This window comes from Coenobita brevimanus, chromosome 97 (assembly GCF_032717465.1).
Source record: "Coenobita brevimanus isolate Jiangsu-jjx chromosome 97, ASM3271746v2, whole genome shotgun sequence".
Lineage (NCBI taxonomy): Eukaryota > Metazoa > Arthropoda > Malacostraca > Decapoda > Coenobitidae > Coenobita > Coenobita brevimanus.
The window spans coordinates 21,828,001-21,900,089 of NC_137050.1; the positions used below are offsets into that span (position 1 = coordinate 21,828,001).

The following is a 72,089-nucleotide window of genomic DNA, read 5'->3' on the forward strand; positions in this document are numbered from 1 at the left end:
TTTCTCCACTTCATGAAGCAAGCGTGGTACTCTGAAGACGGTATACTTCGGAGTTCTGAATTGACGGTCCGTGCCAAGTCTTGGATGCGATGAAATTGCTTCCCAGCGATGGCAGATTTAATTTTTGGAAACAACCAAAAGTCACAGGGAGCCAGGTCAGGGGAGTAGGGTGGGTGGGGGAGCAGAGTTATACCTTGTTGTTCCAGGTACTGCATAGTGAGGCGAGCTTTGTGGGGTGCAGCATTGTCGTGGTGCAGCAAAAGGTGAGACCGACGGCGGGTTGGTGCGGTGTTGGCCTTGTGTTCCAAGACTTGTGGAAGGACCTGGTCTTTGTAGTATTGGGCTGTGATAGTGGACTTTTCAGGCATCACATCCACGCATATTGGTCCTTGAGAATTGAAAAAGATGGTGAAAAGGCGCTTCCGGCTGCGAAATCCTTCCTTCAAAATCTGAGGTCGAGGGTCTTCATCGCCCAACCACACCATGTTTGACTGCTTGTCGCGGGTTGTGAAGAATGAAATCCAACACTCATCTCCAGTAGCAATATCTGAGAACCGTTTTGGACCATTTGGTTCAAATTCAGCAAGCCAGACACGACAAATCCTCACCCGTTCAGCCTTTTGCTCATCAGTCAACAAATGGGGTATCCATCGACAACACTTCTTCCTCAGGTGTAATTGTTCATGCACGATGTCATATGCACTCCCATAACTGATATCAAGCTCCAAGGCTAAGAACCTAAGAGTTACAGTTGGATCCTCGTCAATGATGGACCGTGCACGGAAAGTTGTTGCTTCGGTCATGGATGTCCGGGGGCGTCCAGAGCATTGTTCATCTTTCAATTCAGTTTTTCCTGCTGTGAAAGCACGAATCCAGTGGGAAACAGTTTCCAGGGAAGGAGTAGTGTCTGGATAAACTTGTAATAATTCCCCTCGAATCTCTGTTGCTTTCTTTCCCAGTTTCCACCTCGTAAAAATGTAGAACCTGCAGCCTTCTTTCGAGTAATCCATGTTTCTGGCCAGAGAGCAAAAACAAGAGTGACGCATTCACTCACAACAATAAAACAAGAAAAGTCAGGCATACGGCGACAAGTTCAAACTCGTAAGGACAGGCAACTCTGCACTCTCCTTGCTCCCCTATCTCCCATCATTCAAGGTTTTCATGTTATAGCACGAACTGTCATTACTTTCTGATCACCCTTCGTAGGGGGATGAATATAGTTTTGAACGGTGAGTTGCTTGAGGAGGTAGATTGTTTTAAATATCTAGGGTCACATGTTGCTGTGGATGGAAGAACAGATGCAGAAGTGAAGTTTAGAATAAATGAAGTAGGAAAGGTGCTGGGAGGAATGAAAAAAGTGTTTAAATGTCGTTCGCTTAGAATGGATGTAAAGAGAAGGCTGTATGAGGGTGTTGTGGTACCGACTGCGTTATATGGGGCTGAAACATGGAATATGGGTGTAGCAGAGAGGAAAAGTTTGAATGTAATGGAGATGAGGTGTCTGAGGACTATGTGTGGAGTGACGCGTATGGATCGGGTGCGAAATGATGAAGTGCGAAGGAGAACTGGAGTTGTTCGGGAGATGGCTGGTAGAGTTGAGCAGAGGGTGTTGCGATGGTTTGGGCATATGGAGAGAATGGATAATGAGCGATTGGTGAAAAAGATAACTAGATCTGATGTGAGAGGTGTAAGGCTGAGAGGAAGACCACGAATAGGATGGATGGACAGTGTGAAGAAAGCGCTGGATGCGAGAGGGATGTCTGTTGAGCAAGGAAGAGTGGCTGTGCGTGACAGAAATGGAGAGAAATTGTGAATGAATAAGTGATGACGCAGCCTGAGGGGATATTCTCCCGCATTTGGTCTGATCAGCTAGTCAGGTCAGATGCGGGTAAGGGGATGGGTCTGTTATGATGTGGCAGGGGTAAACCAGTTCTGCTGTCCGGCCCTGCTGCGGATGTCACTGATTGCATTGCGCAGTTGACCCTTGTGCGGTGTGGTGCGGTGAGGATCTGTCCGTTCCCCCCTTTGGGGCTAAGATGCGAATGAATGTGTTTGAATGGATGAGTAAATGGGGAGTGTGTCGTCCTGTCTCGGCTACCTCCCTTTCCTTGGGGGAAGCAGCCTAGGTATATAGATAGAGAGATAGACGTTTTGGTGTTATGTTGCGGTACATAAAGGTATTTTAATAGTTTTGTGGTGGTGTTCTGTAGTGGTGTTAAGTGATAGCTGGTGTGTTATGTTGTGATGTGACTGTTATGGCATGGTTTTCTACTGTAACAGATAATGGTGTTATGTTGTGGTGTTAAGTGATAGCTAGTGTGTTATGTTGTGATGTGACTGCTATGGCAAGGTTTTCTACTGTAACAGATAATGGTGTTATGCTGTGGGGCTTAAAGGGGTTTTTCCATGGCTATGTGGTGGTGTTATGTGGTTGTGTTCCAATGCTATATTGTGATGTGCTGCCATGCTATGGTGTACGATGATGCTTTGCTATAGTACTATGTGTTGGTGATATGCTGTGTTATGTTCAAGTATTGTGGGCGTGGTATATTGGGATGGTGTGCAGTGGTGTTGTTGGGTTGTTATATTTTCATGACATTTTTTGAGGCATTATGTTGTGGTGCTATATTTCGGAGTTACAAGACGGTGTAATGATACAGTGTCCTACTGTGTGAGGTTATGGAATTATTTGGCTATAATATGTTGTAGTGCTTAAATGTGGTGCTATGCTATCGTGGTCATATAATACTGTAATGCGCAATAGGCTACACGTGGGGATGCTGTGCTGTAGTATATACAGTATGGTGGTGTATGTTGTGATGTTACACAGGATTATATTGTGCTGTTGTATTGGGCTTTTTTTTTTTTTTTTCGTTGCGGTGCTATGCTTTACTGCTTTGAGTCGGGTTACTATGCGAAGGTGTAATGCACTAATGTCTTTCTTGTGTTACGTCCCATGTTGTGGTATATACTGTATTGCAGTGTTATATCGTTAGGTAGTGGTGTTGTTAAACTAACAGCAACCTATACATGACACCCTGACACTAGAAGCAGAGGAGAAGACAATGAAAGTACAGTAATGATAACTATGATGCTCCAAGACGCTATAAAGCCTATCAGATGGGGAAAAAAAAAAAAATCTAGTTATTTGCTACATACAAGTATGCATTTGAGAACTCCGATAAATTTTTCCATACCTGTTTTGCGCTGCAACCTAAGTCGGGGTCTTTCCGTCCTTTCTTGCTTGTAAAATGATTGTTTTCTACTAAGTAAACACCACGAACACGATCTTTACGCCAAAATACTACGAGTCTCTAATCAACCATCCTGACGCCTGTGAACTAACAAGAGACTGGTTGCTGTTGCTACTGAAGGGGAAGCATTCATCCTAAGTGAAAGTTGCCAATTAGGAATATTCATGAAACATCTTTATAGTCCTAAATATAACAGTTTAAGTATAGTGGAAAATGTACGGTTGAAACAGCCACGCACGCTAACCTGACACAATGTGTAGGTAATGAAAGCTGAAACCTAGAGTAGTCTTGTATTTGTTTATTGCTTCTAGGCATTCACTGAACTGCAAAGATGCTAGATTCACTCTTGTGCTCGTAGACAGATAATATTCAGATATACTATCTTTGATACAGTACTCGGACATGTCTGTTATATGCATGTTACATGTCGTAATATATTACGAAGTGTTTGTTTCAAAATTATTTATTAGCAATCCTCCATCGGATTAGAAAAATAAAATACTCGTTATCATCTCGGTGTTCACTTTGGAAGCTTCTGAAGCAGTAGTAGCATCCATTAGGGTTTATGATATAATCCATGATTTGAAGAAAAAAAAGAAAGGACTGCCAACATATAATTTCTTAGAAATAACATGCTGTCCAACTAAGTTTAATTGGCTTGAATCTATAAGAGTGAAAACCAAATTTTGAACAATTATTGATGATGTAAAAATCAGTTCCTGACAACTGTGTGTGCGTTAGACGTGTATGTCATGGGTGAAATTTCACTCACTTCGTTCTACTGTATTAGCTTTCTTTCACTCTTACCCTTCTTCTTTATATCAAATACATATGCATAAACTATATTAAAATAATGCCATCAATTTTGGTCATAGCATGAGTGGAAGACAATATGGGCTGATAGTGATTATACAAATATTATTGAATATTCAAAGAGAGAAATCCGAAAATATTTCTGAAACAACCAGGACCACCGATACCAGACAAAGATGATCTCTCAGATTCTGTCGTCAGTATTTCATGTCAAAGCTACGATGAAACTGTAAAGATCGTTCATGTGCGTGTACACAATCCTTCAAACAACTGCCACAACCATTTTTAGCACACTACTTTCTGAAACACCGAGCGAATTATCTAACACGCTTGGTTAGTCATGTTGGTATAAATGTGTCCCTGCCAGATGCCTTTTTAATAGTCATCAGCTTTTTAAATACAAACATTAATTCTGTAAATTGAAGGCGTTATTGTATTATCTAGTCTGTATTTCAATTAATGTACCCATATAGAGATATTCTAATATTAACGATTTTGTCATTAAATTAGAATATGGAGGTGCGCCACAGCTACAGAACGGACTTACATAATACAGGCTACAGTAATGCTGTTTCTCTTTTATTGCAGCCTAACGATAAGATTCCAGTAATACTAAGCAACAGCACAGTAAATACAGTTGTCCTGTTAAAGCTGTGTTGAACACCACTGTACTACAGTGTCAAAGGCATGGGTGTTGTGATCATGGTAAAAGAAAATGGATTAGTTTCATAGGTTACTCTAATAAACCAATTTTGCAGCTATTAGATCACCAAGTAAAATGTTACAATATCTATCCCATAATAACTTTATCAGTTTTATTCATAGCAGTAGCACTTTGGTGTGGAAATTGCTATATTGTCAACTATAGATTGTTCCTTATGGCATTAAGAATGATGCAGGATAATATCACAGATTTTATCTTTAATAAAATGCTGATTTTACTGTAACATGTATGTCATTTCACTTTCGATCGTGTTCATTATGAATCGAATAAGTAATAGTCGTAGCATTTGATCAAGCTTAAGATTCCGATAATTGTGATTTCTGCAAAATAGCTCAGATGTATCTTGGTGGAGCTTTGTTCCTTGGGAACCGCATGGGTATTTTCAGAAAGATGATCATCAGGGTGGAGACAACCACATTTATTTGGCCAGGCCACACATGTCAATTTGCCTTGATGTAATCGTCAGTGGATTAAAAAATAAAGGAAAAATTACTACTTCAACCAAAGTTAAAATTAAATGGTAAAATATAAAGTATAAAAATAATTACATTGTATTTTGGTCAGTTTGGAAGAAAAGATGGCCTAGAACACTCACCTCTACAGTCTGCCGGAAGAAAACACTGTATAATATAATACTAAAATAGAACCTAGTCACTTTAAAATAATCGAAAATGACAGTATCTAAAATTTAAGAATATGTTAGTCTATTCAAAGAAAACTTCAGATAAATAATATGACAACGGCAGTGACCCTAAATATTACTTAAATATGGAACCATGGAATGTAATGGGTCTTATCTGTATTTTAGCATGTTATTTTAACTCTAAGCAAAGAAGCAATTGTCTCCTCTGCTATTGTAGAAGCTACAAATGATGATGGCAAGCAAAAATGCGTAGACAAATGTTACATTACATCCAGCTCAAATAAATTCCCATCATATATATACACGCTACTAATATAACCCAACTGCAGATGACTAAACTTTAACATAAGTACTGGTGTTGGTAGTTTATTAACTGTCACGTAAAGTTTTACATAAGTACTGATACTGGTAGCGTACTAATAACCACTGTCGCAGCCATTCGGATGGGAGTGATTGCTGATAATCAGGGCTACTAACCTCGTGTTTTTATTTACGTCTCTCTCACAGGCTCATTCCATTTAGTACCTTACCGTAGGGCTGCGCGTGTTTTTTCAGGGACTGGTCATGCTTTCAGAATTTGTGAAAAGATGTCTGTTATTAAAAAAAAAAAAAAAAAAAAAAAAAAAAAAATCGTTTTATAAAACATTTTTCACAAAGTCATTCACCAACACTTCATAAAAACCAACTTAACCTATAGGCCATCTCATTCATCTTTCTCGCCAACTACGCATCCTCCTGTGTTCCATACCCCTAGATAGGTGAAGTGAGGTATCAGAAACCCCAGTCCCCGAAATCTGATTTTTTAAAATATGAGCATGAGGTCTACAGATCTGTCCGTCTCATTACCTTCCTGCCTAGTGATGCTCTTCATGGGGATGATGGGGTCATAGCTGTACCTGGCTCTGATTTTGCTCAGAGCCATTGGAGTATGTTAGACCCCCAGATTACCTATAATGTAACCTAGTTGAGCCCTCTTGTGATTTTTTTTTTTTTTATTTGCTGTCTTTCTTTTGTATACAGAAGGTCCCAACATCGGTCTACTGCAGGCCACCCAAGAAATCATGATATTACTTTTCAATTTTGAAAGATTTAATTTTAAAATTTGCATACCTAAAATTGAATCATTTTTGTATAAACTTTAAAAAAATATATATTCTTTCAATTAAACTTTATTTTTTCTGGCCCTATTTAAAGATAAGGGGTTGAATTATTTGTGTATTGAAGCATTTTGAAATATCTCAAACGGAAGTTTTTTTTTTTTTTTTCAGACCGCACGTTACCTAATATGTAACATTTTGAAGATTGCCTATCTAGGGTTAAATCAACACTTCCTCTTTTTTTTTTCTTTTCTTTTTTTTTAACATTTCCTCTCCACCTACACTTATCCCTGCATTGTTTACATCTACACTTCCTCCTCCTGTGTTCCTTTCAGTTACACATCATCCTGTATATTCTTTATTTACCTTCCCCCTTCCTATAGTCTTTCCATTTACACTTCCTCCTTTGTTCTGTCCATCTAAATTTCTCTTGTAAGCTCTCCAGTATCAAATCCTCCTTCAATCTCTCGTTTCACATTTTTTCCGGTAGTCTCTCCATTTACACTTTCTCCACTCTTACCCCACCTGCGCCCCACACAACCATTCCTCCCACCCACACATCCACACGAACGCTATTTGCCCTCAACTACTCGTATATCTCCCACTACCTTCCACCCCTACACTCCATACCTACAATTTCCACCCAGTATCTCCCCACCTCATACATTCTCACGTATACTCTAGCTTCACCCTTCCTACACCCCCGCACAACCTTCCCTTGCTTACATCCCCACATACACTCTGTCGGTACCCCTCCAACGTCTCTACCACCTTTCCTTCCTCGTGCACTTTCCATGCACTTAATTCTATCTTTCCACCTTCACTCCGACTACACCTCATCTGCGTCTCCAGTATCATACCCCCAGCTACACACCGCAACGTACATTCTTCATCCCCACTACCTTCCCCTCCCCCCACCTCCACAAAACCTCACATTTGAACACGCTAGCCCAACCCCATCACATCCCCCCAACCTCCCCTAACCCCTCATCCCCCACCTCGTGTGAATAGGCAGTGACAAGTATCGACCCAATGACAGAGGGCCAAAGGAATGTCATTAACAGGCGTAGCCCCATTTAATTACCTCTTAATTGGATCCACGTTCTGGCCATGCCTTGTTATGACTAAACGCGATTAGAGAGGGAAAAAAAAGAGAATGAAAAAAATAGAGAGTGAATCGGGACTAGCACAGTCACTGCGTCTCCCAGATGTTTTAATGCCTTTCCCACTACTCATCGCTCAGCTTCCAGTGTGTGGAGGAGACTGAGAGTGTGAACATAGGTACCATTAACCCTCTCACGTTCGGGACAATTTGCTCTTCTATTGCTGCTAACGCAAGAGGATTGTATTCAGCTGATGGTGAGTGATATGAAACTATAATTGTTAACCTTTTGAATATGCTAAGGTCTTTATTTTATTCAAACTACAACCGAACGATTTTACCTAAATTATGAAGGTTCTCTTGTAGTGAAACAGTGAATGAAAATTACATTATAAGATCTCCCTTCAGACGAGTCTCCCCGGAACTCGTCGGAGGGAGAAGTTAGCATCCACACATTCTATCAAAATTCTAGGCTACAGTTCTGTCATTTTTACTTGACTTTTTATTGCTTCGCCTGTACATGGAAAGAATTTTGGAATCAATGGTGTGAAACGGAAATTATCATCGAAATCAGGTTGAGAGATAACAGCATCCCGGGTGTTGGAAGTGTCCCTCCCCCCCCCTCTCTCTCTCAGCATCACCCCAGCATGTCAATCGAAGGCGAGCCGAGCGTGGCATGACAAGGAGGTTCCCATTCACTGTTAATCCGTTCCAACACTTTTTACTCTGTGGGGTCGCGGGCGGCAAGGGACACTGGCAGATTCACAGGCCTATTATTCTACGCGTGTCCTGGCTTCCTCTGGCTCGTTTTCCTCTTTCGTTATGGCTCTCCCTTACTTTTTTTTCCCCCATTCGTGGACTGCTTTCGTTTGTTCCATATTTGTTGCCTGATTCTTCTATCGCTTTTACTCTTGGTCTTACACAGTCAATTTTCTTTTCTTTCTTTCTTGGTTTATTTCCAGATCTTTCATCAGATGTCATCAGACTGTTCACTCATTCATGTAAGGAGACTTTACTGTCCATGCTCAAATGCACATTATGGAGTTCACCACGAAGCAGCTATGTGTCATTTGTGGTGGCATTTGCTTCACAGAGTTTGTCGTGAATTGCATTAGATTGTGACAAAGATAGATATCTGCCGGACCCTCCCAGCGACCAGTTTAGAATCACCAGTGTCCTTGAACTACTTACTGGGGACTTAATTCAGTTTGGCTGTTTGTAGTCTCCAAAACAGTGACAAGGGACTGCCTAGGCCCCCCTTGGATTATCTCCAGAGGCTTCCTGGTTTGGGGGAACTTTCTTATCCTTTTTTTTTTTTTTTTTTTTTTTTTTTTTTCAAGGTCCTCATGAATCGAAGGTAAATTTTTCATGCCGTGTTTTGGCAGTTTCATTTTACTAGTGTGTTTTGTCTTTTTCGTTAGTATAGTTCTGAGAGACCCCTTTCTTCTATTTTCCGGCAGAATGCAGCTTGGTTGTTATAAATCAGTTTATCCATAACTCTCCCCATAAACTCTCAGGCAAGTCACCGAGTCCTATGTAACGTACCTAAATAAATCGATGTGACTACCTCAGTATATATGAACATCACGACGGGTCACGAAGAACTGTAATTATTTTAAAAGCGATATATTCAGAAATAAACACGATCAGCATAACAGCAAACCGGAAACAATACACCTTCATTTCCCTGTTTTGTTTAAATCTCTGAAAAAATGTTCATCTTATCTATTTCTCCCTTTTCAGGGTCATATCTTGAATCTCTTTCTTATTCTCCTAGTGTTATGGGAACATGATTTCATAAAAATTTTCTGCTCTTTCTGTCTACTAGTCTCTCTCTCTCTCTCTCTCTCTCTCTCTCTCTCTCTCTCTCTCTCTCGCTAACAAATCAACCCACGAAAAAACTGGCATATTTTCTCTCCCTGTCATAACATGCTGCTAATCTGTCCTTGAAACTGGATTGGACTGCGTGTTTCGTGATAAAAGAATGAAGTGTTTGTCCCCACTCTTCCGCTCTGCTTTTTCTCCCTTCCTCTGCTGCCATTTTTGTACGTCATGCAACATAAATCACCTGCATCCAACAAACTGTGTATCTCTGTCAGCATTACCAGCTTCGCGAATGACATCTTTGGCTGGAGAACAAGTGGGAGTTAGCTGACAGAACCGTGACGATCATTACAGCGTTGAACGCACAAAACAGCGCTATTATGGTTCCGACCACATCATGGCTCGGCAGTTAACACCTTCAGTTCCTATAACTCACTCAGCTAATAAAAAACGTCTGAAGTTGGCTGAATTTAACGGCATCAATAGTAAGTTTCAGGCTCATGTGACTCGCTTTTTTTTTGGGGGGGGAGGGGGACTGCATACTATAGTTTGGTGTTAGCTGGAATTAAATACTGTATTAGGTTTATCCTGATCACGATGGAATTTAAAAATTTCACAAGCAATAAGGATTTTTTTTTTTTTTCTGTAAAAGGAGGGATCACGTGGAGGTCAGGCAGGTGGACGCTGACTCTGTAACCTTCTCACTCTCACCTGCACTTTCCCACCCTCACCTGCACCTTCATCGTCACCGTCACCTTCACCCTCATCCTCACTGTCACTCTTGTCCTCACCCTCACCCTTACCCTCACCTGCACCCTCACCCTCACCTGCACCCTCTCCCTCACCTGCACAATCGCCTGGTTCCATATTTACAAACTTTTCTATGCTTAGATTATGATTCCGTTCCTTATTCATATTTTTGTCCTCGCTCGTTTTTCTACAAATCATTTTACAATTGAAGTAGAATGAACATTAAAGTGAAAAAATTGGAAGCATAATGATTTCTGAAATAAGTGAATAAAGTAATAAACATATGAATAAGTAAACAAGTACTGGGATCTTGTTTATAACCCAGATTCTTTGACTCTCTCATGGTGGAGACATCTCTAGTATCTTATTATAACAAACGCCAGACGATCTTATTCTGCTGAGACTGAATATAGGAGCCTGAGTGTATTAATAATACTGGTGCCACTAACCCTCTCGTGATCGGGACAGCTCTATTACTAAATTCCAGTTATAGGAGCCTAAGCGTTAAGATCCTACATAACTATACTCCCTGCACGCTCCTCGCCCTCCCCCCCTCCACCCACACACACCTGACTGTTAATCCTGCTCTCACCTGCCCTGTTGCTTGCAGTCTCATGTTTCTCCCCCTTATACTGGTGCTCATACTGTCATAGCTCTTTTTTTTTTCTTCTTCTTTTTTGCACTCTCTTCCGTTTCTTACCAGCGAAGTAGGGTATCTATGTTGTGCTCCCAGTTACAGTTTTACTTTTTCCTGTTATATTTCCTTGTTGGCAATACTTACCTCAATGCACTCTTCTATCTCTCTTATGTACTTTTGCTCGCTTTTTCTTTTTTAATCCCTCTCTGCCGCACCCACATGTTCTTTAAACACTCTTGCCTCTCACTTTTTTTTTTTTACTTCATTTTTTAACTTCCCTCTCATTCACAGCCACATATTCTTACTGTACTCTTCTTTACCTCTCATTACACCCGCACTTGCGGAGAGAGAGAGAGCGGGTCTTATGCTTGGAACGGTGTGTGTGTGTGTGTGTGTGTGTGTGTGTGTGTGTGTGTGTGTGTGTGTGTGTGTGTGTTTTAACAAAATAGCTTAGTTTTCATCTATTTTTAATCAAGCTTCGTGGTAGGGTTCGGGGTCATCCATTGAGTATATCTATTACTCTTAGAACAATATGTCAAAGGTCAAGGCCACAGGGCTACATCAAACATTTTCTTAGCAAAATCAGCTTAAACAGTTTTTATCCAGTTTAACAAAACCTGAAGGAGTTGAAGGTAAGTGAAGAATGAACTGATTCGGCAATCAGTCTTAGGACAAGGTCAAGATTAAGGTTCCACCTGTGTGTGTGTATGTGTGTGTGTGTGTGTGTGTGTGTGTGTTAACAAAGTAACTCAGTTTTGATTAAGCTTGCTGGAACGGCTGATGGTCTACCAAAGTGTAAACTTATCGTTTTTTAGAACAATAGGTCAAAGGTTAAGGAAAGGTCAGAAGTCAAGGTCACTGGGCAAGGTTAAATAAACGTTTTTTTCTTATTTGACCCATTATTGGTGGAAGGGTTAACATCAGGCAAGAATGAATTAGTAATTCAGTTTTGAAAGTAGTCTGTAGAAGGTATGGGTCACAGAGTAAAGTCAAATATTCGGCCCTTAGTCCAGTTAGTAGGCTTGGGTGTTGCGCTCTCTGATTGCTCCTTCTTGTTTAAGTTGTACTCTTAGGTACACTTTTAACGCTATTCTATCTCTTAGTCTCAACCTCCTTACTGCACTCTCCCTTCTCTTTAAGATGAAGTGTTCTCTCGTTTACACCTTAACTTTTTTTTTTTTTTTTTTTTGCCTTTCTCTCAGTCACACTCTCCTGATCTTCCTACACTCTTCCTTCCCCCATATCTGAGTGGTACACACAGCTATACTTTCACCCCTCTTTTACTCTAAGTTCCACCCTCATCTCTCCTCTTCCCTATCAGCGAGACTCATCTGTTCTTACTGCACTCGTCCTTCTCTTTTATCTCATTTGCACTCTGTCTTACACTCACCCCTCTTTAAGTATCCTCTTAGCCACAATCACCGGTTTTTATATCACTTTTACCTCTCTCATACTCTCTTCAATAGCAAAACGAAGAAGAAGAAGAAGAAGAAGACTGGTAGGAGATGAGGAAGAGTGAGGCCGAGGATGTCAAAGGACAAGGACGACAAGGACACACCACTATCCATAACACGTATTGCCCCCCGTCTCTCGCTATGGACGCCCCTTCTCCGCCACAATACACGCTGACGATGCAGGTTCCACCCTCATTCTACCCGCTTTAGACATGGATGGCAACGCAAGAATGGACCAGCGACTGTCCGATGATGGAATGGGTTGAGGTTTGTATTTGGTGAATCGACGGGTCTCTGCTTCCCATCCCATTGTGCGGTGATAAAAAATGAAACTAGGGGGTTCGGGATGCTGGCTAAATAGGTGTCGTGTACCTGGTGGTGTTGTCATCTTGTAAGGGACAGGAGGAAGGCGTTGTGTCGCAGAGAAGAATGTCGAGGTGGGATTACCGCAGCGTTCACGGTCTGTTTTTCACAGTATAGGCAGAGAGAGATCTGTTGTTCATGACTGTGTTGTTAGTTATGATTCACTTGGTTTATGAAGTAAAAATATGGTATTCGTCGTAGTGATTTCATTTATTTATATTATCAAAAGACTTGTTGATCCGTCATTATCTTTAAACTACACTCATTCATTCGTTCATTCAAATTATCTCCTAGCCGCTCCTCGTATTTTTCAGTTCAGTTTCCATGAGTCTGTGCCATTGTCTCTACCTGCATCTTCCTCCGATTTACGCACCTTCTAGTTCACCCAGATTTCCATTCACTTCTTCCATGTCCACACTCATTTTCCCTCTGTTAATTCTTGCATACTTCTCACACTTGACCTACTTCTTACTTTGTCTCCTTATCTCTTCTTCGCTCTTGCTTTTGTCTTACTCCCTTCTATACTCATTTCATATCCCTCCCCTTTATTAAAACTTATCCCATAACTGCTTCACCTTCTCTCTCGCTCCTCTCCCTTCCAAATTCAAATATTCTTCATGCCTTCTCTTTCCATATCATTCATTCATCCCGATCTTCATGTCCAGTACCCTTCCTTTTGTGTTCACTTCTTTCTTCATCACTCCTAAATTGTGAATCTCCCTCCACACGTCATTCCCTTGCCTCCTTTGTTCCTGTCTTTCTGTCTACCCATATTTGTCCTTGTATCCCTCCACACCCCTCCCTCGCCCCCTTTGTACTCGTGCCTCTCCCCCATTCCACCATTCTCTCGTTCACCATTTGACCTTCTTCACACTTGTCAGCTTCCCACTCTGTAGCAAGTCTTTCCTCTCTCTGTCTCTTTCCACATTTTTATTTCTTCTATTATACGCATGTCCATCTACACCATCTCCTCACAAGTCCTTTTCACGACACGTGTTCGTCTTTTCCCACACTCTGGCATCACGCTTTTCCTTTTCTTCCTCAGCCATCCCTTTCGCCTTCTCTCCTGTCCTTCATTTCTACCTTACCTCTTTCTTCCCACATACTTTTCCTCTCTTCATCCTAATTAACTCAACTAACTCATCCCCAACTCCCTTTTCTCTCTTCCATTCTCGTCTTTCTTCTTACCCTTCCCGTTCCTGTCCTTCACTTCTATCTTCCATCCCTCCTCCCACATGCTCTTCCTCTCTCCTACCTTCCTAATTCATCCCCAGCTTCCTTTTCTTTCCCCCTCCACTATCGTCCCTCTCCTCACCCTTCCCTTACCTCGACCACCTCTTCCCCCTCCCCTTCCGAGCACCGACCCCGCCTATCCATTAGCTAATTCCCCGACACCCGCGGTTAAATGGTGGTCACAGCGAGCGCCGGGCATAACGAGTCGACAAATGGGATCCCCTCGATGACTAATCACTTATCCGAGAGGGTTTGATCGCCTCCTTAGATGCCGATCGCGTAGAGGTGCTGCAGTGTTGCCAGTTGGACGGGACGAGCGTCACTTTCTCATTCACTGTTTTCTGTAACTTAATTATGAATTTTTTTTAGGGTTTTAACTCCTTCTTTAAGATGACGTCTTTTTGTATTTCATTCTTGCTATCTACAAACGATGTTTGTTGGCTTATGAGGGCCCGCTAGTGGTACAGGTGTTAATGAATGATATATCTAACTCCTTCAGTTCGTAAGAATTACGTCCTAAGCAAAGTACTATTGTCTGGTGGCAGCGAACATAAATTACAAATGATATACTCATAGAGAAATGTTTGAATGTACACAAGATGAACTGTAAGAAGCTGTGGAGGAATCCATTGGATGCGGTTCTTTTACTTCTGTGTATGCTATTTGAACTTGTTAAGAAAACGTTCTTATCTCATGCATTAATTTGCTAAGTTTGCTGGAATCGAGGCTTTACACTGTACAGTACATTACACTACAGCGCATAATTCTAAATTCATGCAGTCCTGCCATTAAGTATTTCTTACAATAATTAGAGTCGACAATATAGAGCTTCCTGTTAATATATCTACCATATATCTACAATTTTATCTCCATATAATTTTGAAGAGTAAATTGGCATATCTTTGACTCGTGTTTCCTTGATGGAGGGTTGGAGGTGAGTGGACCAGACCTCTCAGCCTCCCAGCACTCTTCTTTTGTTACAGGGGGAGGAAGCGAAGGTCAGAACTGCCGGCTGGTTAGGTGTGTGTGTGTGTATGTGTGTGTGTGTGTGTGTGTGTGTGTGAGAGAGAGAGAGAGAGAGAGAGAGAGAGAGAGAGAGTTGTCGCTGAGACTGTGACTGGAGGTGATAAAAGTAATGTGGTGGATAAGTAAGGTAGAGTTTGTGAGAGAGTGTGTGAGGATTCTGAGAGGCTGTGAGGAAGGATATGATGAGAAAGGATAGAGAGGAAGTTTGTGGAAGAATGTGCTGTATGATGGTCGTGAAAGACTGAGGTGAAGAGTTGGGGAAAAGATTAGAAGTTGTGAGAGGTTCTACCGAGAAATGTGAGAGTTTGTTAAAAAAAAAAAAAAAAAAAATGCGACTTAAGATTGTGGTGTAAACTTGTGGTTTGGAGCTGTGACGTGAAGTTGTGATGTTAGGTTGTGGTATGGAGTTGTGGCGGAGAGCTGTGACGTGGAGTTATGGTGTTTGGTTGTGGTGTGGGATTGTGGCGTCGGCTTGTGGTGTGGGGTAGTGGCGTGGAGTTCTGGTATGGGGTTGTAGCGTGGAGCTTTGGTGCAGGGTTATGGTGCGAAGTTTTGGTGTGGAGTTGTGGTGTGAGATTTTGGTGTGCGGTTGTGGCGTGTAGTTGAGGTGTGGGCTTGCCGTGTGGAGTTGTAAAGTGGAGTTGTGGTTTTAGATTGAGGGGTGTTGTGGTGTAAAGTTATGGTGCATGTTTGTGGAGTGGAACTGCAATGTGGAGTTGCGGTGAAAGATTGTGATTGTAAATGTGATGTGGGGTTGCGGTGAGGGACTGTGGTTGGGGATGTGGTGTTGGGTTGTGCGTGATTATGGTATGGGGTTGTGGTGAGGGGTTATGATGTAGGGTTGTGGTGAGGGCTTATGGTGTGGAATTGTGGTGTGAGGTTGTGATGTGGAGCTGCAGTGAGCGGTTGTGGTGTGGAGTTGTGATGTGGAATTGTGGTGAGGGATTACGGTGTAGGATTCTGATGTGGAATTGTGTTGGAATTAAAAGTGATTGTGGTAAAACGATGTGATGGTGATGGTGAAGATTGGAAGAGGTGTGAGAGAAGATTGTAATGATGTTGTGGTGAGGAATTACGTAAGAGATGAGAGGATAAGGTCAGAGTTTGTAGTGCAGCCTGCTGGAAAGAGGGGGGTTGGCTGGTGACAATGTGGGGGTTGGAAGAGAATACCGAAAGTTGTGAGAAAAATATACGTAAGCTATTTCTCTACGGGGGATCTCTCCTCGGATGCAAAATATCGTCTTGCATCTGTATAAGTGAAATATATATATAACAGGAATTTTGGCAATGAAGGGGTTGATGAAGACCGGCTGTAATCCCTTAAGTGCAAGGAATCTTTACTAAGGTGAATAGGAAAATCTAGCAATAGCAACAATAATGTATAAAATAAGTCACAATACTGAAAGGGTTAAACCATTGTAAAGGATGTGCGTGAAGGGTTACGGGGAAACAGAGTGGACGACCGTCAAGGTGAAAAGGATACTGGTTACTTATATTTTTGTCTGTTGACTGTACGAAGATCATTAAGACATAAGTCAGTTTTAGCTAATTCACAATTTTCTCTTAAAATACGACACCATTTCCACTGCTGGGTGAATAGGGACAAAGAGGATTAATATTTTATGCAACAGTCTTACCGGCCAGAGAAATAAATAGTGAAATGTCGAGATGTTGTGATTACTGTAGAGGCTGTACTGTATTTTTGAGTGAATTCATGAATGGGAGTAAAACGACTACAAAAAGTTTAACCCCTTACAACAAGAGGTCTTTTTTCTATGTGAACAAAATTGTCTAAAGATACCCATTATGAAAGAGAACAAGCGTCGTCATAGTTAGGAAGTAAACAGAAAGTAGTCTACCCCCTCTGTCATCGAGTTCTAAAGTTAAAATATCTGGTTGTGCCCATAACGTAGCAGAAAAAGAAAATCTCATCGTTCTGAAGAGATTAATGGATACTTGTGGTATGCTCCTTTATCATGATTTGTTATACAAGGCTGTGTCTGATTTGAGGGAGATGGACGTATAAGATTGCCAGTGGAGGTAGTTGAGGGGGTGATGCATTTTGAATGGTTGAGGTGGGTAAATCTGCGTGGCTTTAGGTTATGCTAGGCTATTTAGACCGATAAGCGTGGTAATTTTAGTGTTTGGAAAATCAAAGAGAGATATTGTAAGTAGTTTTGGTGGATAAATATATGAGTTGCCTTAGATGATTACTGTGGGCTGTTCTGAAAGATAATGGTCGCGATTTGAGGCTCTGGCCAAGTTATGAGAGGTGTTCTGAATTCAGTGTTGAGCTGTGGAAGGTTATGAATCATTGTGGTGGAGTAAAGCAATAGGAGGTTATCTTGGAAGGATTTTGAGAATAATGCGATTGAAAGACTTTAATAAGAGATTGTTGGGAAGAACGTAAACTATTGTAAACAGACGTGGTGGAAGGTTTCGTCGGAAATGCAAGTTTGAGGCTGTAAAATGATTTTCATGGGTGATGTGGAGAGTGACCATTGGAGAATCATGGGAATGTGGCAATACTCGTACTTGAGGTGAGAAGCTGTGTTTGGCTTGAGGGTGTACCTAATAAGTCCTGAACCGACCTGGCGAACGACTGTCGTAGAAGCTGTGTGGGAATGTGTTGAATAATTGTGGTTGGAAGTTGTGCTGAGTTGGGAGAGGATGTGGGTAGCTATGGTGAATGTTTGTGATGGAGCTGTGGTGAATGTTTGTAATAGAAACTGCTTAGGGATGTGGTAAATGATTATGGTGATAGGTTATGCCGTTTTACGCAGATTAAGAGAGATTTTTCGAAGTGGAAGATTTAGCTTTAGCCTCTATTAGTCCTCTTACAAATAGCGGTTTCTTCTAAACTGGCAAAGTTATCAACATGTAGAAAGAATGAAATATATTTGAAATGACGTCGTTGTATTGAAGGGGTTCATGAAAGTTACCAGGTATTCTGCAAAGTAATGTGGAAGAAAAATCCTTCAGTTTCCCGCTCTACCCTTTGAGAGAGAGGGAGAAAAAAAAAAAGAACTATTAAATTACCAAAGTGTAAAATGCTTATTCGTTTGTCCATTCATTGCATGCAGCAAATTTGCCCTTATCACACTGTGGTTGTTCAGATTCTCACTTATGTTAACACATGGGGAGGCTTTGTAAGTTGGCATAATTACGGGTAAGCAGAAGTACATAGTTTGCATGCGCACGTGTCACACAGGACAACATGTACAATTTTTCGGCTGAATTCGATTGTTGCATGTCGAATGCTAAGAGATGATTGTAACTCGGTAAAACTTGATTGTCTGCCTTAATAACCCTCGTAGAGTCAATAGGCATTAATGCAAACCCTTCTGCTTCTTCTTCTCTAGATACATTTCACAGTGATGGGTACTCTCTCCCACCGCGGAGTGAAGATCATATTTCCAAGAATTCATTTTTTTCATCGTATATTTATTTTTGTCAAGAGGCAATGAGACGGGTGGGAATGAGAGGGTGTGAGGCCAGGCGAACTAATGGCCCGGGCGAGTACTGGGTGTGAACTGTGAACATCGCACCTCGCAACATAATGCCGGGGTGCAGGAGAGGAGGCACGGCAAATAGCAGGGTGGGGGGAGACACAAGTAATAATGCACGTCATGTATTTATAAATTCTCTTAGGCTTAAAGTTTTATTTAAAATTATTTGTAGCTGAGTTTGCCTTTCACTTATAAAGGTAGCAAACACCTCACAGTCGAATATCAGGGTGGGGAAAGATAAAAGTGATAAACCAGGTAAGTGTTTATGAACACGTTTTAAACCTTAAACTAAGCTTGAAACTGCATGTTCCTATGTTAGCCTTCCATCCATATACCTATCAAACACTTCACAATCTTATAAGGATGAATATTAAAGAATTTATAAACTCTTATCATCTTAAGCTGTGTTTAAAATTGCCTGTACCTAAAGGCATCTTTCACTCATGCAGATGCGAAACACTTTGCAGTCAAGTTAGAGGTTATGAAAAGCAACGCAAATCTATGATAGCATTTAAGTGTTATGGAGATCTGTTTATAAGGAAATTAGTTAGGCACTATTATAAATACGACCCCATGGGCCTGGCACAAGAGGGACGGAGTAACAGCAGCATCCCCAGTGGCCAGTAGCGCCATAATTACCGTCTCCCACCTCACTCACCTCCTGCAACTACACTCCCACTTTGAGGGGTGTTTAAGTTTGCGAATTTTGTGTGGGTTCCGTGCGGTTTTGGGAAGATTCCATGGGAAAGGGGTGGTGAATCATGATGTGTTTGGCTGATGGCGGCCACATCTTGTAAGTTCTGAGCCATATGGGTGAAGTAAACAGTGCCATTACATCAGGTATTCACAAACCGCTGGCCTGGGTGCGCCCGCTCGCCGTCCCCTGCTCTGGGCACTCCCACCTTCCTGCCCTACTGCCCTCGTCCTCGGCTTTACAAACCCTTAAACATCATCTTCAATGATCATCCCTTACTAGGTACCGGAAAGATATTGATATTTTTTGTCACTCATGTACCAGAGCATTTGTTTCGGATTTGCGTGGGATCATTATGAAGGGTGATTATGCAGATTCCATTACATCAACAGAAACATCGAACGCGGGGAGCTTCCTTTCCATTTGGCATTTGCACACACACCAGCTCAACTGGCCATCATCAGAGGCGTTAAAATGTACACGTCATTCATTTGATTCTGAACGGGGAAGGAGTCGAAGGAGCCAGTTGTTTACCGGCACATGTGCAACCATTACAGAGGTTATTGCTAATGTGTGGAAAACTGCCGGTTCCAATCCCTTCCTCTCACTGTTTACGACGTCTGGAGAGGGAGGGAGGGAGGGTAGAGATGCAGGCTGTGATGTCCTCCACTCCTATACCTTCTACCCGTTGATGGGCCACGCTTGGTTCACCACTAATTGGGTACGCCGGAAACTTTATGTGTGCGTAGACCGCGCTACCTGTATTGTCCAAATCACCCCCCTTTGCCTACCTCCACCTCTACCTGGCTCTCCATTCGTGCAGTTTGTTAGTAATCTAGGTTCTATTTCTACTTCTTACTTCACTCGAAATTTAGAAGGAGGTAACTGGGATTTGCGGATCACATAATGTCACTAGGGGAAGGAACAAATCATCATTGTTGACGTTTCTGAATCAGATGGCCTAATCCCATGTTTGTGTGTTCCTGATGGGACAGTAAGGGTCCAACGCTGAAGTAGTATTTATTTTTTCTTTGTAGACGAACTTGTATCTCTGCCATTTCTATTTTCTTTCAGTCATGGACGACTTTGTCTCTTGTCTCGTATAACCCACAGCCAGACTCCACCACCAAACCCCCGCTGAGAGAGACCACTTAGGACGCGACTATGAGCTCACTACTTATTTGGTGTGCCGTGTGGGTGATGAGGTGTGAAGCGGTGCTCTGACAGATGACTGCGGCGCTAACGTTACTTTACACTGAGCGAACTTGCCCGAGCTGCAGAATGTTGATAGGATTACGAAGGTCTCTCTCTCTCTCTCTCTCTCTCTCTCTTTGTGTGTGTGTGTGTGTGTGTGTGTGTGTGTGTGTGTGTGTGTGTGTGTGTGTGTGTGTGTGTGTGTGTGTGTGTGTGTGTGTGTGTGTGTGTGTGTGTGTGTGTGTGTGTGTGTGTGTGTGTGTGTGTGTGTTTTAAACCGGATGAAAATAAGGATCCATTAGAGCCGACTCAATTGCATGCTTAGTTTTCATGGTCAGCAACTTCACCTACGCGCACACACACACACACACACACACACAGCTTGTCCATAGACTGAAGGAAGGAAATGGAAACGAAAAATAAGTGTCCATTACAAGATGCTGGAAAGATAACACCAGTCCGTTTATTCCCCTTTCACTGTCGAAGTAACAATTGGCGGACTATCAAAATGCAAAGTCCGAAAGTGTTGACAGTACTTCGGTTGACATGTTGCTGGTGACGTGTGGTGGCGTCTGTGTTCTCAAAGTGATTGTAGAAACTATTTTTTTTTTTTCTTTATACTTTTCCCGTCTCTCTCTTTTTCTTTTTCTTTTTATTGTCCAACTCTGGGCAAAGGCTTCAGGGCCTATCCCCAGGACATATCCCCAAGGCCCAGTAGTCCTACTACATCTCCACATGTCACCACTTCGGCGCTAACACCCACCGTCCATACTGAATACATGCTAGGGCTGTCTCATACAGGACTGGTGTACTGTTGTCGTCGGGCTTGGAAATTTTGAAACATCCTTTTCCTCTCTGGTTTAGTTTGCACATTACACCTCAGTATGCTCTCGAATATTATTTGCTGCAATCTTTGTCGACAGTAAAATTATACAGATACTATTATGTGATTATACGAGTGATTAAGAAGATATGCCAAGAAACATTCTCTGCCAACATGAATACGACTGTTTAACACCAGCATCATATTCTTACCCCACCTTCTCTCTATTAGGACTGTTGCCTTTGACCGGTTTCATGTTTACTCGGCAGTAAACCTAATCTTTATATATTCTTTATCTTTCCGGCCAATTGCTAGCTTACTCTGTCAGTCTGTTAGTTGCACTGCAGTCTAAACCTTATTAAGATGATGCCATTTGTTTAGTTTTGCCACTTGTAAATGATTTATATTAGGAAAGACCTACCAGGGTGACTTGTATGGCCATAACTAACCTCTCCAACTCAAGAAGTCTCTCCTGAGCTGATTGTTACTATTTCTTTGTAGGTAGAATAGAATACAAAAGACGCCATCGTCGTGATGAATTAAAGCCTTCGCTCCTACAAATTATGCTTATGCTCCATTAAATCGCCTTGTGAGTGCAAGAATACCTTTAAGAAGACGTCATCATATCGAAGGGACTTATTCTTTCTACGAGGGGCCTATTCTAAGTTGCATAAAATCTTCCAACAGTAAGAATATTGCAAGAAAAATCGTCTCATACTGAAGGGTTAATGGGTGTTTGTAATATCTTCTGTTCCAGCCTGAAGACAGTCCTCTCGCGGTAAGATGGGAGAAAATAGAGTCGCAGTACAGAAGGAGTTAGTTAAAAATTTCTACCCTCTTCAGTCAGAAAGGGTCTTAATCTCCATAAAATCATTTGCCAGTGGAAAGATTTTAAAGAATGATTTCATCGTTCAGAACGAGGCGATTAACCACTTCAGTGCTGTGACGTCTTTTATCCTTTATTTTTGTTCTCTCTCGACGACTTTATCTAGCTTAGGAGAACTACATTAGGTTTGTTCTGATCTAAATCTTCTAACAGTTGGAAAAGAAAAGTTAGACGTCATCGTACTGAACGGGAGGGGAGTTAAGCAAACAGGAGTTACATTTCCCGGCGGTTGCGTTGTTGCTGCGAGTGTGGGTAGGATGAATGGAGCCTATAAAGATTCATCACGAGGGAGCCTGACCTCCGCAATTATCCGCCGCAGTCAAGGAAGCCCCACATCTCCTTAAATCATAACACAGGCCAATGGTGCTAGCAGTTCCCAGGCGTTCTCGGGACAAAGTGAACTGCTAATGCGTCCTGACTACCGGGTGACGCTCTGACAAACGAGGGGACTCTAATTTCACCAACTGGCTAAACCAAAACCTTCCCCCTCCTCTGCCTTACCCCGAAGGAGGAGTAATTTCAATCACCACATTCGTATGTGTTATGGTGAGTTATTACAGGTTTGGCCCGAGGAAAGGAGAGGCAGGGAGGGTGGGTGGTAAAATGGAAGGATAAAATGGAAGGATGGGAAGGCAGACAGGAGTAGAGGAAAAGAGCTAGAATGGGACGTGTGATTGTCATTAGTACGTGTATGTGGAGGGAAGGGTGGGGAGTAAATCAGAAAGGCAGGAAGACAAACAAGGAATGAGGGCTGGGGTGAAGAAGAGGAGGAAGAGGAAGAGGAGGAAAAATGCTCAGATGAATACCTATCGACTGCACGAGGATGATTAAGAAAGACTAGATGGAAGGGTGAGTGGTAAAATGGAAGGATGGGAGGGCAGGCAGGGGCAGAGGAGGACGCAGGAAATGAGAGGTGCGTGTGTCGTTTGTACGTGTAGGTGGTGAGTTAATGGGAGGTGAAGAGAGGGTCTGAATTCTAAATTAACTCAGGACAAAGTAAAATAGAATGGACATGTTTGAGGGACGAGGAAAGGTGAAAGAGAAGGAACAGATATTTCTAAACGATTAGCTTGTAACATCTATACGAAGACCTCCGCTGATGAGTCGAAAAATGGGAACAAGGAAACCGTGCTAAAAGTATGAGAAACTCTTTAAGAGAAGGAGGCAGAATCACGTTGTGCATGTGGACAAGCGTGACCAGAGCAGATGTCAAAGGGGCAAACCGAAACAAGACGAAACGAAAGGAGTGACATGAGCAATGTAAAGTTAGCGGGAAAAAAATCTGTAAAAACTAAGAGAGAAGAAAATGGAGAAATGACTGATAATAAAGAAGGAATATAACGATGCAATTCCTGCTCGCTACAAACACTCTCCAAAAACTAACTCTCAGATGACCACAGAAGAGGAGGAAAAGCTAGGAGTAATAAGTAATGCAATTAAAGAAAAAATAAAAAAGCCTGTAAACTATGAGAGAGAGAGAGAGAGAGAGAGAGAGAGAGAGAGAGAGAGAGAGAGAAAGGGGGTGGGGACAGTGAGATAGGGAGAGGGATCACGTGAGAGACAGGAAAAGGGGACTGAAAGAAAAAAAAAAGAGTTCTGGTGTGAAAAAGAGACGTGTAAAGAGAAAGACGGATGAAGAGGGAGACGAATGAGAAGAGAGAGGAATGATAAGGAAAGAAAACGGGATTTATGAGAAGGAATGAAAGTAAAAATATCAATATTCTGTTGTGGAGACTAAAATAGTCTGAGAAAGAAAGAAAGAGGGCGCGAAGGTTGGTGAGAAAGAAAGAAAGAAAGAATATAACGACGTCAATATAAACTAACCAGAGAAACCAAATCGCCCAGACAATCATCACAGTGGGCCTCCTGAACTCGCATTTATAAACACTCTTAAGCTCAAGCTGCATGTAAGAGTCATTGTATATGCAGCTGCCTTCACTCATCAAGCTACCAGTCACTTCACAACCAAATGAGAGTGAATATTAAAGTAACACATATATGATCTGTAATAACAGTTAACTGTTATGCAGCCTCGCGTATTCCGTAAATAAGGTTGGATCCTTTATAAATAAAGACTATCGTACAGTATTTTCGTCAGCTAAAGAGGTTCCCCAGCACTCATCCTGGAAAGCTTATTTCTGTACCGTGTACGTTAATATTCTCTTCTGTGTTACTTATGCAGTCTGTCCCAATAGTAAAAAGCAATATACAGCATCAAACTGTGCCAAGGAGTCATAAGTCAAATAAATCGTTGAGGAAAAAGTGCGAGAAAGCCTGCGAAGCTGACGAGAACACCCCCTCCCGTGGTGTGCTCCTGCTTCCCCCTGCGGCCACAACCCCAAGCCAGTGTGTGACCCGACCAGCCATCCCACTGTGAATGTTGCCAGTACGCCATCTGATGCCACCATGCCATTAGGTACGGGTATGCCAGCAGGGGGGACAGATCCAAATGTTGAGGAGTTATAAAAAAGAAAAACTACTTCCTATAAGCAAAAGAAAGTCAGAATCAAACTTCGTTCAATTCAATATGCTTGGGTACATTGCGCTTTAAAGAATGGAGGGTCAAAGACAATGGGAAAGACAGACGGAGGGAAACAGTTCCAGCCCTGACCAGTTGCGTACGTGAAAGACTGGAAGTACAGAAAAGATGTGATAGTGTGTGACCGGCTGAGTGTTGGATGCCCTCCTTATTGGAAAAAAGATACAGTCAGTGAATTTAGAGGAGCAGTAATTAGATGTGTGTGTGTGTGTGTGTGTGTGTGTGTGTGTGTGTGTGTGTGTGTGTGTGTGTGTGTGTGTGTGTGTGTGTGTGTGTGTGTGTGTGTGTGTGTGTGTGTCTGTGAGAGAGAGAGAGAGAGAGAGAGAGAGAGAGAGAGAGAGAGAGAGAGAGAGAGAGAGAGCATTGTGGCAAAGAGAGACCCTGAACAGAGAGGAAAGGAGGTGGTGAGGCTATTCGTGATGAACCCCCTACCCTACACATGCACACATCCAAGCTGCTTTCCACGCAGGGGTGAATAACATCACTTTACCAAGTCATCAAATTAGTAAGGTTAAAGAATCGGTTCAGCAAATTTTACCTCTTTGAGCTAAATGTTAGGGCAGTATTCTGATCTTTCCTAGACAGAATACGAGGAAAAGAGACAACAGGAATACGGAAAAATATTGAAGGAATGAACTATGTATTGTTCAAAGTAAATGTATAGTCCTGTGGAAGGCTGTGGCCAATTGAAAGATGGAGGAACATAGTTTTTAACGTATTTAGAACATCAAGGTCTCATTTGCCCATTCAGAAACAAGAGACAAATCTGAAGTCAGGTGCACCTAACTTTCATCCCGTGATTGCTGTAGCTACTATCGGGCGTTGTGTGAACGGGTGGAAAACCATCAACATATGATTGGATAGGGCTAGCTACACAGGAAAAAGAGAGTTGGTGATTACTCACAAAAGTAAGGACCACAACGTCTGATAGTGTAAGAGGAAGAAATGGCCATCTACTGTATATAACAGCAGCTATACAACAATCGGCGAGGACACGAGATAATAGTAAATAAAACGGGATAGATACCATAGAAGGGCAATCTGGATTTTCTCTCGACTTTCTGAAACGTATTTGAGACATTAGAGGAATAACAATCGTTCCACCGGTATGCCGAAAAGAGGGTGATCAGGAATTTGAGTTATATAAGATCATCTATGATGCATCCCTGGCAGAACCCATACCCATACGGGCGATCAGAAAACTTATCAGATGAACGGTACTTCAAAACTTCATGCTGAGGATAAACAGTTACTCAGACTCTGATAATCCATGAGATTATGACAATCAGGCAATAGTTAAAGCTGAAAGAGATCGGTCTGGCCTAGAGCATGCCATCAAGCAAGGGTATAAACAGGGTGGCCGGGAAGGGCAGCACCTGAGATGAGAATATGCATGCGCTGTTCCATTTTATAAACATTATTTCTCTCACATGCAACTACTTGGACATAAAGACCAAATTGGCCAATACTGTGATACGGAGTTCTCATTCAAGACTCTTGTTAAGGTATTAGCGGATAAACGTTTATTACATATAAGTGGACCATACGAAAAAATGGTAAAACATTATTCCTGTACAGTTAAAAGCTTAACAAAAAGGAGCACTCACAGAGTGCAACACCCGCTCCCACAAACTGGTTTAAGCACAGTGTAGAGACTCAATCTGTGGGGTTGAGTCTCTACACTGTGGGTTTAAGGCCAAATATTTGGTTTTGTCCTGTGACCTTGACCATCCACAAATTACTTTCAAATATTAATTTCTTCATTCTTGTCTAGCTCTTACTCTTTCCGCCCAACTTCAGTTCAGATCAGACAAAAAAAAATATTTGAGTTGAATGCCCAGTGACCTCAACCACTGACCTTTCTCTATGTCTTTGACAGTGACCTCAACCACTGCCCTTTCCCTGTGTCTTTGACCTTTGACTGATCTCAAAATCGAGTCTTTTTAACTGTGTTTTAACCTGAATCATTCCTTGAAGTATAGTCAACTTCGGATAAAAATTGCTTTAATTGACCTTGCCATTTGACCCTGACCTTTGATCTATTGTTCTAAAAAATACAGTAGGCCAATCGATTGAGTAATACTCAACTCTTCCAATAAGTTTGACCCAAACCAGCTCAAAACTATCTAAGTTATTTTGCTTACTCACAGACACATGGGTCGAGCTTTTGTCCTTGACCTTAACTTTTGACGTATTGTTCTCAAAACTGAATCTCTTCGTCGTTGCCTGGCCCTTAACCATTCCACCAAGTTTCGTTCAAATCAAATCAGAATTGTTTGAGGTGATCAGATGAAAAAATGTTTGAGTTGGCCTTGCCGTATGACCTTGGCCTTTGACTTTTCTTTGTGGGCTACGCCTTAGTATAGACTGATTCTCAAAATCGAATCCATTTATTATTTTTTTTTTTACCTTTTATCCAACCCTTCCAAAAGGTTTAGACTAAATCGAATAAAAGCTGATTAAGTTGACCTTGTCTTTTGACCTATTATTGTAAAAAAAAAATAAAAAAAAATACATGTACTATTGGGTGACCGTCAGTTCTTCCAACAAGTCTGGTATAAGTCGGATCAAAACTATTTGAGTTATTTTCTTAGAACACACACACACACACACACACACACACACACACACACACACACACACACATATACACACACACACGAGCGCTTGTGAGCGCGCGCGAATCGAACTTTGAACCTGTTCTGTGACCCTAACCTTTGACTGTTTTTGAAACTGAGTCACTTCTTTCTTGCATTACCCTCAGCTCATCTTCCATGTTTGGCTTGAATAAAAACTGGCTAAGGTGAAATTGCTAGATTAACGTTTGAAGTAACCCTGTGACCCTGAACTCTGACATATTGTTTACATTACATAATAGATATCTCATGCGCTGACCTTCAACCCTCCCACAAAGTTTGGTTAAAATCGGATAGAAACTCCTTGAGTTGTTTTATTAACACACACACACACACACACACACACACACACACACACACACACACACACACACACACACACACACACACGCACCGCTCAAAACAATACCAACTCTCTTTCCTCACCGGCAGGTTTAAAAATGTTCTATGCCATGTTCCGGATACAGCCTGTGAGCTTACAGTCAACAGTCCATTCCTCCAGTCAATCGACCACCACCTCTTTCCGCGTGAATAGGAGAGATGCTCGAGTGGATAGATGCTAGTTATTAAAACAACACTTAAACACATTATAATGCATGAGATTCACTACGAGGTGTCGATTCGTCCCATCTCCGTAACTAAAAGGAAATAAAGCAGCCTCTTGACATTATGGAGAGATGTGGTAAGGGAAATATATTTAGGCAAGTTGTCTTTAGTTTTTGCATTTTTTTTTTAACGAATACCAACAAGGAAGCACCGGTCAGTAGCCTTACGTACTATAATATACTCATACACTCAATTAGAAAAATTCCCATAAGTAGTTAAACCATAATGTCATTTGGTTACAACTTCACATCAACAGTCCCTTCTCTACTATACAAGGACGATATCCGCAATGTAAACATACCTCTAACATCCAGCACAGAGGTTTCCCATTAAGGCGGATGACTGCTGGGGCTACCTGGGCCTTAAATCAACGAGCCTCCTCTGGATTTACAAGAGAATGGGATCCAGTAGCTTTGTAAAACCTTGTTCCCCGGCCGGAGCTTACAAGGCGTTTGCATCTGAAAGGACCTGCAAGTAATAAAATGGAGTCTTGTATCGGAGGAGCAGCTCAATGGATGGCATGAGTTCTGTTGCTTTCCATATTCATCAAAAGCCTGGGAGATTGAGCCGACAATGAGAGAGAGAGAGAGAGAGAGAGAGAGAGAGAGAGAGAGAGAGAGAGAGAGAGAGAGAGAGAGAGAGAGAGAGAGAGAGAGAGAATGTGTATACTTACTTGCTTTCCTTGCAATTTCAATCACCATCCGTGAGACGAAATCTTTTTCCTTCCTTCCTTGGTATTTTCAAACGAGTTTATTCAACTCGGGAGGAAGATCTTTTATAGCGGAAGGTTAATGGAGGCAATATTAATCCCTCCAGTTCATAAAGTCTGTATTAAGCTGAATAAAGTTTTCTGAGCGTAGCAAGAAAACAGTGATAAATGGCATTCCTGGGCTGAATTAAGATACATGTGAATACTGTGGGATACTCCAGTTTATGCTGAATAAAACTGTCTAGCGATAGCCCCCCCTCCTCCCTCAACAACAAAGGGAAAAAGAAAAGAAAAAGAAAAAGAACAACTGTACGTAAAAACGTATATAATGACACAGTTGTAATGAAAGGTTAAGTTGCATAAACGGTATAGAACAATGGATCACAATGCAGCTGTGATCTCGCGAGTAGCCAAGAGGAACAGAGGTATGCACTGGGTATTGGGAAGAAATTAATTTATACCGTAAGAGCAGCAATTATGGACTCTATATCAGATGTTGTATACGTAATGAAGGCTGGTTTGGAGAGACTAGATTGCATTTGCTTTGTCACGAGAGACGGGGAGGGAAGGAGGGAAGAGAGGGTTAGGGAAAGAGATGATGAACAGATACTCAGTGGAAGAATATAACTTTTCTGAAGACTTCCGACCGAGTAATGATCTCTCTCTCTCTCTCTCTCTCTCTCTCCTGTCTGTTCTACATCCCTCCACACACACACACACACACACACACACACACACATATATATATATATATATATATATATATATATATATATATATATATATATATATATATATATATATATATATATATATATATATATATATACCACATATATATATATATATATATATATATATATATATATATATATATATATATATATATATATATATATATATATATATATATATATATATATATATATATATATACCACACGGTAGCCTCTACATACAAATATAAATAAGTGCCCTTCGTGAATTTTGAAGTTGAAATGATTATTCTTTAATGGATTATAATCTAGATAATGGTTATCAATCCAAATGGGGTATACCATCTGTTCATGCCCCATCAGATAACGCCACGCATTCCCTCGCTCATATGTCTAAAACTATAATGATCAACGCAGATGATAATGCAACTGGAATACCAGTCACAAGTTATGAAAAATTCTCGCATATTATGTAATACCGCATTTTGTTCTTCTAATATAAAAATATGTAAAAAAAAGCTAAGGAAGGCAATGGTAAAGGAAATTATAATACTCGGTAGGATATTCTCCCACATATTGTAGTTCCCTTTGTTGCGGTTATAATTTGCACCACGTGAATCTACCCACAAGTTGCAGCAGCATTTATTGTGGATATAACTTCTGCCACATGAACTATTCACGGTACTGCACTTTACACTCCACTAGTGCAAGATATTGTCCCTCTTTCCCACGGTTCTTGTACGGAAGCTCACACTGCCGTCCAATTAGCAATTCAAGAAAAACGTGACCCACCACCCCCTCACCCAAGAGAAAGTTATGTTCGCGCTAGATCAGAAAAATACCCCTGCAAGGTGTACCCAGTTAAACGCCGGCCTATGCAAAGTGTGTCGTAAATTGACCTTCCCTGGGTAGATGAGGGAGAAAGTGTTCCTTGCCGGCTATGTCGTTTGGGGCGAAACTCTCAAGCGTAATGGTAAGGATGTTGTGTTTTAACGTGCCATGGCTTAAAGGTCCAACTAATGTCAAGGGTACTATTCAAGAGAGAATGAATAGGGGACAGTGGGTAAATGGGGGATAGTGTAATTAAACCTGCAAACTAGCTCAGCAAAAGCCCGTCTAAATCCCTTCTCTGTAAGTGTTCTCCAGAGCTGAATAACATCGTCTGGCTTATCAAGACTCTTGAAAAGATGACGTCGCCTTCTGAAAAGATTAATGAAGATTTTGGCCAACCCTTTTAATACGAAAACATACCTCTGAGGTGAAGAAGATCGTCTGGCCGGACTAAAACACAAAAATACGTGATTGGATCGATGGGATTAATGGCTATTATTTTAAAGCTCTTCACTACTGCAATGAGTTTCTCCAAAACTACATACTATACGATCCTCGTCTATTGAAATGAGTACAGTATAAAAACACGTGATCGAACTGAAGTGATTAAGGCCTGAGAAGGAGCGGGTGGAGAGAGGTGCAGCTTTCCCTGCCCTCCCAGCTGCCCTGCAATGTTGGCCAGATCGGGGCCGTATTCTCGTCGGTTAACAAGGCTCCATGGTACCTTTTCCTTAACAGTTTATTTCTGTTCTTGGCACTTTATTCTCATTATGAAATTTATGGATAGCATTTAGATATTAATAAAATGTAAGCAACGTGCAGGAGAACGAAAGGATGTAAATTGGAAAATACGTTGCTAATGAAGAGGACTCCAGTGCCTTATTACTGGTAAAATGACTGTTGGGGCTGGTGTAGAGTCAGTGGCCGGAGAGGGGAAGTGGTGTAACAACAAAGACTACATTATGCATAGGGGTGGACGCTGCTGTGTTGATACGTGTGCCTGTATTCTCTTAATCATAACTAAAGGCTGTTGTGATACAGTGCCTTTATTGAGGTTGACCTCTCCATTGTGACCAAGAATTAATTTGTTCATTTTACCTTCAAAAGAATTTTTAAATCTTTAGAAAGCTTTTCACACAAGATATATATATATATATATATATATATATATATATATATATATATATATATATATATATATATATATATATATATATATATCTATCTATCTATCTATCTATATATGACCCAGTTGGCTAATTCTTTTACTTTTGCAAGGGTAATGGTAGCGTGACTCATTACATTCTGTTTGTATATCATCTTAATTATAAACTGTTAGGAACGTGGATCATTTCTTCTGACATCGTCTTATTTTCAGAGCATTGTAGTTTCTTCCATCCTGTGTGTGTGTGCGTGTGTGTGTGTGTGTGTGTGTGTGTGTGTGTGTGTGTGTGTGTTTTATCGAGAATAACAACTCCTTTAGTAACCAAAGCCAACCTGCCAGCATAATACAGTAATAGTCGTTGCCTCATGTGACACTTTTTCAGTTATTTAACATTCAGTGCCGTCTTGTCATTTTCGTTCATACCATCTCTATCACTCTGTGCTCCAATATGACAAGGAATGTTATATCATCCAATTCATATCGCTAACCTTCTTTAGTACGATACGGCCTTTTGATCTTTGCTCCTCCTGCCACCAGACAATTTTATTCGGCTTAGGAAAAAATACTAACTCCTTCGGTCCGACGGAACACATTACATTTTACTCTTGGTGTCACGATTTATTTTACTTAAGATTGACACTGCAGACTGAAGGAGCTAAGTGCTAACTAACAGCCATCTTTAGCCTCGTCATAAGCATAGGTCCTTCGTAACGTGGATAAAGTAGCTCAGAGGTAGCAGGAATAATCAATTAAATACGCCATCTGAGTGAAGGGATTAAAAGAGGCTAATGCCAGCCAGTTCCAAAAGATCACCCTAACTAGAATATAATCGTCTGGAGGAGGCATTAATATAAACATCATAACTGTCAATATGGTGGAAGCGTTAAGTGCAGTGCTGATGTACGGTATCTTCAGTATTATTCACCATATTGCACCGTTAAAAATCCACTGCATGCCATTTCATTATCATTTTTGTCAGCACGTGTCCCACCCACCTAAACAATTCCGTTCTCTGTTCGAATGTTAATTACCATACAATTGCCACAGCAGGCAATTTCTCCTGCCGTCGTCACACCCACACCTCTCCACATACATCATTACCGCACCTGCGTCCTCCTGTCGACAAACATTCCATTAAACTTGCCTTTTCTACTTATCATTTTCCCCTGCTGCCTATATTCCTAAACTGAAAGGGGCTGGTTATGTTTCTCTGCCCAGAGATGATTTTCCTTGATATATCAAGGTGAATAATGACAGACATGCCGTAAGTATCAAGTACGGTACATGTGGTGGAATATTAGACAGACTTCTGTTCCTCACCGTACCTTAACTGTCCTCAAGCACAGATCCCCGCAATTCCTAATAACACCAACACTATCAGTCACCATCATACCACAACTATCTAACCAATCAGTATTTTCTCTTTATTTGTATGCTACGAACCCCTTAGTCCGACTACGTGTTTTTTTTTTTATATATATTCCTGTTATATCGAGGCAGTTCTATTCGCGTTTGGAGATGCTTTCGAACTGAGAGCTTAGATATTGCCTTCATTAACTCATTCACCCAGAGAGATCTCGTCCCAAATATGAGTTAAATCGGTTATAAGTAGCAATAATACATCAAGATAACGTCACCGGACTAAAGGGGTTAATTGCTTTACTGTGATGATAATTGTTCTTTTACATTCAGGCTATCAGAGAAATCTTATTCAGCTTCGAAAGGACTTCTCAGATTCAGAGGGTTCAAAGCAATATTCCTTAACACCTTCAGTACGAGAGGTCTCCAATTAGCTGAAAGGATTGTCTGTCGAAAGTAGGAAGAAAATATATATAAAGGGTCACTGTGCTGAAGAGGTGAAAATCATAGTAACTGTAAAATAAAATGATACACCTAGAGTTCTGACTCCAAGCTGTCGACGGAAAAGCGTCGTTCGATATGTCTCCGCCAAGCCTTGCGCACGGACTCGCCATACAGCCTCCATGACAGGGTTCATTGTGGGATGAAATGAGACTAAAGTTAAATTAAGTCGTCATATGACCTTGACTGTTGACCCCTTGACCTTGCTGAGCTGTTCAGTTCATCGTCCCTTCATACTCTAGTAGTGACAAAAGTTTGGTCGAAATCCGTCTAGAGATTCATTTGATGTCACGCCCACACCCATATGACCCTGACCTTTGACCTTGCTGGCCTAATAAGTTCATCGTCCCTTAATAATATATTGCTGACAAAAGCTGGTCGAAATCCGTCGAGGGGTTCAGGAGATGTCGGTCCCACAAACTAAGTCGACCAACATTTGACCTTGACCTTTGACCCCTTGACCTTGCTGACTTAATCATTTTATAATCTCTTCATACTGTACCACTGACAAAGGTTTGTTCGAAATCTGTCACAGGATTCGGGAGGTATCGTACCCACAGGTATAAATTAAGTCGACCCCATGTGACCTTGACCTTTAATCTCTTGACCTTGCTGACCTAATCAATTCATTGTCCCCTGTTCACGTATCGCTGACAACAGTTTGGTCGAAATCCGTCGAGGGGTTCAGGAGATATCGCTCCCACACCCATATGACCTTGACTTTTGACCCCTTGACCTTGCTGATCCTATTATTCCATTGTCCCTTCATAATGTAACACTGACGAAGGTTTGGTCGAAATCCGTCGAGGGGTGCAGGAGATATCGTGCCAACACCCATATGACCTTAATCTTTGACCCTTTAACCTTGCTGACCTAATCAGTTCATTGATCCATCACATTTTATCAGTGACAAAAGTTTAGTCAAAATTCGTCTAGGGATTCAAGAGATATCGCGTCCACAAGGATAAATTAAGTCATCGTCATATGACCTTGACCTTTGACCCCTTGACATTGCTGACCTAATCTGTTCATCGTCCCTTCATACGGTATAACTGAGAAATGTTTGGTCGAAATCCGTCCAGAGGTTCAATTAATGTCGCACCCACAAACTAACTCGACCCTATATGACCTTGATCTTTGAGTCTTTGATCTTGTTGACCTAATCAGTTCATTGTCTCTTCATAGTGTATCACTGAAAAAAGTTTAATCGAAATCCCTCGGGAGGGTTCAAGGGATATCGTGCCCACAAGGATAAATTAAGTGGACCCCATATGACCTTGACCTTTGTTCCCTTGGTCTAGCTGACCTAATCAGTTCATCATTTCCTCATATTGCATCACTGACAAAAGTTTGGTGGAAATCCGCTAATGAGTTCAGGAGGATCGTGCCCAGAACAGTGTTGACGGACACACGGACGCACCCACGGACACGGAGCAATCACATAATGCCTCCCCCACCATAGGCATAACAAAATATTACCCTCCACTTAAACTATTCGTTTACCACCAAAAACTATGTCAGTCCTGAATCACCACTACCCACCACAACTGGCAATCTTACAATACTTAAGTCACTGTAGATCTTACCACCTGCATCATATTACAGTCATCATCAACATCACTCTTTTCTTTGCGTCATGTGCTGCAACACCAAATCAGAGGCATCACATAAACCACACTATCTAAACAACAACTTTTAACAGATGTTGTTTGCAATATTGTATGTTCAGATTATTCCGAGTCATATCTTCCAGTACGACACTCCCATTACAACACACAGCTGCAGAAGCCCTAACAAATAACGCCACATTTTGTACCATATTAACCAGCACAACAAAGCAACCAACAGCTCGCCTTTACAACACCCGGCTGCATAAATACCATTAAGCAACACCACAGTTTACACCATTATTACCCCCACAACAAAGGCAACTAGAGCACCACTACCACAACTTTAACAACTATCTAGACCTTTCCACCCAACATCGTACCATATCACCACCACCATCACCACCACCACCACCATCATATCACCATCAAAAAGAGTATAACCAGCACCAAAACATTGGCTATGGTTCGTATTTGCAAAGATTCTTAACCAGTTATCGCGATAGAGAAACCTACGTAACAGTTAACTACAGCATTATGTAATATCGCGCAATTTGGGGTATTTTGTATTTCAGTGTGACTTCAGAGTCGTTGTGAAGTGCTTGGTATCTCTATGACTAAAGACGAAAGTGTCCATGATCAGCCTTATACACATCTTGAACTTAGGCAAGTTTATAAATATGGCCCCAGAGCACCACAATTATTCCCTTGCACCACCACGCACTCCGAGACATAAACAATCCCCCAGCAGACAATCGCAGTAATTATCCAGGAGGAGGACGCTAGCCAAGCCTCCCCTTCAGGCCCCGTGCGACACCATTAATCACCTTCCGAGGGCACAAAGCAACGGGTCGCCTACAGCGGGAGTCGTCTGTCTTGCGCGTCAGGAGAGCGAAGCGGCGTAGGTACTGATAAGGGCAGAGGGTGTTGTGTGAAGGGAATGGTTGGCTGGGGAGGGGTGCATGGAAGGGGTGGGTAGGGAGGGGTGGCTGGGATGTTGGGGACGGTAATAGAATGTGGAGAAGGTGGGGGTTGTACTGGCATGCTGTAAACCCCAATAGAATGAGGAGATATAGAGTCCTAAGTAAAGAAATACTAGGGGAAACAGAAAGACGATGGAGAAATGTGGGAATTGTAAGGGTGTCTGGGAAACTAGTAGGATGTTACAGACGAAAGAGGGATGTGGAGATGAAGTGAACTGAGAACTGGCCCGCTGGAGAAGAAAGAGGAATATGAGAAAGATGAAGAGATGAGAGGGAGGTGGTAAAGGAATTAGGAATATTGAGGATGGTTATGGAATGTTAAGAAAGTGGTGATCAAGTATGCGGATGTTTGGAGAGTAACTGGGATGCTGTTAATGTCGTGATGGTGATCAATGAGGTTTGGATGTTTTGGTGCCTGTATGATGTTGGGATGGTAGAAAATGTGGACATGTTCAGCATGAGGATGTGTGAACCTTTAATATAATGTTCAGTATCACGATGTGAGCCTTCAGTATAATGTATGTGGAGTATGTGAGTGCTGAGGTAAAGAAAGTACAGTAAATGAAATGTGTGGTACGTAGGGAAAATTATGAATGGGTGTTGTGGAATATCTGAATGTGGCATATGAGCTGATGAAATTATAGTGGATTAATTAGATGTCGGGTTTGGTGCTGATATGAATAATATGGGGATTAAATGTGTGGATATTGGGAAGTTATTAGTTATGTTAAAGAGAGTGGGATGTGGTGAAGGAGACGGAGTATTACCGGAAGGATGCTCGAGAAAGAGGTGTTGGGGAAGAGATGTGAGACTATAGTTTGAGGATTTAATTGATGAGATGATGAGAGAAAGCAAAAAATAACATTGACCGAGAGGGTTTTTCAGAAGGAACAGACTATTTGAAAGATTGTGCATATGTTGACAGATGAAGGAACTAATTTTTTAAACCGAGGAAAGAACAAGAACGTCAAATACAGTAAGAGTGGATTAGTCATGAATGAACGTGTAAGAACCGAGCTACTGTACTTTGTTGAAAATACAATCCAAGACGCTTGAACACACAACAGCATTATATAAAGTAAGGCACAGAGAGAGAGAGAGAGAGAGAGAGAGAGAGAGAGAGAGAGAGAAACTGGCTGGCTAATGTGGAAGGAGCTACTAACCTTAATCCTGAATATTATGATGTTTGAAGTTAATATGAGGCGGCTTAGGAGGAAGTGATGACTTAAAGAATGATGTAACGTATCAAAGAATGGAAAAATAATAATAGAGAACATCGAACTAACTTTGGTGAATCTGATAACGCGAAGAAGAGTACATGTGCTGAAGTAGCCTCTTAACTATGATGACATATTTTATATTTTGTTGTTGCGGACTCCTGGCGATTTGCAGGATTGAAATGACCTGTCGAACTGGAAATTATATTCATAACCTTAATGTACCGCTTCTCTGTTATGGGTGGGGTTGTCCAAAGTTGAAAGAAAAAAAGTCTGATGTTAGAACAAAATGAAAATGACGTTCTTGGGTTGAAAAAGTTTATCATCTCGTGGTTATATCTTCATTAGTACTGTATTTTATCTCATCTAACCCCAGGCGACTTTATTTTCTGAAGAGTAAGTCACGGAGTTTAAGAAAGTCAACATTGCCACCATTAACTATCTCATGGCCGGGAAAACTTTATTATTTTATTCTAGCTAACACTAGAAGATTTTACTCAGTTGAGAGCAATTCATAGGAGCCTGAGTGTTAATATTAGGAATTATGAAAGTCATGGTTTGTTGCCTGGAAAAAAGTTAAAAGTAGCGGGACACAGACGAAGATAGGCTATTCCCTAAGATGTAATTTATGACATACATGAAAAAATGCGTTCCTTTGAAACTGAAAGACCGGAGACAGTGAAGGAGAACTGAGTAAGAATTATTAATCATAATTTTTGTCTGACGGTGAAAATGACAGTAAGGAAAAAAGTAAAGCCATGACGTACTCTGAGGAATACTACCAACAATGGAGGTAAGGATTAACAGACGGCACAGTCATCCTCCCGCTCTGCTACCCCTTCGCACTATTGCTTGTTTCATTCACACCTTGTTGCTGAGTTCTCCTGTGTGGACTTTTTATTGAAGCTGATGAGGCTGGGGAACTGACAGTGGATCGAACTGGTCGGATGACTATTTATTTATTCATTTATTTATTTGTTTTTACGGAGTACACAGAAAGGTTTGGTACCCCTTTTTTTTTCTTTTATTCCGCAGTCAACGGATCAGCCGAAACTGGCAGGTGTATGTGAAACGCAGCCATAAAGAGAATTAACAGAAAACTAAGCGCAAATACTGTGGTTAGGTATGTGGGTATGTGAAGTGGAGCCAGGATTCAGGGGGGTTGAAAAATGGGTAAATGAATATGTGTCCATTCCACTAGCAGTACTGTTCATAATTTTTTTTTTTCTCTCTCTCTGTCATGAATTTACTTTCTTCGTTTTCTGGCTCCTATTTCACCCTATCTTTATGTGGGGAAAAAAGTCATGATGATGATGATGATGATAGTGATGATGTAGGCACAAGTTCAGGCGCTCTGGGGAACGATGTCACTTAGTTCCTCCTCAGAACTTGACTGTGTAAAGAAAACCAGAAAAAGACCAACACACCTCTGACTCCACACTGACATCTTAGAGAGTGCTAGATGTGCAATTCTCAGACCCTGTTCATAGAAATTGCCGTTCTCTGCAAGTGTTCCACCTTCCTCTAGCTACGCCAACTTCCCTCTACCCTGCATACCCTCACTTATATCCTGTTCCGCTCTTCGTCCAAATTTCAGACATTCTTTTGCTTTTTTTTGTGTGTGTGTGCTCTTCGTCCATATTTCAGACATTCTTTTGCTTTTTTGTGTGTGTTCCTCCTGTTCATCATTCCTTTCCTGCTTCCTTTTCTTACCCTTTACTATATCTCCTTTCCATCCTCGCCTGTTATATTTCTCCCTCCCTCCCCCCTCTCTCTCACTAATCCACTTTCTGTAGATTTTAAGAATTCTGCCTATTTTTTCTATTCTTTCTTCCACACACTCTTCTCCCTCCCTTCTTCTTCACCTTTGCACTCCTCTTCTGTAGTTTTCATTCCCCTCCCTTCTCTTCTCTTATTCCTTCTTCCTTTTTTCTCCTTCCTCCCTCCCTCCGTCCCCTCTAAGTATATACTTTCTCTTCTTCCCCTTCTATCATTCTTTCCTCTTCCTTCTAAATCCTTTCCATCTTCCTCTTCCTACCTCCTTTTCTTTTCATCCCCCACCAATCCTTTTTGCCTCCATCCTTCGTGTCTTCCATACTTCCTTATCCTCCTAGCCCCCTCCAGCCTCTCATAACCTTTCTTTCGCAGCTTTTTCTACTCCATCAGCCCCCTTCCTGTGTTCCCCCTAGTCTTTTTTTCTTCTTCCTACCCCCTCAGCCTCCTTCTTCACGCTTCTCTTAGTCTACCAGCCTCTTCACTCAGGGACACCTCCTTCCCGCTCCTCCACCCATTCATTTTTCCCTTACCCTTATCCTTCTGGCTATTTCTACTTTCACGCTTCCCCCTTCCCCAACCTCGTCCCTCCTCATCAACACATAACCCCCAAAGTCTCATTCCATCCCTTTCCTCTCCTCTTCCTCAGTTCTGCTCTCCTCCTCATGTTATTCATAAACGCTCCCACTCTCCTTCCCTCCCTCACCTATACCCATTCCCTTTCTGCCACTCCCCCTTTCTTACTCTCCCTCACCCCTCAATCCCATTCCTATCCCCCTTGCTCAAATCCTAACCATTCTTCCCCCTCTCATCATCGCTCTTCCTCCTCACCTCCCAACCCTTATTTCATTTCTGCTTGCCAATTCCCACTCTTAGATCCCTTGACCTCACCTTGAACACTCCCTACTAGTTTCCCTCACCTCTTTTCTCTCCTCCCTCTCCTCTCCCCCTCATCCTCACTCCCACCGCTTTCCCCTTCCCCACTTCTCTCCACACGCTGGCAGTCTGCGGGTCACACCGTTCTTTTGTTCCCCCGAGATGTAATTACCTGCCTCTGATTGGTCATTACTGCCCTCCATTGATTTCCATTGGCCGTAATAACGACCAGTCATCGCCCTGTCATACTTCATTAGCTGCACGAGGAGCCACTGACGGCCTAGGGTTAAGAAGGGGGAGAGTCAGGTTCAATAGGTTCAATCTAGTCTGTATATTGGTTCAGTCAAGTTAGGTTCAGTCATTCGTGACGGAATGTTCAGTCAAGTTTGTATATCGGTTAACTCGGGTTCACAGAGTCCATCAACACTATGAATACTCGTAGGCTTAGCCGATGTTGTTTATATGTTCATTGTTTATGCAGGCTACTGTTTAGGATCATTAGAGTCCTGTTTGTCTGTGGGTCATACGATACTATACACGGAATGAGGGTAAGGTATGTGCACTGTAAAGGAACTGCGGCTGTAGTATAATTTACTTTGGTATATGGTTTACCTACAATATGCACACCATCAACTGGGATATTAACACACTGTACTTAAATTTCTGTACAGGTCAATCAGTATACTTATCGAACCATATGTTATGTACTTCAAGTAACTGTGTAACGAATCAGTTTTTTTTTTCCTCAGATGATTATCTTTTCAATATTTTTATAGAAAAGATTTTAAATTCTCATGTCAGTCTCCTTGCTAAATCTGACATCAAGCTGCTACTTACATTCAAGTCAGTACATACTGCAACTGCATTTACTAGATCAAGCTAAAACTTACCTTTCTTGGTAATAAATTCATCATTTACAGTACTTAAGTACTTCCTGATAATCGTCTCATGGGCATATTAATATTAGAATAATCAATTTACTATATCCCTGATTATCGTCTTATTCATGAGCTTCGATTTCTCTGCTGCCGGTAGAATGAATATGGTGTTAAAATATTATTGGGATGGGAAGGAACAGGTTGGTCTTATACAGTCAGCCAAGCACATGGAAGAACATCCAAACTTGCAGCGTTTAAAAATGAAAAGACAGCTAATAATAATGCTGTCTATTTTTTTTTTTCCCCTCCGAGACAGTTTTTATATCACAAGGTTCTGTATTTACTTTGGCTAACTGTACATAGTTTCAATATCCAATAATACACAGACACATTCTTCTTGTTGACACAGTGATTTATACAACCCTGACGACTCATACATCATACAGAAGCTGGAGTAAACGTGAGTCATGAAAGAATTTAACAGGTGAATAATACTCCGAGCCTCGTATTATACAGGGAATTACAGTGAAGTGCTTAATACTACAGTGAAGTGTATTGATTAACTGTTGTAGAAGCCTGAAGCACATGTATTGATGATGGAACAAGAGATCAAATTATTATTAACTGTTATAAGCTCTTCTATTATTTGGCGAAGTCTACTCAGAAAGCAGTAGCAATCTTACCTAAGCCTCAGTTCACTTACTTCCTACCTCCATTTATATTTCACCTGCTTTTCCATGTTCACTATTCCCATACTTTTTTTTTCGATAAACTCTAGCATTATCTCGCATATTCCTCTCTTTCTGGAACTCTTCCTCTCTGTGCATATTCCCATTCCTCTCTGTTTTTCCTCCCAACTCCACCCTAACATCCTACAGTGACAGAAACAGACAATAACAATAATAAATAACAAAGAGACGGTGGACAATGAAGGGTGGAGCTCTTTGGCGGATGTGAACTAGTGAACAAAGCTAGCTAAACCTTCGTAAATCACGCACGTTATCATCCAGCAACAAAAGCCACTCGGAGTAATGTAGTCTATTCATATGAACAAGCTATTTGCCCTCTAAGCGATATTCACACAAGTATGTGTAAATGTTGTCAGCAGCTGGCTAAAAGTCCACACATTCGGGGACGGTCTAGTTGTTGCGCAGTGCTTCTATGCACATTGATGGTTAACTGTGCATTTACGGAAGGAAGGCTATGTGTATTTTCTCCTCTTATGATGCGAGATTTGCTACTGAATGATTTACCTAAACTATTGAACTAAGGGACATTAAGACATCTAATGCCTAACCTAGTCTTATCATTAGACTTTGATTTTGAGTATCCCCCTTGAATCAATAAGACTCGGAAGGGGAAATCACTGCAGAAGCTTAAGATAATAATACTAAATCTTTGGTGCTGTACAGGCCGGAAGTGTGAAATGAGACTAAAATACACAAAGGATAAACTCGCGCTTTGCAAGACCATACTAAGAAGCTTACACAGAGTCTCAGCAAACAGTACTGATGTGGAGAGTTTGGTACTAAAAAAATTTAACTGTGCAGCCTTATTTATGGATACACAAACTAAACTTAACAAGACCTATCCTACCCCTGAAAGCCACATACTTTTTTATTTTCTTCTTTGCCAAGGTTTGGCCAAAAGATGCCAAAGCCAAAGTTGTTTTTATTGTGGTCTAAGGCTCGTCTCTATGTTAACCCAGTGAACAGCAGGCTAAGCCTCCTTTTTCCTGAAGTTCACCAACCCTCTGTGGATTAAAGAGGGGACAGAGACGCCCCTCTTCATCACCATGCAAAACTTAGAACCAGTGTGGTGACGTGGCTTTACCTGTTAAGTTAGGTTAGGTTAGGTCGTCCTGGGTTTGGTGTGAGCAATATCCATTAAGAAGGCCATGCAACTAAATCTGATAATTACCGAAGTTGGATACCTTAGTGAAGTGTTTATGACAGTTTGCAATGCTGTCATTACCAGAGAGGTAGTGCCTGTTACATTCTATGTTTGTGGTTTGTTACTATCCCTATGAGATATTTTCATCAAATGAGGTTGTTAGGTCGACATAACTTGAAGAGTAACGCATATGAATATGAATGTAAAGATATGATTAGTTGTTTTATTACTTGTTTGTGACTGGCCAATAAGAGTTAAATAAAATTCTGGGAAATTATAAAAAAAAATCATACCGTAAATGGAAATGAGAACTCGTTATACCATTTCCAAACCGTATATGACAACTGCAACATCTACTCGTCTAACGAAATGGGAGATGTTATAATTAGACAAAAATTAAGAGAATACTTTAGTGATGATCTTAACCTCTTTAATACGATGATTAAAAAATCATCCCAGACGATTATATTCAGCCTGAGGGAAGATAATATCTGATTGTGAAAGAGTAATGGAGATGGTCAGATTGATCTTAACACTTCTCTATGAGGCGCCTGCTAAAGGCTGAATAATATCGTCTGGCGGTATCACGAAAATGAAATAAAAACGCGTCATCGTAGTAAAGAGGCTAAGATTTAAGAGGGCTAGGTGGTATAGACCTGAGTATTTTGTCTTCCAGCGTTAAGTATTGTTTAGATTTGTGACGTCGAACAGCTCACAATTTTTGTGTTGAGAGTTTGGCTCAACCATTTTTGACTAAGCTTGTAAATGATGCGTAAGTTTATAAATTTTGATACTTTACGATACGTAGCTCTGAAAATTCCTCACAACAGATTAGATTTTGTGAGATACAGATCACTGACTGGTTCACCGGGACAGTTAGAACCAGTCTACGTAAAGTGTAGGGTAAAGGTAGAGTGTCATGGTGTTGCGTAATCAGACTAAACAGGTAGAAACAGACATGGAAGATAAACTGGTCTGGTAAGCGGACCGAGAGGTAGCTAGGTGGACAGGGAGGGGGATGAAAAAGTATAGCTAGACTGACTCCATCTTTTCCTCTTTGTCCTTGTCCTCGGGTTTCTCCTCCTCTTTACTCTCCTTTTTTTCTACCTCCTCCTCAGCAGTATCCAGTTTCCTCCTCTTTACGCTAAGGTCTTGTGCCTCCACCTTCTCTCCACTCTCCTCTTCTTCCTCCTTCCTTTCTCCTTTTTCTTCTTTATCCACCTCGACCTCATTTTCTTCTTTAGTGACGAGATCAACTTCAATGTCACTCTCAGGGTCCTCGTCACCAGCGCCGCTGAATCCGCCGGCCTGACTTGCAGCGGACTTGAAGAAATTTCGTGCCTGTGCGGCCATGATTTCCCTGGCGTGGGCGTGGGCGTTGGACAGATTTATAGGCGTGAGAGTCAGATCACGCCCGAGGGAGAACCCCGGGTAATGAGGAATTGACAGAAGGCTTGCCGGCAGGAGGGGAGGGGGAGGAAGGCGGTTGGTGGGTGTCCGGCTGAGGTTCTTGGGCGGAATCTGTGGGTGGTGTGGACGTACGTGTGGGTGTGGTGGGTGGAGGTTGTGGTGGTTGTGGGTGGAGAGGTTGAGGGCGGCGGCAGATACGGGTGAAGGCTGAGGTGGGCGAGGGGGTGATGGCTGCCGAGGTGGGGGAGTGACCGGAGGAGGAGACAACTGGCAGCCCTGAGGTACGCCACGGGTGATATCGTCGGCTGCGGCTGTGGTGGAGACTGGGGTAGTGGGGGCTGTGGTGCAGGGCGGTGGTGGGGGGGAGGGGGAGGGGGGCAGGTCTGGACTCGACACTGCCTCGGAGTAAGGGGAGGTGGTGGTCGGTGGGGAGTGGGAGAGGGGGTCGTCGGAGGAATAGGGGCGGAGGACTCCCAGCTGCTGGTGGCGCCTCCACTTGGCCCGTCTGTTGGAAAACCACACCTGTCAGGAACCAGGGGAAGAGTTACTCGCCGCCCTCACCTGTCGCTAACCTACACCACTCTCGTAACACCTGCCCTTATCCATTTTCTTTGCAACACCTAAATGTACACCAATCCTTTCCCCATACAACGTCAGTAATTACACGCGCTACCCTTGCAACATCTAACCCAACATTTCTTTTGTAACAACTGAACCTATATCATCTTTAACATCTGTAACAACTCGCTCCCTTAGTGCAACTTCCTCTCTCGTAACATCATCTCTAGCACCTTTCTTTTGTAATACCTAAAACATTCCATTCTAACGTAACGCCTACAACTACTTCTTCCCTTTGTAACTCTTACCACTATGCTACACAAAGACCATTCTCTGAACACGTTTCTTTTACAATAGAGAAAACTGTACCAATCCCATTTTCTTCCAAATTTTCAACTTCTCGTAACATTTGTCCATACACTAACGCAGACCAACCGCATGTAACAAAAGCATCTAAATTTTTTTAATAGGCTAACACCAAAGCTTCACTAACACAATCATGTCGCAACGTCACAAAAGATAAGATGTATGGCACAACACCAACCCCATTCCTCTTAAAGACCCTCTACTGCACCTGCACCTTTCTATTGTAATACCTGCTAGTACATCTGTACATCATTCTCTACAGGATACACTAAATCAAACTTTAATGTATATTATAACCAGCAATTTCAGTAACTTTTTTGACACTTAGCAGTATGGACTATAATTCTGAGGTAATGCCCGATTCGTCCTAGCATAACAAACATTCATTCTTTGTTCATCCAAATGTCGGTCTTAAATCAACGTGCATGATCGAGAAGCAATTTAGATACGCAGGCATTCTAGCATATTTGTTTTCTTCTTCCTTTACATTTGAATCGCCTTCTTCTGGACTGCATAACAAATGAGAAGGCTATCATTTTTTTTAAACTGTGAGCCTGATTCTCTTCCTCCACTATACAGTACTTCTTTAAATTAGCGCATCTGAAGAGATAATGATTAGAAAGATGATGATCCAAGTGGTTTCTCATACATAAAATTTCAAGCTATAAAATTATCAAGCACTTTCTAAGAACCATACAGTATTAATTGCTTCAGACCGAGAATATTTTTCATTTTCTTCAAACTAACATCATCATACTTTTCTCAACTTAAGAAAAAGCACTGAATAAAATCGTTTGGAGGTACTGTAGAACGATCAGAATAACAAACGCGTTCTTCTCCCGCATGATTTGCGTCGCGACATTAAACTGTCACAGAGGGATAAAAAAATGGACTTGGTAAGTAAAAGGACTGAGTGGGATTGGCTAGAATTTTGGTGGGAAATGGAAAAAATAGGATGAGCTAGAATGCTGGTGGGAAAATGAATTAACAGGATGGGCTAGACAGACAGATAGATTTGTTAATTGACTGATAAATACAGATATTGATAAAGATATAGATAGAGAGATAGACAGACAGACAGACACATCCATTTACGTTCTGATAATATCGGAACCTAAATATCATACTTGTAAGTAAGCTGTCAGCTTTGAAAATCAGACATTTCTAAACAAAGGACATGCTAAGCATGCCAACGTAAGATCATAACTAAGACATAATTTGTACTGGGAGTTGTGTTTTGTGTGTGTTTGTGAATACATTGAAGACAATGATAATTTTACTCTCCCCGCCTAAAGTGCATTTCAGCTCCTTCAGGCAAGGACGATTTTATTTTATATTCAACTAGGAGACAAATCCCTCGGGATGAAAGGTTTAAAGACAAAACCTAATCAAATAGCGAAGGGGCCGCTGGTTGATATTATCAACAAATATGACTGGGTTGCTTTTATTATCTCCGCCAGAGAAGTTGGATGAGGGTTACGTATTTTCCTATGTCTGTTTGTCTGCTTGTGTACAGGATCTCAAAAGCTGTTATCGGATTCCTCTGAAATCTGGCTGATAGGCCGTGAATGGAACAGTGAAGAGCTTCTTCGATTTGGGGGAGGATCTGTATCCGGACGCGGGAATAAATCATAAATTTTATTGGCGTTGACGAAGGTATGCGGTCTCTAAATTTTGTAACAAGGCAGATTACGACCGTAGAATTAACTGTCTATATGACACCGGAAACGTATTCGTCGGGTAGGAAGCGGAATTTAAAAAAAAAAAAAAAAAGATAAGTTTCACTGGCGTTGGCCGTGGAATGTGCTCTTTGAGTGCTTTATAACTTTCTCAGTGTTTTGCAGACAATTCACTATTTTTCTTCCAACACCAAGAAATTAATAAAAATTAAAAATTTCCCAAAACAACTGGCGGAGGTTGTTCACGAAACATCATTATGCAGTATACTCACGCCATCAGACTGCATCACAAACTATTCTTGGAAAATCAAATACGCGTTAAAAGACAAGTAATATCATATTCTTATTCAGCAAATCTGTTTAGAAGCACATGTGCATCTCGGTAGTCCATTTATTTGATCGGACCTGAAAGATGTCGATTTTAATTATTAAAAAGGATTGCATTCAAGTACAGTTATCGATATACAAAATTTAACCGTAGAAAAATACAAGGTTAGTCTCAACAAAGAAAGATGTAGCTGTGGAGGTAATCATACGGTCTATTCTAAACGAAGTCTGAAGACCCATAGTGAATCAACTATTGATTCTCTGGATGCTGACAGCATTTCTGAGTCTTAATTCATTATATTAATTTCAGTACAAACCTAGCAACCAGCTTTGCTTACTTCATAAGAATGAAATATATTAAGTAGTCAAAAAATGATGATAAAAATTCTCTTTTAAGATTACCCATTGACCCAAGTCCACATGCTATAATAAATAGGAATAATGAGGCACTGTGGCAAATATACAACCAAATAATTAAAAAACATCAAGAGTTTTATGTCATTATTGTACTCCGTCTTCATTATTAAAAATGTTAATGACTGTTTTATATCCGTGTTTTTCAGTGGTGAATAATCGGTGATTCATAATCGTTCTGAGCTAAAGTACAGAATTTCGTGCAACTAGTATCTATACAAGGCATGACAGAACTTTAAATGTGTGCAATATTGCGAAAAGTGATAATTAATCAATCGTTAAATTCTTTCATTAATATTGTGTTATTCGTCAAATAATCTGCGAAAGGAAGTTATTAGTAACGTAGCTGGTGTAAATGAGCATAATATGAAAGCTGCATGTACTTATATATCACCATCCCATATCGCCGTATCATGTCATTCAAACGTGTAAATGTATTTTGCGGCACAGGGGTAATTTCGTACATGCACACCTACGGTTAATATTCAAGGGTTCAGAACTAAAGAAGCGAGATTAAGACCTTTCCAAACTGCTTTAATGTATCTTGTTAATTTGGCAAGGTTTCATTACGTTCTTACACAGTTTTGAGACAATATAAAGAAACAACTCATCGGAACTGTACTTGAATAATCTGGCTGCACAACACATACAAAATATATAGATATATTTTCTTTTTTTAACATAAGGAGGTAGACTACTCTCTCATGTGTGACGGTTACTGCTCAGGCCAAAGGATGAACAGTATGCTGTGACCAAAATCCTTAGCTACTAGGTAGGATTAATATCAGATTTTTATGGACAAAGTAAGTAATAAAGAGTTTTAACACAATTACTGTGTATCCTCTAACTACCAAACGGTACACCTCTGCCAGAGTACAAATTTGGTATCGGTTGGTATCGTTAAGTTCGTCAATATAAATTTCCTCTAGGCTCATCGCCATAACTTTCCCCTAGCACATTATCTTTCTATGCCTTCGACGACGAGACGCCACTCTTAATATATGTAAAAAATCGTCTGGCAGCAATAAGAATAAAATATACCCGGTGACTGTTTTTAGGAACAGGCTTTGCATGGGATTATCAGTATTCCACCACTGACTGAATGTTTTATGCTGGTGGCATCGAGGGCTTTCAATGCATTATTCACTTGTGGGATGTGGTGTCCTGGTGTAACGTAAACTAGTGCCATTCAGTAACCACTCAACTGAACAGCCTAGTGTCCCGAAAATAGAAGGCAAAATAAATGCAGAATACAAGTGCTTGGATGTGGTAAAACCTAAATCTGTTGTAATTTCCTCTCTTGTTTCTGTATGAATAGCGTTTAACTCAGAAATTGTCACCAGTGGGATAAAATGCATTATTTTCGGCAGCCCTTTACTATCTACAGCAGGCGGATGGAATATATATATATATATATATATATATATATATATATATATATATATATGCATGCCCTTTACTATCTACAGCAGGCGGATGGAATATATATATATATATATAGATATATATATATATATATATATATATATATATATATGCCCTTTACTATCTACAGCAGGCGGATGGAATATATATATATATATATATATATATATATATATATATATATAATGAAGAAAACTTTAACACCATAATTCATTGATAAGAGGTAATAGTTCATGAAGGCAATACTTTCTTAATATAACACCCTTTAAAAATGTCGTTGATCGGGCTTAAAATCTTATAGCAATGACTACAGCGTGCTGTGTGCGTTTTTATTTCTGACTGAAGCAGTCACTATTACTACTTTTGATATTTCACTTAAGAATGCTTTTAAATTATTTGTCATTGCTGTCAGAACAAATATACATTCCTTTCACATGAGCTACTCCTCGATAACGATGTAAAAGCATTAATATTGTCTCGTTCACACTCAGATTGGAGAAAAAATTGGCAATTAATACTATAAGTACAGTACCCCACTCCATGTATTTCACGATGGTGACATTTAACGCCACACAAGCACCATACAAGCAACTTTGTCACCAAGTTCTTCATACAAGTATTAGGAGAAACATATTTATTTAAGCAGATCCCGTACACAAATTCACACACAGTTCAATAGTATTATACAATCCATTCTTACATTATATTTTTCCAAAGGCATCCTCACACTACATACACATTCTCTAGCACAGGCAGTACTCCATACCTACTGTACCTCCAGGCCCCCTTTTTTTTAACTACGGTACATCCCTCAAAATAAACCAATGTGACTAACCACCATTCTATTCAACCAGTCATTTTTTTTCCCCACCTTGTCTGTACATGCTAATATTTCACTCACTGACTTGGCATTAGTCATTGTAACTTTGACACATACAGTTGTGCTCAACACAGGCCGTCGTTATACAGTACTATGCTATTACTTTTATAAGTAGACAGCTCCAAACCAATGAACCTAACAACTACTGCTCAATTCTTCCATACACACAACAAAGTCAGCAGTCAGTGGCGGAGAACCACTGTTTTATCTACATCTGTACAATTTTTCTCACGATATCAGTCATCCTACTCTTTAATATCTATAAATCTGGGAAAAATAAGAGACTATTTTAACTTACTCCAATGTTTATCTTATGTCGACCTCATCATCCGCGCAAATAATTTAATATTTCTTTTCATTCTGAGGCACACGAAATTCATCAAACGCTCTCCATATCTTAACATATCTCAGCTCCTTCAGTCCCCTGACATATACAAACCTGCACTCAAGTCTGTGAAATTCGTCCCCAAACGATTCTCACTGTCCACACAGTCATATTTACATTTAATCGTCATGCACCCATACCTTCACTTACCAAACACCCGATCTAACATCCTCATCTACCAAACCACCTCGACAAACATATTTACGCGTACTCACACTTGTGGCTCCGTTCATTCCCCCTCCCCTTCCACGCAACCCCTACCCCCATGCACACCCAAAAGACGGTATGGGGAGACTTCGAATGGCGAGACTGACACCCATTTCCTGATGTCACTGACGGAACACATATTTAGGAGAAAAAACGAAATTCGAACTCTTCTCTGGCGTTCAAAACATTGTGCAACGTGGAACAGGAACAAGGCACACCTTATATTCCTTAAGGTGTTCTAATTATGATCTTCAAAACGTCAGCTTACTTTTTTCCTCCACGATCTGTTTTAAAAATAGTACCAGAAAGAATCCTTATCTACGCAGCGATCCATATTACTCTTGTACGTACATTAGCCCACACGTAAATTCATATCCTATTCAAGAATCCGCATCATACAACTTATAACTAACCCTAAACCAACATCCACTGAGTAGTCTCACCATACGTATTTATACATTTCCACACCACATTCATTCCGAACAGTCACTCATCCACACTCACACTCACTCATCCACATCCATTCCCATGGACAACCTCACCCTCATTCACCTGCACCCTCCACATTACATATCCACACTCACAGTAATAACCATTCATCTACACTTACATTCACACATAGACATTCATTTCCAGACACCTCTTCACTCTCCACTTTACATATTCACACATTCACACTCTTTAGAGCAACTATTCATCCACACTCACATTCACACATCCACATCCAGTACTGTACACCTCCTCCCTCCCCATACATATTCACATATAACCACACTCACAGTAAAAACCATTCATCCACACTCACTTATCACCTACATCTATTCCCACACACCCCGATAACCTGCAACCTTCACATTACATACGTATCCACACACACAGTAACAGCCATTGATCCACATGAGCATTCACACATCCATATCAATTCTCTCACACCAACATGTCATCTTTCATCCGCACTCTCCACCTTACATACTCCCACATACTTAAACTCACATTCATTACCAATCATCCACATTCACATTCCACATCCATTCACACTCACCTCCACCTTACATATTCACACTGTATACACAGTAAAAACCATTCGTCCGCACCCGCTTGTGCATACCCACATAATTTCACACAACTCATCCTTCCTCATCCTAGCCCAAAACGCATCCACACTCACATTCATACATCCATATCAACTCCCACAGAGTTCACCACCCTCACCTTTCATTTATCCACATCCATATTCAGGCATCTAAATCTATTCCCACACTCATCCTCACCTTCCCTCAACCCTCATTCTCCATTCATTCACATTCATATCCACACATCCACATTCATATCCACACATCCACATTCATATCCACACATCCACATTCATTTCCTCACACCACCTCACCCTCTCTCACCTGCACCCTTGCCTCAGATAGCATAGTCTTCTTGGCCAGTTCCTCCCTCGTCGGCAGGTCCGGGTAGTGGGTCTTCTCGAACTCCTTCTCCAGCTCCTCCAGTTGGTCCGAGCTGAAGGTGGTGCGGTTGCGTCTGAACTTGACCTCACTGGATATCGGGGAGGAGGTGCTCAGGTCGCAGGGGGTGATCGGAGGCTGGGTGGATTGGTCTTTATACGAGGGGGAACCTGGTGGGTGAGGAACAATCGAGATGTAGTTAGACTTGGCTAACTGAGTAACGAAAAATAAAATACTACTGTTAAATTAAATTAGTTGAGATATGTAAAGTATATGGATGGAAATATGTACGTACATCAGGTTAGCCGAATAACGAAAAAAAATTTATAATAGTTACTGAGCTCTAGAATTATTATACTTGGTTTGCTGGGAGGTGAAAAATGGTTTACTTATGATAAATTAATGTGACTGGGTAATCATTGATTAGTTTTGGTTTATTTACAAGAATTAAAAATAAAAAAAGGCTAGGCTGAGTTAGTATGGCAGAGGAAAGCAAATTCTTAGGTAAGATTGGCTAGGGCTGATGTTAAAAAATAGTAATGAAATTGTTGCAAATCGAGAAGTTATACTTGGAACTAGGTACATGCAGGACTAAGGACAGCAAGAGCTAATGTCATGTGTGATCATACAGATAATGAAAAAGAAATGTAGCCTATAAGACTGGTTAGCTATCAAGAGAGAGGAGTACAGTAAGTCTGTGAAGGATTCCTTCACAGACTTACTGTACATTTTAGAGGGACAGAGGGCTAGGATGCTCTTATTAGTAGGCTGGCAGGGAACGGATGCCAAGAATTGCTCAATCCATGTTAAGCAAGCTGAAGCATAATGGTACATATGAATGAGAATAGCAAAGTGAATATTGTAAAAGTGTATGAATGGCCTGGTTGCGTTACTCATGGAAAGGTGGGTGAATGAGACATAAGTGTTGACACCGTATTACGCCATAAAGCTTTCTGGGGGGAACTGTGTGTAATGAAATTACGAAAAGTATACAAAGGAATTATGTAAACACAGGATCCATGAATAATGAAGAATTATTCTAAAGATAGGAAATGATTTGTTTATCGATTAAGGTAGAAAACACTGGGAGCATAACCATCAACTTGTAAAAGAGGCTATTATATTCCTTTAAATATAAAGTTATTGGTGAAGCAAATGACAGTCCTCATGCAATGAAGGATACGAATCAGTGTGTCTCAAGCAAACGCTGAGGTACTCTTGTTGCCCATCATAAAATTACATACAGGTTTTCCTTAGAAACATGGTTTATGAACATGAATATGTTTCGAAGCAATTTAATCATTTCATGAGATGCACAGAGGTGAAATCCAAAAGCACCAGTTAACTGATACATAAGGTTTCCATTATTCTGTAAGGACTGAATCATCAATGTATGAACATAACAAATAACCTTTCAGAAAAAGGAGAGCAAAATAAAAAATATATAAAATTATCAACAAAGTAAACTGTTTACCTAAATGCTCTCATGTTCACACAACTATTTGTGAAACTGCCGTACTCACATTAGCTTTTCTTTACAACAGTGGTTCATCTCAATTTATCACTGATCTCAATATCCTTAGAAATCTCAGCTGCATTTCCACTCATTCAGAGCAGGGCCACAACATTTTAACACATTAATCCTCTTCGTGCCACACATATTTGCGTCCGTATTTATCAATGTTAAGCAAGTCTCTACCGCTGTTAACTAATAAGTGACAGCATTTTGTTTTTCGTAGTTTCCTTTAATATTCACTCTAGAGTGGTTGCAAACTGTCTGGTAACTATATACAGTAATTGAAAATGAAAATTTAAACAAGCAATTACATGCTCAGAAATTTATTAATATGTAACCTGGCTCTCTAACACCTTATCACTACCCCTCACCTTCCCCATCGGAGTGGGTACCCGAGGCAGTCGAGGTAGTGTTCTCTTTGGCTGCTGTGTTGGCGCCATGCTCTGCGGCGGCTGCGGCTTGTAGAGGGAGAGAGGCGGCTGCGAGAGGCGTGAGAAGGGCGGGGTTGGCCCAGGGGAAGGCATAGGGGTTGTAGAAACCGTAGCCCGCTGCCCTGGCGAAGTCTGCCGCTGCTCTCTCCGCCGCACGGTTCCTGAAGGGGCCAATAAAAGGTTAGCACGGCTAGGGGATGTTTAGATGATATTAACGTTCTCATGGTCGGGACAACTCTGGTTTTCAATTCCAGGTAACGCCAGATGGTTATGTTCTGCTGCGAGTGGTTTATAGAAGCTAAGTGTTAATACTTGTACCCTTAACCCTCTCATGGTCGGAATAACATTGCTAATATTCTACTCCAGGTAACGCCATATGACTTTCTTAAGCTAAGAGTGAGTCATAGGAGCCTAATGTTAACCCCCCTACTGCATAGGTTTTCTTTGTGCCAAGTAAAAATCGTCAGGCGCTACATTTACTGCATCATTTTCTATTTCATGTTCCAAGGAAAAGGTCAGATGCTTTAGGTCATTCATGCACCTTTACAATAATTCACTTGCTGAGAGAACCCAGGTTCTACGACAGATTTTAAATTTATGACCCTATCTGGCTCTTCCCTGCTGAGTAAACTCGTCTGTAGTTGATAGTGCAAGTGAAATATCAAGGTCCGAGTATTGCCTTCGAGACTATAGTGTTAAAATGACTAGGTGACATGGTGATTATCTTTCAATTACCAGGTTGAGATTGTGGTGTTAGAATGACTGCTTTAATATTATGATAACTTTGACAATCGCAATGTTTGACTATGGAGTACGTTTAGTGCATGATGGCCTTTAGATTACTGGGTGAGGTACCATGAACAATACCCAGTTTACTTTGAAACTAAATATGTGATGATGCTAAAGAGTAGGTATCACTAGCTTAACATGATCAAATTGCAACTGCAATGATCTTGCCAATATATCCATACTCAGAATGTTATCATATTAGAGACAAGACTGTGATTGTAATGATCAATCGTACTATATTGGCTGACATTGTGATGCCAACTGTGATTCTATTTACCTTTGATCACTCATATTAGGTGGAGTGTAATGAGTTTTAGGATGACTAGAATTAGACTGATCACCTTCATAGAGAAAGTTGAAAATGCTACGGTTTTGTCAAAACCAGGTTATGACAGATGCCCATAACACTACTGATAAAGACCTAAACAGAATTTACTTAAGGTAATATGACAGACGTAAGAATATGAGAATATCTTATTTTTTACAACTTGTTACCTCATGATAAACTAATATTGACCTGTTGCATTTTTAATTTATTGATGAGCAATGCAAGACAAATAATCATCCTCTGTTTATATAGCAGAAGGTAAGTAAGGCTCAGCATGGAGGACACAAGATGCTGAACATGTCCTTGAGGGTCCACGCTGATTAAAGATGAAGATCGTCACGACCCTGTACAGACACATGTATCACATCTGCACCAGAACATTTATTGACAGCGTTGAAACACACACACACACACACACACACACACACACACACACACACACACACACACACACACACACGGACCACTTAACAGCACAATACATACAGGAGGTTCACAAGAACAATAATATATGCTGGTCACTTACGTAACACTGAACAAAGGGCAACACACACACACACACACACACACACACACACACACACACACACACACACACACACACCACTTACGGGAACGATCACGCACCTTAAGATCCTGTTGATGGAGGATACGGAGGGCGCGGTGGAATTGGTACAGACGCTCTCCGAAATGAGCTTCTCGCGGATCTCCCAGGCAAAGATGGTGGGGTTCTCGCGTTTGTACTGCTCGATCTTGTTCACTACTTGCGGGGTGGCCACCTTCGGTTTCGAACCCCCAATCATACCAGGAGGACGTAAGGAGCCTGGGGTGTGGGAAAAAAAAAAAGGTGGAATGTTATAACTATTTCCCTCTGTAAGTCTATGTACGTTTATCTATTCAGTTCGTATAACTGTTTCCCTCTGTAAGTGTATCTACGTTTATCTGTTCAGTTGATCTATTTGTCTATCAGTGAATCTTATCTCACCACGAGGTCATAGTGAACCTGAGGTGTGGCGAGTAGGAGGAACAGTAACCTTATTTATAAATTTAGCGATCGGTATATCTATCATACCAGGAGATCATAGCAAGTAAGGGGTGTGGGGAAGAGGAGGAATATACTGTATAGGCGAGTTTCTTCTGTCAGAAGGACTGTTTCCATTTCTGTCTATACTTCTCTATATATCCATTCATCTTTCCATCTTGCCGTCCATCTCTTTATCCACTTACATATGTGCATTATCCGTATCTCTATTTACCTATCTATCAATACCCATCTATCTGTCTGTTTATACATGTCATTCTATGAATCTGTCTATGTGCCTATCTACCTGTCTGTTTTTCTGTTTATCAGTCTGTAATGCCAGGCGCAGAATCCTAGACGTTATCAACGGTGGCCGCTAAAGCATGAAAACTGTCTCCATCTATCAGTGTATCTTTTCCAGATGTTTAATTCCTCGAGTTCATTCAGGAAGGCCGTAACATCTGCACATTCACACCCACACCCGACCATGCGATGATTCCAGATGAACAAAGTAACCCAGAGTTTCGAATATTAGAGAGAGAGAGAGAGAGAGAGAGAGAGAGAGAGAGAGAGAGAGAGAGAGAGAGAGAGAGAGAGAAAGAGAGAGAGAGAGAGAGAGTAATGTGCTTCGTGAAGGCCTGAGGTATGGGAAGAGTTGAAAATTAGTTGTCATAAAAGCACCGCGGCGGCAAATTTGACCCTGACGCAGAATTAGTTGAAAACTAATGCTTTGATTTAAATTACGTTATAGGCCGACGTGATCTTGGGTTGTGAAAAGATGGTAGAACTAACTGGAATTAAACACAGCTGATTGGTGACAAAAACAATTTCCAGTGGGATATGAGTGAACTGTGATACACACGATTTTTTTTTTTTTTTTAATGTGTGTGTGTATGTGGAAGGCAAGTATAAAGTATATACAGCAAGTAAACACAAACTAAAGTTTTTAAAAAGCTTTGCTGATAAGAAGAGAGAGAGAGAGAGAGAGAGAGAGAGAGAGAGAGAGAGAGAGAGAGAGAGAGAATCAGCCAACAATCACCTAACAACAATCACAACACAACAGCATCAGGGAGTGTGTCAGCAATGATAAATAACACACTCCGACCCCTCCTGACCGCAAGCACTCACCAAGCAGCTTAGTGACGGCGCCCTGCTGCGACACCATCTGCTGGGCCAACTCGTACTGACGCAGGGAGGGCAGGGAGTAGCGGGTGAGGTCCAGAGGGGAGGAGGCGGCTGACGAGGGCACTGAGGAAGGGGAGGTGAGGCCGCTTCGGGCGTATAGGTCACGAATGGAGGCTGGTACTGTCCCTGCTGAAAGATCGTTAATAATAATAATAATAATAATAATAATAATAATAATAATAATAATAATAATAATGGTGGTAAAACAAAATACTGATAATAACAATAGCATTATACTAATAGAACAGTAATAATTGGGTATGTTGCAATAATAATAATAATAATAATAATAATAATGAATAAGTTGTTTATTAGAATGTGTTTGGCAATGTTATAGCGTTCATGGCAGCCTATAGGCCAGAAGAATAACTGAAATGATAATGACGTACTGTATAGCCTATTGAAAACTTGCTAGAATAATAATACTTGATTATGTTAGAATTCTATTCATTATCCCTTAGGACAATAATATGTACGAAAAGTAATGTTAGAATATGATGCATGTTACCATGATAATGAGGTCAGAACACGTGGTGGTAAGAATAATACAAAAATAAGGTTGTGTTACGCACATTCTCGGATGCACGTAGAATACAAGTTACGTGCATGTTCTGTCTACTTGTATGAACCTCTGTGCCAAACAGTTTAAAGCAAACAACTGAGTCACATACCCTCTGTCCTTCCTAAAGCCAACCTGCAGCTTCTTTATTAACTCCTCCATACTATACTCTCGAGTCATCACTTTGCCTTATATCTTTCCTGCTGCTCTCAACAGATATATACGGTACCCATATGATTTCCACATTCCCTTCTCTCACCTTTTCCCTAATACAGAAGTTCATTAATGTATTCGTTCATTCCTTTCCTTCTTTGCTAACACACACAACTTCCATGTTCTTCTTAATACTATTTACTATCTCCCAAATTACATCTCTTCTAGCACACCATCAAATGTTATTTAATTTCTCATCCTGCTTCTTGACTTCCCATCATAATTACTTCTACTTCTGCATCACAGTATTTTTATTATTCACATTCTGTAGTTTGCTGCTATAATGTTTCCGTGTTTCAGGGCCCTTTTTTTCTTTTTTCTTTTTCAAAAACGCTTTCACTGATCATTTGTCCCTGTTTTGCTACGAGGTATACACACTTCTCGCTCTAACATTTTTCACTTTGCAACAGAGTAATATTTTGTCCCTTCATTTGACATTCAACTAACTCCCAGATTCCTCATCCATTCTTCTCTTGACATTCCCTTGCCTGCGTAAGATGAATAACATATCCCACCCGTAACAAAAAAACAAAAAAACAAAAAACAAAAAAATCCTCCACGAAGATCTCTTTTACCTATATTCGAGATTTTCAACAAATTAGCGTGAAATACGAAGAGATAATAATGAGCATATGAAGAAACGTAGCAATGACTGGCATAAACTAACATTCATAATATCCCCTCCAATTTCTGACGTACTCGTCTGTCAACTTGCGTAAAGCTCGCAGTCGCAACCCATCACAACTGTTTTATATATATATATATATATATATATATATATATATATATATATATATATATATATATATATATATATATATATATATATATATATATACTTTCCTCCTCCTCTGGTTCTTGTTCTCACTTTTGTCTCTGAAATTATTGTTTTTGTCTGTATTCCACTAGTTCTGTCAACTCATTTATGACGTTTGTCTTCCCTCCAACTTTGGTTATTATTAAACTATCAGTAGGCTAGCCTAAATATCTTTCGTTGATGCCAATTCTTATTTTCGTTTCCTTTCTAAACGCAATCATTTATTCAGTTTACCCCTCTTCTCCTTCTACCGCATTTCATTCTGTCACACCTTCCACATTAATTTACGTTTGGCCTTCTTTCTGTCTCCCGTTCATAGTTCAGTCTCCCTTGTCAGATTCAATTATTCTCTCTCTCTCTCTCTCTCTCTCTCTCTCTCTCTCTCTCTCAGTATCATTTAAGCCTCATTTGCCGTCCCCTGGTTAAAGTTTGTATCCCCACACCTGCTCGCTCACACCTGCCCACACAACAGCTGTTAGGGAGTGCCACCAGTTGCCCAACTACAGCTGTGCACACACTCGCTTGAGACAACTGTCGCTTGGTGTGTGTCTTACGGGGAATCAATATTGGCTTAATGAACATCTGTTTTACATGGATCTCGGGATGGGAGGGTGTGGGGTTGAGGTAAGCCGGGGTGATAGATGAATATTTAAAAGGGGGTAAAGTGGAACGAGCGATAAACGCCAGGTGAGGTTAGGGAGGTTAGATAAAGAAAAAAATATTGTGTAAATATAATGATGCTGATAATTAGATGGGAAAGTTTGGGGTTGAGGTGAGATGTGGAGATAGCGGAGTATTTAAATGGATATTCATGGGAACGAGGGGTACAGAGTAAGTGAAACAGGGGAAAAAATAATAAAAATATATGTAAATGTTGCAGTATTGGTAACATCAAAGGAAGGACGGAGGGAGGAAAGGAAGATGAGCACTAAAGAGTGGATTAAATGGAAGGAGGAAAGGTATTTAGAGACAACGATAAAATTCCCGGATGCTGTGAGGGAGAGTTTCATGAAGATAAAGATACTATGCAGATATATGGATGTTATCAAGGACATTGGCGAGAGAGGAATAGATTGGTATATAAAAAAAGGATTTCGGGTAATGAGAGCTGAGAGAATGACACTGAGGAATCAACGTTGGGTAAGGTATGAGAGAGCTTTGAAGAGGGAGGACGACTTAGATAAATGACGATAACGATAATGCAAATGTTAGCGATAATGTAGGAAGATAAACTGGAACACAGGGGAATGGACGTAAGATCGGACAGATAACACTGACTAACTCGAAGACTCGCAACGATTTAGAGAGAGAGAGAGAGAGAGAGAGAGAGAGAGAGAGAGAGAGAGAGAGAGAGAGAGAGAGAGAGAGAGAGAGAGAGAGAGAGCAACTAAGTGTAAACAGTTGAAAAGATTGACAAAAATCATAGGTAGAGGAAGAAGTAATGCGATGTGTAAATTAGGGTGCTACGAACGAGCCTGCCTGGGTAACTTACACAGGCAAACGACCGAATGAAATAGTGGACGTGGTAATAAGATAAATGATGATAGCCTTGGTAGGAAATAACAGAGCGGAGCCATTAGGTCCATCAAGTCAAACTGCAAAAGGTTCCCCTTCCACACACACACACACACACACACACACACACACACACACACACACACACACACACACACACACACACACACACACACACACACACAAACATACACACATTTTCGTTTTCGTTTCTTAGTGTTTGGATATGAAGACTGGTTGGTTCTTAGGCAGTAGGAGTTAGGGAATTTTCATTTCCGAAACTGAGACATGGCACTTTCATGCTCTGACTTAATGTGAGTTTGTTTTCGATTCCATATAAATCAATTTCTTGCTCCTCTTACATGCAAATTACTTTCTTCCCTCAGTTGCATATGAGTTACATTCAGGTACTTTTGTACACTACTTGCTCCAGATCCATATGAAGTACTTTCTTGCCCCGATCTGAGGATGGCTACTCTGTCCTGCCAAACAAAGCCACTGTTTGTCCTGATTTCGTGAAAGGTGATTTCTTGCTTCATCATATAAACTGTTTTCTTGTCAGAATGTCACATAAGCTACTTCCTTGCCCCAATGAGATATAAGCTACTTCCTTGCTCAGATATCTTTAAAATTTTGCCTTAATTGTATATGTTATATTCTTTCCCCGATTTTATATAATTTACTTTCTTCCTCCAGTTTCAGAGAAGCATATTTCTTGTTTCATTTTTTTTATAAGGGAGTTTCTTGGCCCAATTTTAGGTAAGGAAGTTTCTCGCCCCAACGCTACATAGATTACTTTGTGTCACCGATTCTGTGAAAGCTACTTCCGTGATCCCATTTCAGTTTCAGATATGATATTTTCTTGACATCAGTCCCAGTATCGGGATGTTCCACAGTTTTCTGACTTTTGGAATTGTAACTCACATACGAGTATTTCTGTTTTGTGGATACTGTATATTATTCAGAACGAACAGTGTGCTTTCTACTTCCAAACAAAGATGTACCACAGGTTGCCTGTATGTTTATGTGCATTTTTTAACTCAGAGTAAAAGGGTACCATTTTGCCTTCAACACACTGTGTAAAATTTTCTGCCTCTAAATCAACATGTGGGATTTTTAACCAGCATATTAATACTGTGTGTAATTTCTTGCATTCATGCAAATAGGTCTAATATGTGCTGTTTTTGTGTCTCAAGGTTGATATGTACTTTTTGCCTCTAAATTAACATGCCCTAATATTTCATACCAAGTTAAACTGTGTCATTAATTATATGCAGTTTAAAACTGCTTTCTGACTCTAAACTGATATGAGCTTTTTTTTTTTTTTTTTTTTTTCAGTTTAACATGTATTATTTTGCTGCCAAGTTCATAAGCATTTTTTGTTGCATCAGAATTTCAGTGTTTCGTACAATTATTATTATTATTATTATTATTTTCACTCTGAACTCAACCGTTCTCCTGAGGGCCGAGTTGTGTGATTTGTGTGAGTATCTTGTGCACCGGAATCTGGGCATCTTAGTCTAGCCTTGAATTCTAGATCTGCTTTCTGGATATTCCAGTTTCTTGGCTTCAGGACATTTTGACTTCAATTGCCCTTTTCTGATGCTACGTATGCCTTCAGTCCGACAGTGTCATTCACACACCCAAATATCCTGCACATTAACTCTCACTCCGTTTTCGTCTCTCCCAGATGCTCACCAGAGTCAAGAGACCTGATATCTGTAAGCAACATTTCGATGTTCATTACAGTTCACTCATTGGTGCAACTTCCCTGCCTTCTGGTATGTTTCTCTCTCTCTCTCTCTCTCTCTCTCTCTCTCTCTTTCTGTGTGTGTGTGTGTGTGTGTGTGTGTGTGTGTGTGTGTTGTCAGAATTACATCCTCTACGTCGGTCACTAAACTTTTTATCGCCCACCTTTTAGTAAGGCGGAGCGACAATGTTTTGCCCGTCTCTCTGTGTCTGTCGGTGTGTGTGTGTGTGTGTGTGTGTGTGTGTGTGTGTGTGTGTGTGTGTTCCCATTACATCTCATAAACGGCTTGAGCTATCAAAATGAAACCTTCAGGGTATCAAGATATGGCCAAAATCTTGGACGAGTTCGAAAATGAGCACTCGGGGTCAAGGTCAAGGTCACCAAAATGGCTGCCAAAGGTCAATTAGTTTTTATCACTAGCCCGCCATTAGCACCATTATATCTCATGAACGGATTGAGCTATCAACATGAAACCTTCAGGGTATCATGATATGCCCAAAATCTCAGACTTGTCCACAACATTTTCTGGCTGGCGATTAGCATTCGGCTCCCGAATGCTTTTCTTTCATTTGAGTTGAAATCACATTCGGTTTAAAACTACCACTTTTGTACCTAGGCAGACCGAGTAGAAACAGCTATAACTGAAACAGTACTACGAGTATTACTAAGAGGAGACACACACACACACACACACACACACACACACACACACACGCAGGTGTTACGCTTGCTATCACTCCATCACAGGGCTTTTACGATCACCTTTACATGCATACAAACCACACTAAAGTTATCACAGTGGGAAGCCTTCCATAAGCACGATCACAATTAACAGTCACTTCTACAACAACCATGACAACTTTAGTGTCACAATACTAATACAACTAGAATACCAGTGTATAAAGATTCAGTTATTAAAGCTAGATAAATATCGCCCCTATCGACTCGACAATAGTCACAGGCTCGATTACCAGAAACTGAACAAGGCTATTTTGCGGGGCCAGAATAAAGCAAAAAAGGTGTCATCGTAGTGAAAAGATTAAAGCTCCCTTAATATCCGTATTTCTTCTCTGATCTTTTCATATTTCCTTTGTTTCATGATATCCTGCTCATTATTTGTTTCAGGTGACGGCCTTAGTAATCCATTGTACAGGTGTATTATGGGATAATGACTACACCTGCGCTGGTCACTGTAGCAAGTTACGACTAATTGTTCTAGTGTTGTCGCCACACCTGTATATTGGCTGAATTTATGTCTACCTTGAGAATGTATAATGTTTGTACTGTGGATGTGGGTGGCATAATGTGTCCACTATTCACATGTCTGACCAATGGATGTTGTGAAAGTTTTCCTGCACGTATGGAGATATTACTGTATTTTATTCCCTGCCTCCTCGTAGTTTTACTCCTGCAGTGCCACAAAAGCTAGATAACGGTCTTTGCACCTGTTTGTTGGCTATATAATGTCTGTGTTGAGGATATACGCTTTCTGCCTTGTGGATGCATTAATATGTCTGTGCTGTGGATGTATAATTAAGTCTCTACTGTAGCTGCATGATTATGATTGTCTTGTTAATGTGTAATGTCTGTGTTGTAGATGTGAATGAGTAAATGCATTGACTATTTACACCTCTGAGTTTTCTCTCCACATAACTGTAATATTTCCCTTTCCCTCCAACTTCTAACGGATGATGTTCTTTCTGTTCTTTTATTCTTGTTACTACCAGACGATATTCAACCCAGGATAGGCATTTCGAATTGGAATGGTGTAAATACAGCCTTCATTAATTTACTTCTCCACTGTGCTGTTCTCCTTGACTGAATGAATTCCTCTGACCGCAGCAAGATTAAACATCAAAAGTATGTCAGTGTAATGAAGGGTGTTAACGTCGTACATTCCCCTTCTCGTAGACCTAAAGTGTTGCCCCTGTATGAATGGCTCTGCCAGAATTATATTTCGTCACCTTTTTATGTTACATATTTCTGGCGCAGGATTCTTGAAGGTTAAAAATGAAAAGAAAGATGTGTCAATGAAGTATTTGTGACATTCAAGTATTTAATTATCTTTGTAGGTTCTTCAGTCAACGTAAAAAATTAATTGAGAAACAGTATATGTTACGTTAGCTCTTATATGTAGCTAAATTATTGACAAATGCTCCAGGAAAATAAAGGGAAAAGGACAAAAGTTATGGAGTAATAATGATATAAGAGATAAAAGCTACAACAAAATGAAAGAAAAGCATTTGGGAGCCAAATGCTAATCGCCTGCTAGAATAGGTTGTTGGCCAAGTCCAAGATTTTGGCCATATCTTGATACCCTGAAGGTTTCTTGTTGATGGCTCAAGCCATTCATGAGATATAATGGTGTTGAAGGCGGGCGGTAAAAACTAGTTGACTTTTGGCAGACATTTTGGTGACCTTGACCTTGACCCCAAGTGCCCATTGTCAAACTCGTCCAATAATTTGGCCATATCTAGATACCCTGAGGGTTTCATACTGACAGCTCAAGCCGTTCATGAGATATAATGGGAAAACACACACACACACACACACACACACACACACACACACACACACACACACACACACACACACACACACACACACACACACACACACAGAGGCAGGCAAAAATATTATCGCTCAGCCTTGTCAAGGCGGGTGATAATAAAGGGAAAAAAGAATTATGGAATCATGGAGTTAGAAGGGATAAAAACTACTGGTTAATAAAGAGAAAAGGGATAAAGCCATAGTATAATATAGGTACGATGAGAATGGGTTAAAGCTAGAGGATATTAAATAAAATGAAAAAAAAAAATATATAAAACAAAAGTACAAGGGATAAAATCTATAGGATAATATGAATATGATGGAAGGAATAAAAGTTATGTGACAATAAAAGCAGAAGGGATGGTTGCAATAGGAGAATAAAGGTGTTAGGTATAATCTGGGAAATACGTTTACTAGCTGTGGAGGAAGGCTACGTTAACCCTTAGGCGAAGAGAGCCTACTCCTAACCTAGCTAAAATCATCTAGCGGAAGATTTAATGTGATGGTTAAGAGTCTTCACACTCTGGAGGGGCTGCTCGAGAATATTTCATCCCTCAGACGACGAGAGACAACTTGTATGTGGACTAAAATCGTCCGAAAGTATATTTTTAAAAAATGCAAAAGAGTCCTCACGTCTTAGTATTAAGAGTAGGTACAAGGTGCAGAATGATATTGCTGCATAGTGCAACATAATAAGATATAAAGATAAATGTTTATCAACTTTTTTTTTCGAAGAAGGAATCAGGATTAAAAACTGAGAACAATAGCTGTGAAAACGACAAGCAACAATGACACGTTTTCCTGATATACGAGTAAACAAAGTCGCCTGGTGGTAACTGGAGCAGTGAAGAACAAAACTGCTAATGCAGTGGGTCTCTCTGAGCGAAATTTAAACGTCGGATATCAGAAGAAAAAAAAAATCTTAATTCAAAGTAAAAAGTAACAAGTACTGATATACGTTTTTTTTTTTTTTAAGTATTCTTGCTATCTCCAGACGAAGTTAAGACCAGTGGAAACTTTTCGAACTGAAGAGGTTGGACATAGTCTTAATTAACCCTTTCACTACAACGATTCCATCCTGAATTTAATAAAGGCGTCGGGTATCAGGACCTGGGAAAACTCGCATTACGAGACTGGAAACAGCAAGAAGTAGAGAGCAGAGAGGAGGGTAGGCAGGTGAGTGGACGCTGCGATGTGCCTGGAGTGAGGCCTAAGGTGGTGGAATGACCGACTGACTCACACCACAAGCGAGAAGGTGTTGCTTGTGTGTGTGTGTGTGTGTGTGAGAGAGAGAGAGAGAGAGAGAGAGAGAGAGAGAGAGAGAGAGAGAGAGAGAGAGAGAGAGAGAGAGAGAGAGAGAGAGAGAGAGAGAGAGAGAGAGAGAGAGAGAGAGAGAGTGTAGAAAGAAGAGAGAATATGTGGTTGGAAGAGCGTATCTGGCAGGAGGGAGAAGGGTGATATGAGGAGACGGGACAGTGTGGTAGCGTAAGAGAGTTTGTTAGGGAAAGTACAGTATGTGTGGTTAAGAGGGAAGAAGTAATGATGAAGAGTGGTGGTAAGAAGAAGGAGACTCGTGACGAGATAGAGGGCTGACTGTGGTGGAGAAGAATAAGAGTGAACTGATAGGGAAGGGGTGCGCAGCGTGTGGGAAGGGGAGTGTGGTACGAAGGGAGAGGAAAAATGTGGTGGAGGGAGAGACAAGTGAGGAAGAAAAAGGAAAGTGTGGTCTGGAGGGAGGCAGTGTGTGGAAAGCATAGAGGGAGGAGGAAAGTGGTGGAAAGAGACCTGGGAGTATGGTAGACAGTGGACGGGTGTAATGGGGAGACAGATGGAGAGTGCGGTGGGAAGAGAGGGAGAAGGAAATGGAGAGTGCAGTGGGAAGAGAGGGAGAAGAAAATTGTGGTGGGAACAGAGGAATGGGGAGGGCGCGGTGGGGAAGGACAAGGTATACTCAGTGTGGAGGGAGAGAGTCGTATGTGAAGGGGATAGAGAGGGATAAGGTGGAGTCCGATGTGGAAAGAGGGGTTTAATTATTGTGGGAAGTGTAAATGAGAAATAACCTATGGTGGGGAGGGAGAGCGTTGATGGAAGAGTGGAGGAAAAGAGTATGGTGGGTAAAGCGATATGTAGAGTGTTGTAAGTTAGGGAAGGGTACTGTAGTTTATCAAGATGAGGGAGAGAGAGAAGGATAGACTGAAATAGGGAGGAAAAGGGGGAAGGAGAGGGTGGGGGAGAAGGACAGAGTGCGTTGAAGAGAGCAGGCAGAGAAAAGCAAGATCACAATGGCGAGGTTAGTAATAGAATTCTTGTAGTGACAGCCTTGGATGAAATATGAAGCAGTTTCCCTTGATCAGAAGCTCATACGCTGTTCGTAATATCACAGTAATATTCAGTCATTACTGTAAATGTGGTTCACTGATAATATTGATCTTATGCTATTAATATGTATAATATTCTTTGTAGAAGAGATATTAAGAATGCTAAAATTACTTTCTTAAACATAGTGTCTAGAGTTGGAAAACTGAGCTAAACAATAATCTTCTGTTTAGCTGAATGCAGATTAGACAAGGTACAATATTAATTTCTTATGGCCAGAATATATTACAAAGTGGTAAAAGAATAATCTTGAAAAATGTATACAAGTACATTCTGCTTACATACAAAATATTATTCCGAGGTGGTTTGTGCTGGGCTTTACCATACCACAGAGGAATCTCATCATGCATTTAGAAGTTACACGGATTACGGTATGCTAAAAATAAATTGCTATCGAAGCCTTCCATTACACCTACCAACCGTAGAAATTTGCTGGAAATGTATTTTGTCCCTTTTAATGCAGTACAGGTCATGCAAATAATGATTATGTATGTGTTTTTGACATTACAACATTTATGGCCGAAATTTTTGTACTGCTGTAACTAAATATAAAATGCATACTTCATCAATAATTTACACGCCTCCAAAAAACACATATCACTGAACATAAGTTAATAAAGCTGACTTCTATCAAGATGTCGCTTGTTAGTCAAATTATGACATACTGAGAGAGAGAGAGAGAGAGAGAGAGAGAGAGAGAGAGAGAGAGAGAGAGAGAGAGAGAGAGAGAGAGAGAGAGAGAGAGAGAGAGGAGGCTTAGTACTACTTTTGTCGAATTAAAAGTGATTCGGTATATTTTTCTGTACCATAGCTGTAATATTATATACAACAACAGCATGAAAGTTCATCATTTTTTTTTTTTTACGTCTTAGTTACTGTTATAACTTCGCAGAAGCATATCCAGAACTTACGTTTTGTGCATGTGCTGATTATTGGAAAACGCGATGTAGAACCAGTATCCGTTGTGGAGATAGCAGAGAATGTAGCTATAACAAAAATGTCAACAGATGCTGGCACTATATTTCCAGCAATGTTAAATGTGCGATGGTGAAGTGAGACAATAGGTAATGAAAAAAGACAATGTCAGTTAAAAGGAACACACACACACACACACACACACACACACACACACACACACACACACACACACACACACACACACACACACACACACACACACACACACAGAGCTGATCATATTTCAAAACTATGTTTATCGACATTTCCATGGTTTATCAATCAGCTAGAAAAACTTTGCTAAGTCACATTTTACTATTGTGCTGTTTCACTGATCAGTTCTCAACATGCATATATATTATATACTCTCATCGCCACCCATTATATAACATAATTTTGCATCAAGGCAGAAAAATACATCCCCCGCAAAAAATTTTGAAAACAGTATGTTTAGTATAATTTCATTCATTAATACAGTTATGAGCTACTTGTATGACGAATAAAGTTGCCAAATAAGCTAGGTATTTATGTTTCAGTTTAACGTACACCTATTCGACAAAAAGGTTATGTCTTAATGTAAGCTAAAATATATATATATATATATATATATATATATATATATATATATATATATATATATACTTGAACGATGTACGTTTATATCGTGTATAAATGAGTCAGCTCTGTTTTATATCACATCAAACACACACAGATCACAGTCCCAGCACACGAAAGTAAACCACAACATCCCACCCACTCCTTATACAGCATCCGCACCACACGAGGACCACTCATTACACCGCCACCACACTTATAACAAATTCCAGCACCCTGATTTACCACATGGCCTGCAGTCCCAAGTAGTAATGCAAGCATCATGTATTTTGCCCCGAGCCACACCACACCACGCCACACCACCACAACCGCGCCACCAGCAATGCAACCAGACAACCACCGCAACACTATTCTCATTATGAGACAACGACGCCAGTATTGCCACCGCAAGGAGACAAGCTCCCAATAACTGCTGTTGCTACAACTTCTACCATTTTTATCGCCAACACCACTGCCGCCAGACAAACACATCAGCACCACTGTAAAAACAACCTCGTCACTAATGCTACGTCTATCACCACCAAGCTACTAAATCACGATTGATACTACAGTAAACAGCCACGCTACCACCACTACCAATGCCAGACAAACACAATGAACACCAGTTCCAGATCACCACACCGCTATCTTTACCAGACAAAAGCACTACACCCAACACTACTACACAACCACCTCCTTCACTACCACCTCAATCACCAACACAACTTCCATCCATCATTACGACTCACCCATCTCAAAAACATCACCACCAGTCATCAAACACATCCTCATCACAGACAGATAACCCTATCACCACAAGAATCATACAACCACATCACCACACCCTCCACCATGCCGGCCACACAACCAAACCCCCCTGAGGCCACCCCACCTTATATTAACTTGACCCATCCACCGTGTCATACTTGCTGCCCGTATCATTACACTGCACATCACCACTTAGGAGTGGAATTGACCCCTGCAGTTTGAGAGATCCATAAATTTAGTGTAGTTGTCTATCAGCAGCGGTAATAGAACAGAATATCGTCAGTGAAGGGCCATAAGCTTCTTTGCCAACAGCTAGAACAGAAATGAAAAATGTCATTTGAATGATGGATGAACAGAGTTTCAACTTCTTCATTCCCAGGGATCTTTCTTCTTTGTATGAAAATAGTACGTCAGTGGTTTGAATACAACAAAAAATGGTCAGTGAAATGGTTGATGAAGATTGCTTCCAATCCCTTCATTCCAAAAGGTCTCGTTCTAACAAATCACCTGTAAGTAGCAACAGTATAACAGAAAGACATTTGGTGGACGGAAGTAGTTAAGGTTTAAAACGAACTTTATTAAACTTACTGCAGATATGGAATCAGCTCCACCACAGACACGAAAATGAGATATCCGCACTGAACAATACCATATCACAGACACTAATGCATACCACAAAACCACGTGGCATAGCACCAATTATCCCAATATCAGTTACCAAACACCAAATACTGAATATATTATAGTACCACACAACAGCACAAACAGCACCACACACTGCACATACTATAGCATCAAGCAACAGCAAATACTACAGCACCACGCAACAGCAAATACTACAGCACCACACAACGGCAAATATTACAGCATCACGCAACAGCACATACAACACCACATATCACAGATACCACACACTGCACAGATCGCAGACAACATACTGTATAATTCACATACCACTGTCACCTCACCACACTGAAATTATCACATCCACCACACACTGCTAGTAACACAACACTCACCGAAACACCACATACTGCATCCACTTCACACTGCAAGTACCAGACACCACACACTGCAAATAACGTACACACCACAATCTGCACATAACACAGATCCCATCACACACACACTGCTGGCATCACAACAACACAACTACCACAAATCGTACACACCATAGCCATCACACACTACGGCACCGCAACACCACATACCACAGCCAACCCACACTGCCCATACGACAACAACCACTCAGTGCCCAGAACATATCCTGTACACCATAACACCACACCCCACAGCCACCCCACACAGGATATATCACAACCAATACACGTTGTACATGCCACAATCACCACACACAACAGCAGCATACCATCATATGCATACCACGGACACCACACACTACAGCATCATAGCATCACACACTACACACTACAGCACAACACAGTACACATTACAGTACCACAGCACCACTTACTACACACTACAGCACCACACACTCCAAATACATCGCACATTGCATGTATTACAGACAAAAAACATTAATCTAAACACCTGTCTGTACACCACAAATTCTTAACAATATCACACCACAGCACCACTGCATCACAACCCAAGACAGCTCGACACCGTGCACTAGTCTCACCATAGCACATCGCTAAAACGCCACATCACACCACCAAAGCATCACAGCCCAACACATCACCTTACAACACAAGCCATAATACCATACTTATCTTACAACATGGCATCACACACTATTCACACCACGTCAACACACCACAGCACCACAGAATATTCACAGCACAACACAGCACCTGACAATTCCAATACAGCAACACAATAAATTATCACCAGAGCAGCACAGCCTACTCGCACAAATCATTTTACTATAGAAACACATCAACACAGCAGAGCACGACATTATAGTTGTTACTTCACACCATGTCAGTCACACCGCACCACTACATCAATACAGCCGAGCACCACACCAAAACACCACATCATTTAGCCACCACAGCATTTACCTCACACATCAAAGCACCACATCAACACAGCTGAGCACTACACCTACACACCACACTCTATAGCCACCACAACTTTTATCCTACCTACTCACCACACCAATCACATCACAATATCAAATCAACACAGCAGCAAACCACAACAACACATCACACCATTTTGCTGTTTTACTAGACAGACCTGACAATCGTATCGTTGTACACTGACGCTAGTTTCTTATTATTCATATGGATTATTTAAATCCGCATATTCAGTTTCAGTATGTGAATATTTCTATACGTCTATATCTCTATCAATATCTATCGATCTATCTTAATATCTATATTTAATGACCACTTCCAGTAATACGTTAATACATATAAGTATATACTGTACGGTAGTTACTTTATTTACGCCATCATATCCTCAATATTTTCCTTTTATTTGACTGCTCGTACTACTATTATTACATAATGATATACATATGCAGATGATAGTAGCTTAGTGAAGTGTCGTACGTAAATACTCTCGTGTCTGTAAGTCATCAGAAATGCTTTAGATTATTAATAATACCAACAAAGCATTTGTCCAGCAAGCATATCAGAGCGATCCAATAAGTAAATGAGGACTCCACAGCCACGACATAACAACTTCCATAATATCATGATAATTCGATCATATCAGATGAACCTAAGTAATGTCTTGAGAACTCCATAGCCATACCAAAACAACCATGGCAATGCCAAGAGACAATAACATAACCATACCAGCGCAAAATCGTAAATACTACTATATACTGTACAACACAAAAATAACAAAACGCCTTAAGAAATACCAAAACAGGACCACAGCCATAGGAGAGCCACAATAATGGGACGGGAAAGGCACAACGCTACCAGACCAATTATATCAAAAGTCAGAACCACCGAAATTAAACTACCACACCATCACAGTAACCACACCATGACAGATTAACCACATCACAGTCACACCACGGCTACTGAATCCCAGTTATATTTACCATTCGACTCTCACGACAAAAATCCCCTCTCATCCCTCTCATCATGACCGCATCACATCAACTGTACATTTATAATGTCATCACACAAAAAGCGCTTGACAGAATTCGTTACCAGGAACAACAGTTTACTCACTCACTGCACCAGTTTATAGCTTCCTATATCTCAACCTCATCCACAGCCAAAGCTAGGGTAAGCTCTGTTTTTTTTTTTTTTTTTTTTTTTTTTTTTTTACAGCACCGTGAACGTGCTGGAGAGGGACGTCTGCATGTGTTGGCCCT

General features: G+C 40.8%; 1 protein-coding gene across 1 annotated transcript; it reads right to left on the minus strand.

Moving 5' to 3' along the window:
• Positions 1 to 43,346: 43,346 nt before the first annotated feature.
• Positions 43,347 to 56,684, minus strand: LOC145413711 (uncharacterized). Its single transcript, XM_080283368.1, has 5 exons — positions 56,633 to 56,684; positions 55,111 to 55,306; positions 53,307 to 53,527; positions 51,363 to 51,589; positions 43,347 to 44,246 (listed from the first exon to the last, which is right to left on the minus strand). The coding sequence occupies exons 1-5, from the start codon at positions 56,667 to 56,669 to the stop codon at positions 43,347 to 43,349; spliced, it is 1,581 nt and encodes a 526-aa protein (XP_080139494.1). The 5' UTR covers positions 56,670 to 56,684.
• Between the last annotated feature and the right edge of the window lie 15,405 nt (positions 56,685 to 72,089).

What these genes read in the sequence shown, in the direction of transcription:
- LOC145413711 (XM_080283368.1), bottom strand. Translation starts at nt 56,669, where the DNA reads ATGGTGTCGCAGCAGGGCGCCGTCACTAAGCTGCTTG. An exon ending in TACCCACTCCGATGGGGAAG is followed by an intron (nt 51,590 to 53,306) that starts GTGAGGGGTAGT and finishes CTCACCCACCAG; the next exon opens with GTTCCCCCTCGTATAAAGAC. An exon ending in TATCTGAGGCAAGGGTGCAG is followed by an intron (nt 44,247 to 51,362) that starts GTGAGAGAGGGT and finishes GGTTCCTGACAG; the next exon opens with GTGTGGTTTTCCAACAGACG.